The 62,284-nt window shown below is 54.6% G+C and overlaps 2 long non-coding RNA genes across 4 annotated transcripts; one reads left to right on the plus strand and one right to left on the minus strand.

Annotated features, from left to right (window-relative positions):
* Positions 1–18,399: 18,399 nt before the first annotated feature.
* On the plus strand, positions 18,400–38,113 carry LOC141276151 (uncharacterized). Of its 3 annotated transcripts, XR_012325218.1 has the most exons (5): positions 18,400–18,953; positions 19,399–19,519; positions 36,707–36,812; positions 37,256–37,326; positions 37,880–38,113. It is a non-coding gene; the product is annotated as an uncharacterized lncRNA (long non-coding RNA). The 3 variants fall into 3 exon arrangements; XR_012325214.1 differs by having other exon boundaries at positions 36,707–37,326; XR_012325213.1 differs by having other exon boundaries at positions 36,707–38,113.
* Positions 38,114–39,278: 1,165 nt separating this feature from the next.
* Positions 39,279–45,489, minus strand: LOC117311674 (uncharacterized). The gene is made up of 5 exons (XR_012325212.1): positions 45,258–45,489; positions 43,971–44,081; positions 43,253–43,634; positions 41,009–41,154; positions 39,279–39,629 (listed from the first exon to the last, which is right to left on the minus strand). It is a non-coding gene; the product is annotated as an uncharacterized lncRNA (long non-coding RNA).
* Positions 45,490–62,284: the final 16,795 nt, after the last annotated feature.

Consider the following 62,284-nt stretch of genomic DNA (forward strand, 5'->3'; position numbering starts at 1 on the left):
GTTCAAGCGTGGTTGTGAATCCAGGTGGCTGAGTGCAGGACGAACACAGGGCAGGCACGTGGTTTTACGCTCGGGGTTGGGCAGCTGGACCCTGGCTCTGGCATTCCCTCTGGTCTGTGATGCTTCTGTGTCTAGCTCCTGGAAGCTGGCTGTTTCCTTAGGGGCAAAGGCATGGAGAGGCAGGAGGCACTGACTGGCCCATGCTGCCAGTGAATTTTAGAGTCCTGGCCTGGGTGGAGAAGGTCAGGAATTTTGGCCTGGGCAGGCCAGAAGGGGCCACAGACAGATTTGAGGGTCGATCCCCAGGCAGAGTTAGGGACTGAGTGCCTCAGAGGGGGGCGGGGAGCGGTGGACCTCAGAAGGGAGGGGAGAGGAGGGGGCGGTAAGAGGATTAGGCCGTTTAGACCCTTCCCTCCCACCAGGATCCCCCACCCCCAAGCTCCAGAAAAGATTTCTTCTGCCAAAGCAAAACCGTTTAGGCTCCATTTAAAGGGACAAGAAAGGTGGAGGCGGGGGCTTTAAATAACCTTTTAATTTCCCTTCAGGGATCTGGCCCTGCGAGGGAGGGGAGAGGAGAATAGGGAAGGGAAGGGAAAGGAAGGGGAGCCCAGGCTTTTTGGCCTAGATAATCGGGACAGAGGCCAGGTGCTCACTCCACACACTGGAGAAATGGTGGGACGCTGCGCCCCCAGCTGGCTGCCCTCCACACACGAACACACGCACACAGATCATCCTCGAGAAAATTATCACCCCCTATGCACACTAGTCACTCAGTCACACACACAGACCTGGATACAGGTGCATGTGCAGCGGGTCACATTTAGACACACACAGATGAACGGGGGGTGGTCACCAAAATCCCTCCCATGGTAGCACAGATGTGGAGTCCCTCCCTGCCCCTAGCCAACCCTACTTGGTAGTGGGGGGGGGGTGCTGAGTGCACTCCCCACAAGAGGAATCCTGGCTGCAGATGGGTCTCCCCTTCCAGCAGGAGGGAACATCATCTTTCTTTGCCCAGGGACCCAACTCCAACCTATCCCTCCCTAGTACCCTCCTCAGACAGGACAGGGGCTGCTGGGCAGACTTGGGGGGTGAGGACTCCAACCCCGCCTAGGTCTGACCTGGGAAGCAGACTGTTAGGGAGAGCACAGGTTCTGCTGGTGAGCTGAGGGCTACTGAGGGCTCCAGGCGGTGGGTCATGGGGCTCAGCTAGGCACCTGCTCTTTGAAGGGACGTGTCTGCCACACAGACTCTGGGCCCAGCTGGGGAAACCCTTGCTTGCCTCCTACCCAGGCCCTGGCCAGTGCCAGCTGTCCCAGTCCTAGAGGTCTGGAGGTAGTGGCTGGGGGGCCAGTATGCCTAGAGCCTCATGGTACACACTGGTCCTCCACACAAGGGGACACCATGGACTGCTCATTCACACTCCCACCCCGTGCACTTCCAGAGACATGGTGGCAAAGTGCTGGGCTCTGAGTTGATTGTGGATTCTTATGGGGAGGGTACACAAAATCCCTGGCATGTGCTGGGACAGAAAGTCAGAGAGGAAAACAGGGTAGGAGGGCTAAGGGGAAGGTGTCTTTGGGGAGGTCTGGGGCGGTGGAGAGCTTGGCATGCCACAATGTGGGTGGGTTTTACTGATTTACCAAAATGATTCCGCAGGTGCCACCGTCTAGACAGGAGCTAAGAAATGGAAATGATTCAGGGCCTCCCTCCCTAGCCTGTTCCTGGAGCCTCCCCACCCACCGCCCCAGGGCTGTGGCTGACACCTTCAAAGGGCTTAAAAGGAAGGCATCCCAGACTGGTTGGGGACCCGCCTCCAATAGACTTTCTGGGGGCTACTGGAGCTGGAAGTGGAGGCGGCTGTGCATTTTGGGAGGTGTTGTGTGTATTCATTATCCCTGAGTTATGCGTACGTTGTAGCTGCAGGTATATATTCCTATATTTGTATGTAACATATGTGTGTACAGGTTTAAATATGTAACATATGGATGCAGACTGTGCCTCTGTGGGCTGCGCGCATGGGTGTGTGTGTGGGGAGATGTTTCTAAATTGGACCAAGGTGGTGGGTAGGCAAGGGAGGGGTTAACTTAGGAACTTTGGAAAAGCGGGCGCTCACAGGGCTTCGGGCAGCCTGGAAACCGAGACTCCCACATGCCAGACGTCTGTGCAAAAAGATCTGGGAACTGAGTGAGAATCCGAGGTTCTCCGAAAGTCCCAGGGCAGACCCCAGCCCTGCCATTTCTGGACTCGGTTTAGAGCAGCAATGCCAACCCCCCCCCCCCAATCCCCCGCACGTAGACACACTCTGAAAGAGAGGCCCACTCAGCACCAGAGGGGAGGGGCGGATGCCAGGATGCGGCCACTCTCTAGGCGCCCCAGACGGGCAGGGGATACCCTCGAATTGCGGGAACACCCGGCTGCGATGTCGGAGGCTCGCCGGGGAGCCTGGAGACCGTGCCGCCCTGCGCTCCTTCCCGGAGGCCCACTCTCTGCGTCCGGATCTGCCGGGATTCGGAGGCCTCATCCGGGCTCGGGGGTTGGCGGGGTGAGGGCCCCGGTGCCACTCCCCATCCTGGCCCGCTCCCGCCCCCACGGCTGGCGCTCCCCCGGGCAGTGGCTGGCGGGTGGGCGGCTTAGAGCTAATTCGAGAGCTAATGGCGGCGGCGGCCCGGCCCCCCGCGGCCCCGCCCCCACACCCCACCCCACCCCACCCCACCCCACCCCCACCCCCACCCCCACCCCCAGCCCCGGGCAGGGCCGCGGGCCGCCCGCATCTGCGCGATCCGCGGCGATTCATCATCGTGATCCATGGCGCGCGCTGACGGCGGCCCCGGCCGCGCTGACAAGACTAACAAAGCAATTTGCCACGAGCCATCTCCTGGACAGGTTATTAGCGCGGCCGCCGCTTAAAGAGCCCTCCCCCCGCCCCCAGCCCAGCGCGGGGCAGCTACCTGCTCTGTCCCCTCCCTCCACCCGGCTGCTGGCCCTCACCGCTCAAAGATACCCCTGGGGATTCCTGGCCCTCTCCGACCACCCCAAAGCGTCCACCCCCACACACACCCTCTTAGTTGCCCCGCGCGAGTTCCTTCTCCCCTCGCTGGGGTAGCACTACCTGTGCTAGCACTACCTTCTCCCCAAATCCCCCACAAGCTCCTGGCCCCTTCCCACCATCTCTCAGCCTTGCCTCAGTGCTGACTTAGCCCCTCACCTTCTCACTCCCAGAGGTTCCCTCTACTCTCCACCCTCCTCACTTCCTCTCCCCACCCCATTGCCATCAGGGATTGGAAAAGGCTGTTTGTTCCCAGCTTTGTGGGGAGGGGTTACCCTGCCGTGTCTTTGAGTTTCCTCTGACCGCTCTCGCTCCAGGTGATCTTACTGTCGGGGGTGAGGTGGCCCAAGGCTGGCTGGATGGCTATGGAGGTGAGAGGACACTGTGACTTCTCCCAGAGTACCCTGACCAGGGACATGGTGAGTCCGGTGGACTTTCTCTGAGGGAGGCCATGAGGGCTGGGGGGAAATGTTGGGCACCATCCAAACAGAGGCTCGGAGAGATGCAGAAACTTGCTGAGGGCCACACAGCGGATCAGGGCACAAGAGGGACTGGAACCAGGTGTGTGACCTCTGAGGCCTGGGCTTCATCCCTGGCTGCACCACTCTGGGAAGTAAAAGAGGCCAAGAGACCAGGGTGCCCTCACTAAGCAACTGCCCTCCCACCTGCAGAGAGTGGTGGGGAGAGTTGTATGTAGGTGTGTACGGGACCAGATTTATCTGGATATAACATAGGTAATGAAGGAAAGGAGCGATCCCCAAAAGCAAAGTAACTATTTGGTCATTTCAGACAAGTCTATTTCTCGAAAGAATTCTCTGGGTCGAGTGGACGCAGCTGGTTCTTTAGATGCACGGCAGGACTGTGTGGGGAACTGGACATGCCCTGGATGAGCTCCTGGGTGTGTGTCTGGGTACATGGATAAAGCCAAGTGTGCAAGTGTGTACTTGCACAGGGTGGGGTCCCTCTGAACGTATGGAGGGTTTCTCTGTGTATGTGTACACTGGGGGCTAAGTGTGTGCCTTTGTGTGTACGTGGGGGCCTGGGAGGGGCAGCGTGTGGCACCTGTGTGAACGTGTGTGTGCACACCTAGGGTAACTAGGCTTCAAACCAGGAAGGAGTCCCCACCCCCTTGTTCACTCTTCTCTTAGATCCAGCCTCAACACTCCCAAACTGTCAGCTTCTGCAGCTAGGCAGTGAGGAGAGCCAGAGCCCTGCTCTGAGAGCCTGGGGGAGCTGCTGCTGCAGGATCCAGATCTAGGAGGGGAGCTCTTTCTGCAGGGCAGGTGGTCTGGAACCTCCACTGTGAGCCAGGTTGGTGCTGAGCGTGGAGGTTGGGGCCTGGGGAATGGACCTGGTGCCGGGAACCCGGCTTTTTCTTTTCCTCTGGCCAGCCAGGCCGCTGTGTCTTCACCCGCAGGGAGGCCCAGCTCCGTCACTGCCTGCACCACCACTGCGTACCTGACGTGAAATATGGGGGGCGCAGGCCGCGCTGGGGAGATTTGTCATCTGTGCTCAGCGGGTGACTCTATCTGCAGACTATTAGAGTATAAAATATATTTTACAAGAGTTTTAGCTACAGGTGACTTGCTCTTTATTACTAGATGTGGGCAAAATCAATACTTCTGTAACTAAAAGATCATTTATTTTGCTTTTTGAAACATTTTTCAACAGGGGCACTGGCTAAGCTTGCAAAGCTATGATTAAGAGTTATGGCGGTGCCTGTTTCTCTTAACCCTTGAAGGACCACAGCCCAGGCTCTCCTAGCGCTGGTACCTGCCTGTGGAAAGCCAGACACATAGACACGCATCCCAACTGCAGCAAAGACAGGCACACAGACTGAGGTGCACAGGCCCCCACTCCAATAAAGCCATCATGCAGATACACTGATTCTCATAGATGTATACAAAAACTCTCGCAGGTACACACAAAACTACAGCACCATAAACACTCCTTCCCACCCAGATACCCACAAATCAAATGCACACGTGCACAGATGAATGCTTCCCACCAGCACATGCTTCTGCACACAAATGTCTCCCACCTCATGCCCTTACACACTCACACCTACATACCATGACACTAAGATGTGCACAGTCACACTGTGCTAACTTCTGACCAGTGGCCAGGCAAGGGTGGGGATTCTGAAACGGGTTGGAAGATGCTGAGAGGGGTCTCATGAATGCAGCTCTGGCCACTACTGGACAAGGAATGGAGAGAGCCCAGGAATGTCAGAGATCTGTGGAACCTGGGCCTTACTCCTGTCAGAGCTCAGCTCTCCTCAAGCCCTCATCCCCATGACAGCCCTGCCCCTTTGCTGTCAGCTAAAGCAGGGGGTGGTTTTTCTGGAAGCTGCCATATACGAAAGCTGTGAAATCATACAACTCTGTCAAAGCGGCTCATTGGTGACCACCCCTGTCCTGCGTGGGTTCAAAATGATTAAGTGGCCACATACCATTCCCAGAATGGCATCCCCTAACCAGATTGGAGGTGTCCTCTAGCCGTTATCTGAGTCAGCAAATCAGCATCAGCCAGTTGTTATTTATCTCAGCGTTGGGGAGAGACATGGAGGTGACAGTGACTTAACCCACCCATAGGTGAAGCTCTAATGGTGAGATTCCAGACAGTGAGGTTGACCAAGTGTATCAGTTATCTATTGCTGAATAACAAATTACCCCTAAACTTAAGTGGCTTGAAACAAACATTGATTACATCACAGTTTCTGAGAGTCAGGAATCCAGGAGCAGCTTAGCTGGGTGGTTCTGGCCTGGGGTCTTTCATGGGTTGCAATTACACTGGTTAGGGCTACTTCATCTGAAGTCTCGTTAGGGCTGGAGGGTCCTCTTCCAAGAAGACTCATTCACAGGACTGGCGGTTGGTGCTGGCTCTCAGCCAGTGTGTCCCAGTTCTCCTCCATGTGGTCTCTTCAGCAGGAGAGCCTGGACTTCTTTGTATGGTGGCTGGGATCCGAGAGAGAGAGAAACGTTCCAATAGAAGCTGTAGTCTTCTATTTGAAGCTGTAAGCTAATCTTAAAAGTGACATCACTTCTGCTAAGTTTCAGTCATTATAAGCAAGTCACTAAATCCAACCCATACTCAAAGAGAGGAGAATTGGGCTTCCCTGGTGACACAGTGGTTGAGAGTCCGCCTGCCGATGCAGGGGACACGGGTTCGTGCCCTGGTCCGGGAAGATCCCACATGCCGCGGAACGGCTGGGCCCGTGAGCCATGGCCGCTGAGCCTGCACATCCGGAGCCTGTGCTCCGCAGCGGAAGAGGCCACAACAGTGAGAGGCCCGCGTACCGCAAAAAAAAAAGAGAGAGGAGAATTAAGCTCTACCACTCAAAGGAAGAAGTATTGAAAAATTTGTGGACATGTTGTTTAAACTACCATAACTAGGCAAGGGGACACTTCCATTCTACCCAGTGTCTGCAAAATGACAAGCACCTCTTGATGGCTCCAAACCCTAGAAAAGCCATGGAGCATCCTGAAGTGGGGAGGGCATGGCCAGGTGATCATGGGGACTCAGAGGTAACCCTCGCTCAGGACTACAATGGAGCAGTATCACATGCACAGTAATTAAATTGCATGGACCCTGGAGCCAGACCGTCTGGGTTCAAATCCAGCCTCAGCCACTGAGTAGCTGTGTGACCTTGAGCAAGCCACTTAACTCCATGCCTCAGTCTTCTTACTTGTAAAATGAGGGAAATACTAGTACTTACCCCTTGGGCTGCTGTGAGGATTAAATGAGTTAACGTTTAACATTAAATGAGTTAACATTTAGCGTAGTACCTGGTAAGTGGTAAATGGCACATAAGTATTGGCTAATACCATCAGTTCCTACCTCTCATTGCAGCCTGTGGGCTCTTTCTCACAAGGGATTTATTGAGCCCCTTCATTGTTCCTCAGACTAACCCCATAACCCCACCACCAGCACCCCAATTACCCTGGTGGGGGGCTAGGCAGGGGGCTGGGCTCCACGAGCTCTATTTGACCCCGCCAGCCCAGTACTGCCTTTTGTGGCCTCTCTGGGAATGTTGTGCAACACGTTGGCCACAAACACTTTATGAGTGAGAGGACAGGAAGAAATTTTCCTCTATCGACCCGCAGTCAAACCTGCTCCCTCCCCCTCCTCTTCATGTGTCTCCTTGGCAAGGAGGGGGACAAGGCGAAGACCGCCCTCTCAGCAGAGCCCCTAAGGAGCAGCCCAATCTCAGGGCCTCTTCCTCCAACTTCCCCAGGGCCAGACCCGAAACAGCTGCTGCCCCCCAACCCCTGGCATGGAGGGGTGGGAAGACCTAGATCTAGGGGACCTGGATGCATGGGACCTAAGGCCCTCCGCCCCGCCCCCTGGGGCAGGCACTCCCTCTGAGGTCACCTGGTCTAAGAGTCCCAAGACCTTTCACCCAAACATCAAGAAAAGAGAAAAATAAGATTTTTGTAGGAAATTGTTCCTAAAGCTATGTCTATTCAATATGAAGCTCTAACCTCTCTATTTGGGATTATGTCTTTTCAACTTTTTTGACATGAAAATATCCTTTCTTTTATGAAATCATTCTGACAGCGGTTGATAGTTTTCTCTCAGTGCCCTTATATGGACAAATTAATAGCTGGCAACTTTATGCTGGAAGCCACATTTTTAAATATTACTCTCTTCCATGCAGGAAGCACAAAACTGTCCCCACCTCATCAAGAAGGCCTGCTGACCGCTAGCCTGGGTGAAAGGGGGAGCTCCCCACATTCCTGCCCCACCTGGGCCTGCAATGTGGTATGACCCAAGACAAGCCCCTTCCTCTCTCCAGCCCTGGTTGGTCTCCCCACCCACTCAGTGAGCAGGTGGGACAGATGTTCCTTCTCAGTCTATGGTCTAGACCCGCTCTGGCCTCTGCGCTGGGTGCCTTTAGCCCGCCCCACCCTGAGATGACCACAGGTGGATGCTGATATGCTGGGCGGGGGGGGCGGGGGCGGGCAGGCGACGCCTGGGAGTCACCTCCAACTACCCTGAAATGCCCTTCACCAGGCACCACTGGAGACGCAGTCTCTGAGCTGGGGGCAGGGAGATGGGAGGGGTCTTCGGCCTTTGGCCAGGGAGACCTTCGTGATGCGCCAGGGAAGGAGAGAAGCATTTGTCTCAGGGGCTCAGTCTGCACTGAGTTCTCGGGACCCCCTCCCCTTCCTGCCCCCAAGGCTTGGCTGGAGCACAAGGGGCCCCTTTGTGGGACCTAATCTCAAAGCACTGCGGCTTTAGCGACCTTCAGGGATGAAAGCGCTAGGAGCTGGCGGCTGGGAGGTGGTGTGGGGGGCAGCCCCACTAATCCCTGCGCTTTCCCCAAACAAAGCTGCCAGGAGGGGCTGGCTCCCGGGAGATGATCCAGAGAGCCAATTCCTGGAGCCTAACCCGCTCTGACAGCCCGAAAAGGAGAGGCCCGCTGCCCGCCCCGGTGGCCCCAGCTCGGCCTTAGAGGCTGAGGGGGGCCTGGCCTGGGGCCTTTAGCACTTTCTCCCACCCAGCCATGGACACCTCTCCTTTCCCGTGAGGGCGTTTTTCTACTTCCTCTCTCTCCACGTTCAGCTCCAGGGGCCCTTCATTCCTCAGCCCCAAACGCCTCAACCTCTTTTGAGGTCCTGATCCTCTAGTCCCCCAACACCCCGGTTCTTAACCTTCAGCCCCTAAATTCCCCAATACCTCAAATCCTCAGCCCCCCAATATCCCAATCCTCAGTATCCCAGACCCAGATCCTTTAGCTCCAGTCTTCTGTCTCCTAATTTCACAACCCCAGTTCCAACCCCCAGCTCCCAACCTCTTGGCTTCCCAATCTCCGCTCTCTAGATTCTCAGCCCCCAATCTTTAATTCTCCAGTCTCCCAGCTCTCCAGCCTCCACAGCACACCAACCCCTGTTCTCTCAGCCCCTCCCCTCCTGGTCTGACCTGATGTTCCTACTGTTCCCCGGGATATACCTGGCTATCTCTGCCCCATTCCATCCCGTCTGGCCAGGCTTCCTGCGCCCCTTGTGCCCAGACCTGTACTCACCTTCTCATGGAGAAGACTGATGAGGGAAGTGATTCTGACTCAACCCTGATTAAACCCACGCCTCCCACCAGACACTCCCTCCAGCTGTGATCACCCTGGAATCCTGAGGCTTCATCCCAGTCTCACAGGTGAGCACATCATCATGACCAGAAGAAGGGGCCGGGGTCCCTCCTGGGCTCAGTGGTCTGAGAAAAGCAGCCCAGCGGAGGGGAGGGGTGCCAGCAGGGCTGGGCTTTCTGCTGCCCCATCTCTCCTGCGGCCTGAGGAGACCCAGGATACAGAAATCTCCACCAAACCCAGAGACAGCCAGGTGATAGGTAGGATCACCCAGGCCAACAGAGGCCACTGAAGAGCCAAGATGGCTTTGGGGCCCACAGGGGAGGGGTTGGGCAGGGCAAGAGGGTTGGATTCCCAGGAGAGGGGTGGGGGCCAGGCTAACCCAGAGCATTTTCCCACCGTAGCCTCTGCCGTCTCCACTCACTAATCTGATTACGATATTTACCAACCTCCCATGGCCTACTTGGGGCAGAGGGGGGTGTTACACTGAGGATCTCAGTTCCAGTTCCCAGCAAAATGGGAGGCCCAGAAAGGTGTTTATGGGCCTGAAGTGACTGCACCAGGCCCTCCCTCCTGCCTGCCCCAGGTCACAGGGCTATGGGAGACCCCTCCCCATCAAGTTTAGCCTTCTTCAGCAAGTGTCCCCTGTCACACTCTGTCTCCAAGTCACTTCTGGGCCCCTCATGCTGTCCCATCCCAGAGCCATGACTATTATGATTATGCAAGCCTGGGGCAGTGCCTTCCTTCCTCCCGAAAGATCAAGACTTTAGTGGTGAGCTTTTAGGCACTGAGGACAGGAGGTTGGCGGCATGCCCCAAGGGGCAGCTTCACCTAGTTGGAGTCAATGTCACACACACTTGCTTTGCCCTCGCACCCAGGCTCAGCCCCTTCCCAAAGTGTGTGTAGAGGGGGAAGGGGGTGCACTGTAGCACCTGTCTCAGGTTTTGCTGTGAAAAGAACAGAACAAACCTTGTTTTCTCTCTCTCTCTCTCTCTCTCTCTCTTTCTCTCAGTCACACACACACACACACACACACACACACACACACACCTGTGCACACACATGCACACACTATTTATTAGTGTGTCACAGACATGGTCACACTGTCACACAGGGAAGGCCCACCCCGCCCAGCCCCCTTCCTCTCCTCCATACCACTGGGCACCAGACAGGTCTGTCGGGGCTTGGCTTGGGCGTGCTCCTTCCCCAGCTGGTGTAGGTGTTAGTCCAGTGGAGGGAGGACACTGCCTGTAGATGAGAAGGGAGCAATCTTAGGGAAGCCAAGGGGAGGCTCTTACTCCTTATCTCCCGCAGATGGGACGATTTGAGAGGCGGAATGCCAGTCTCCAGGGTTGAGGACAGTGGAGGTGGTCCTCCCCAGAGGAACGACAGCACCTCTTCCACCTTCCTGTACCCCAGAGGTCTAAGGCCAAGTTCATTCATCCCTCGTAGGACTTCAAATAGAGAAGTAATTCTGGGAAACAGGTAAGAGTGTCTTTAAAAGGCAAACAAGACAAGGCCAAATTCAGACTTGGACAAAGCTCACCCTCTCCTGAGGGCTCTCAAGGGTTCCAACCCACAGTGTACTCAACACTCACCCCGGTGGGCTATTCCGGCTCTGGGCAATTACAGCTGTGGGGTCTGAGAATAGAGAAAGGATTGGGCGCCCCCTGCTGCCGGACCTCCAGAACTGCACCCTCTCCCCAGGGTGCCCGGGCCAAGTGACCCCTCTCCCCCAAAATCACACAAGGCCTCCTCCTCTCACCTGTACCACTAGTTGGACCAAAGAATCTATCCTGCCTTGGGGTCCCAATTCCCTACTGGTAGCTGAGTGGAAAAGGGGATGGCCTGGCTGAAGTAGGAGCAGTTGTTGTCGGGGAAATGGAATGTCACAGGTTGAATCTTGGCTTTTTTAGCCCCTAAGGGGCTAAGCGGGTGGAGACACTAACACAGGAAACTACCTAAGAGAGGGGAAGACTGTGGCCCAGAGACTAGGGAGGAGGGGACAGGGGAGAGGAATCTGATGAGGGAGGAGAGAGGGGACAGAGCAGAGGGGCACAGGTGAGAGGACATAGTGAACAGGACAGGTGAGGTAGACACAGGTGATGGAGAAAGAAGGATGTGCACAGGTGAGGGCACAGGTGATCTTGGCAAGAGCAAATGGCGCAGGGAAGGTGTGGAGTGAATGGAGGCCACCAAGGGGCTCACGAGCAGGAGTCGGTGCCCCCTGCCGCCTGCCATCCACTGGTGCACATCCGGCCCTGCGTGTCCAGCCAGCCCTGTGACTGATGGCCAGGCCCCCTCTGGGGCACTGAGGACAGACACTCAGCAGAGGCAAACAGCTTGGACGTCTGTAGCTTCTGGACTACGGGGCATGGTGGAGGCAGTGGGCAGAACAGATTGAGTTCAGTGCTGTGGTCAGAGGTCCAGACCTGGGGGTGGGGTCAGGGGGCTATGGTCATGAGCCAGGCCCAGCCCCTCTTTCCTGTTGCAAAGCTCGGAAGGGAGCCCTGTCCAGCTGGGCTGGAGTCCAGAGAGCCCAGGCTTCCAGCCTGCCGGGTCCCATTCAGGGCAGGACAGAGCCCTGTGTTCTGATCCCGCCTCCCAGCCCCGCCCCCCCAATACACACACTATGCCCCCAGCACTGATAGCCAGGCCCAAAGAAGGGAAGGGGCAAGCTCACACTCTACTCTCAGCCTCGTCTTCCTCCACTCCTTTGCAGTTGTATATGCATGGGTGGAGGGGGTGTTAAGGAGACCATACTTACAGATTGTCCCACCCCAAATCCATGATTCCTGCCTCCCAAAGCGCTTACCCGCCCTGTCCTGGGAGAAAAGCCAGCTTCGTTACCTCCCTTTCTCAGCAAGGGCCTTTTGGAGGGGAGAGGGAGGCAGACTAGGGTGGACAGTGTGTAGCTCTCCCGTGGTCGCCCAGCAGATGAGCTGGGCTAGGACCTGGCTGTCCTGCATTATCCAGGGCCCTGTGGTGGGTTCATCCATCTGCCCCCCAGCCTCTTAGAACCTTTCCACACACATTACACAAAGGCCAGAAGATCTGTGGCCATGAGGAGGGGTAGGGGCCCGGGGAAGCAGACTTGAGACCCACCTTCTGTCTCCACATCCTATGAGGTTTTCTTGGTTGTGGGGCGAGTACCCCTAGGGGTCTCAGGGCCCTGGTACCAAGAAAGAAAGGCCACTCAGGACTCCAAATGAGGAAGCATGAAGCAATGAGACAGGTGGCCAGGGAGGTGCTGAGCTTCCCATGTCTCAGAGAGTTCAAGAAGAGGCTGGAAAAGGAGGCTGGATGGGATGCTCTTGAGAATCCTTCCAGACCTGGAGCCCTGGATGCTCCCAGGTAGGAATGGAAAAAGTCACCCTCCCTCAGTAGGGACCCCTTGCTCCCTACTCCTCTTCCTCCCCAGCACATGGTCAGAAGGAGAGTCTGAGGGGCCTCATTTCTCCAACTTCCCTCCCTCAACCCCCAGGTTCCCCAAGGGAGCCTGGTGTCCAGGCTTAAAGATGCCCCAGCCCAACCCCCTGCAGCAGCCCCCTCCCCGAGCTCCCCTGCCTCCACAAGCCTCCTATATGCCTGGCTGGGGGGGCATGCGGGGATGGCGACACCAAGGGGCTGGGGTGGGGGCTCATCATCAGTTGCGGCGCTGCTAATAGACCATCCTCGGCCACATCCTATTACAGCGCAGCCCCTCCTCAGCCCCCCAGCCTGGCCAGCCTGCGCCTCTCTGCGGCCCCGGGGACCAGGCATCAGATTGGAGTCAAGATTCCGCGAGTGTCATTTGCCGCCGTTGATGGTGCTGATAATAGGGACAGGCTGGCGGGCGGGAGCGGTGGCGCAGAGGCGGATTCTCTATTAAGGCTTCCCCCCTCGGCGCCGCAGCAAGCGGGAGGCAGGCCAGAGCCAGCGCTGGGCAGGCGAGGCCGAGAGAGTTCCGTGATGGGCTGGGCAGCTTGCCTCTGCTGCTGTCTGCTCCATCAGTGCAGGCCAGGCATTAGCAGGCAGCTCAAGGCCTGGGCAGTGATGGGGTCAGAGGATGCCAAATCCCAGGAAGGGGATGGAGGACAAATGGGAAGCCCCAGCCCACGGCTTTGCCACACTGTGCCCGGAGAGTCTGCCTGTTTCCATCCTACTTCACTGCCGGGGACGCAAAGCCCCTGCTGCTGAACAGAAAGGAAGGTCCTTGCTATCCTACCTGTTTTCAGAGCGGAACCGTATAAAAGGTCAGTAACACACACACACACACAGCACCAGGGAAACCTGGCAGAGCCTCCCCTCAGCAGCCGAAAGCACTACTGGGAACTTGGCTAGTGGATGCTCCTATAGGTGACTACACTGCCCCTGCACCTCCTCCAGGACCACCACCACTGCCCAGGCCCCCTCCATTACCACCATCCACAGTACACAACACTCGCTATCGCTGTGCCCCACTCCATCATTGTTGCCACTCAGCAAGTGGTTAAGTGCACAGGCCCTAGAGCTCCTCCAATTACTAGCTAGCTGTGTTACCTTCATCATCTTTAAAATGGGGATAATATGAGCTAGCTCATAGGGTTAAAATGATTAAACAAATTCCTACATACAAAGAGCTTAGCATAGCGCAAGGCACATGGTTAGTACTCCGTTATTAGTGTTGTTGTCATTATGATCCCTGTTCTCACCTCCACCCTCATCGTCACCACCTCCACTGCCTTCCTTAATAGTATTAGCAGCTATCACTTACATAGTATTCACCAGGTTCCAGGCATTGTTCTAAGTATTTTACATATATTAACTAATTTCATCCTTATGACAGCTCTATGAGATAGGCATTATTATTATCAGATGAGGAAACTGAGGCACAGAAAAGTTAAAATAACTTGCCTAAGGTCACACAGCTAGCAAATGTCAAAAGCAGAAGTCGAACCCAGGCTGAGTTCTTATGAACTCAGACTATAGTCTTATGAACTCAGACTATGCCAAGCTATCTCCCCATTAGGGCCTACTTCTTTGCCTACAGTATTGTCACATTTTGACTGTTGCCAATACTTCCCCATCACCTCCACCATTATCAGCACCCCAGCTCTCTCCCCGACTCCATTAGCACATTAGTACCATCACCACTATCTCCATGGCTGTCTCTATCTCCACGATGATCAGCGCCATGCCAATCTCAACCACCACCAGATTCTCAGCACTGCTACTCACAGCCTACCCAGAACAGAGTCTTGCTTCTGCCTTCCCTAGGCTCTGTGCCCTGAGAGGTGTGAATGTTCCCAGGGATTCAGACCTGTTCATGTGGCCAGATCTGGAAAGGACAGACAAAGAAATTTAAATTGCTACGAAGCTATTCAGGTGCCAGCTAGAATTTAAGGTTCGCTGGATCCTGCAAGATGTGCTTTGCAAAGCTGACTTCTCAGTTCCCCCAGGATGCCCAGTGTGGTTTAAACACCCTTTTAGCATTCTGAGAGCTCCTGATGTGGAAAGACACCTTCTACCTCACAAGAGTTGGGCTGAGGACAGATTCATCAGCACAGACACAATCCCCGCATTTGGCTACTTAGAAGTCTGTCTTCTCAACCTACTGACAGCCTGTAAGTGGCGGGGACACAGCCTCATTCCTCTCCTTGTCCCATTTCTTCTCCAGTCCTCCACCCCACAACACACACCCAACACCAGTGAATAAATGGACAGATAAACTCTACTTGGGGCTGGAAGGGGAAGAAGGGTCTTGCTGTCCATGGTACTGAGACAGCCTTGCTCTTTAGGGACACACTTGTCCCCTAGAGACACACAAGGTCCCCTCTTGTCCTTTACAGATAAGAACTAGTCTTGGATTTTTCCAGGGCCCATCACAAGTTGCCACTCCCATCACTGTCCCCCTTTACCCACCTTGGGGGTGACTCAAGAAATTGCCACGTTGACGTGAGTGGGTTCCAGGCCTGAAATTTAGTAGACTAATGTTTTCCCTGAGCTTGAAGTTTTAGCCCTCTCCTCAGTCATCAGCACCAAGCCACCCCAAGCAGGCAAACCATCTTCATAAAACAGCACACTTGCAGTGCAAACCCAGCAGGCAGGGTCTTGAGCACCCCCCTTCCCTCTTGTTGGCCACCTCTGCAACCGCTATATGGAAATCCTCCGATTCCGGCTGCCGAGTCTTGCCCCCCAGGCTAGATAATTGGATGCCTTTCTTTCGAAGATCCCTGCTGGTTTCCAGCTGTGTCAAGGGTACAAAGTAAACAGGAGATGTTTGGGGGCCTTGCACACAGTAGGTGCAATCAGTTTTCGAGGCGCTGTGGGCAGGGACCCCTTCCTCTTTGGCTGGTCCCCGCCCTCACCCCCAGGGCCAGCGTGGAACATGCCCAAACTGGAGGAGAGTGAGTTGGACTTTGCCTCTTCACTTGGTCAGAGAAGAGAAAAGACAGCAAGAAGGCCCCAGGCAGACATGGGGTCTCACTCCAATCTTCACCCTGCTCGCCCCTGCCCCCAGCCTCAGATGGGCCATGGGCTTCTCTCTCCAGGAAGGTAATGGCTTCTGGCCTGAAACAACTGAGCCGCTGAGCCACTTCAGATTGGCCTCCCTCTCCCCACCTACTCCTCACACACTTGTACTTGGGGGCTGGAGGGAGGGGGGGTTCTGTCTGCCTCCCCTCAGGGTAGACTGCCCAGACTAGTTCCCCCAACCCGTGTGTGCTCTCCTAGGTAATAAACCTGAATGGGGGAGGGGAAATGGTCATGGATCCCAAGGGGTCTCCCTTCTCCCCAGCCTCCCTCCTTTGGGGGAAGGGGTGTCAGATTTCATCGGCTGTTGGACTTTTTTCTGCGGTCTGCCTCTTCTAAACTAATTATAATATGGTAGTAACAATAACAGAAGTTCCCACAGCCTGAGCACCTACTCTCTGCTAGCCACTCGGCCACATGCTTCACATTTCCTTTATATAGGTCCTATGAGGAAGGGATTATCTTATCCCCATTTTAGAGATGGGGCCTGAGGCATACAGAGATGAAGTACCTTACCCAAGGATACACATCCACCAAGTGGGGCAGCAGGATTCGGATCGGGGCAGGCTGTGGGGGAGGAGGGCCCAACCCAGCTAAGGACCACTGAGATGCCACTGAGCCCCCCGGAGGAACCCTGGGTGTGTGTAGGGGTGTGCTTTTCCCACCCTCATTCCCTTTAATCCTGCAGGCCTCCGCCTGTGTACCTCTGTGGTGGGCTTCTGCCTGGTCGGCCCCCCCCCACAGCCTGGCTGCTGATTAATTGTGACTCAGCCCTCCCTGCAGCCAGCTAGTCATATCTGCCCCATTGGCAGCCAGAGGAATCCTTCCTGAGCATGAAATCAGGCCTGACTGCCCCATGGGGGGCCAGGCACTTTAGGTGTGAGGGGCTGGCCAACTGGACCTACAGGTCCTGTCCAGTAGGTCAGGGATACCCAAGAGAATTTCTTCTTGAAGGTCTGATTCCTTCAGCTTCACCTCCAAGGGATTCAGGACCAGAAAGGTTGCAGGAGGGAAGGTCAATTAGGGAACCAAGCCCAGACAGCATCAGGGCCTGGCTGTAGTTACACAGGGAGGGGACTCTCCTCCTACCATGCCCAGCAGCCTGAGACACCAGAGCACATCTTCACCACACCGTAGAACCTCCCTCCCCGACTGACCAGGGTCCAGGGGTAAGCCCAGACCACTCTAGGGTGGATCCCAGATTCTGAAAATAACGCCCCCCCCTCTCTTACACACACACACATATACCCTCTTTCCAGTGACAACAATGGTGTGTGTGATGGACACAGGCACACATGCACACAGCACAGGGGCTGGAGGCCGCAGCCAGTGCCATGCTTGCTAAAGACTCATTAACCCTGACCCCTCTTCCCCATTGATCGAGCCAGCCACAGGATCACTCTGTCACTGCCTAGGCCATGGGGTGAGGTGTCCTCCATGCCACAGTAATTGCCCTCTGCCACCTTGACAGCAGCTGTGGGGACTGAGAAGGTGACTCTATTTAGTGTTCACTGTCTGCCCACGCAAAGGATGGGCCTCTCTCAGAGGCGTGCTGTGTGTGTGTGTGTGTTAAGAATATGTGTCCATGGTCATTTTGAGTGTCCAAAATGAGTGCCTGTCTGTGGTAGCTGTGTGCCCTCAGTCATTATATGTGGCTGTGATGTTTGTGTGAGGGGTGCGAGGCTGAGGATATACATACTGGCAAACACAAAAGCATACATGGACATACACTGAGCATGAAAGCATGTGTGTTCCCTGGACATACCCCAATCATACACACTGAACATTTTACACATGAAAAGTGGCTGAGACATTCCTGACAGCCTGCCTTCCGTTGTCTTGGAGCTGGGTTCTGTGCCCTTTTCCCAGATGGGTAGGGGGAAGCTACTGCCTTCTTTCCCCAACCTCCTCCCTGACTGCACCTCAGGGAAGCAGCAGGCCCAGAGGACCTGGTGAGGAAAGTCTTGGACCCCCAGCCTACAGAGAGGACCCCCAGCCAGAGTCACCAAGGGGACTCAGTGTCATGCCTCAGTCCCTTCCACCCCGTTGCAGAAGCCCAAGAGTAGGCCCAGACTCCAGAGACATGGGCCACCCTGGCAGGCTTACACTCAAAAACACTCATGCTCACAGACACTGGCACATGCTCGTCCTCAGGGTCCTTCCAGGGGGCTATGCACCTGACCACATGCCTGCATGGGCCATCCTGTGGCTGGCATCTCCACCTGTGTTGGGGTGTCTGCTGGGGCGGCAGGGAGGCACCACATCTGGATGCAGGATGGTGTGTCTGTGAATGGTAGAGCATCTGCCTGTTTCTGCGAGTGTGTACGTGAACGCTCGTGTGACCGTGAGCCACTGCTGTGTGAGTGTGTGAGTGATCATAGGCCTGGCTTATGGCTTACCTGGGACGCTGAGCCTGGGGGCATGTGTGCACGCCTCTGTGTGTTCTCACGTGCTTTTGCAGCTTGGAAGGGTGATGGCGAGCCAGGGTGTGTGGGTTTGTGGGCTTATGTACGTAGCGTTATCGTGTGTAACTCTGTGCGCGCGCGCGCTCGTGCGTGCGTGTGTGTGTGTGTGTGTGTGTGTGTGTGTGTGTGTGTGAGCGTGTGCCTGGAAAGGTGCTGCCATGCCGGCGTCTGAGGTGCGCCCCACCTCGGGCTCTTCTGCGGCCCTGCGGCCTCCACCCACCCAGCTGGGAGCGATGGGCAGCCCGCCCGGGGGAGGCCCCGCCCCCTCCGCCCGAGTAAACTTTTCCCAAATCCCCGAGCCGCTTAGGGCGAAGCCGCCCCCGCGGCCTAATCCGCGCCCCCCGCGGATCTGCATAATCGGGTTAGCGGCCGCGCTCCCTCCCGCTCCCGCCGCCGCCGCCGCGTGCGATTCTCTCGCTGTCACTTAGGGAGGCTCAGCGCGATTTGCGGCCTAATCCCCCGGGATCGCTCGGCCGCCGCTCCCCGAGGGGCCGCCAGATTGTTCCCTTCATAATTGATTGACTCTATTTGCCGGATTGGGACTTCAAAGCGCCGGCAGCGCAGGGGCGCCTGGGAAGGAGCGGGGCCCGCGGCGGGTCTGCCGGCCTGGCCTGGCGAGGCCCCTACCCCGGCGGGCGCCTTCCACCCCGCAGCCGGCGGGGCCCGGAGCCGGGAGGTGGGGCAGGAAATTCGCCCGTGATGATGACGGTGGCAAGGACTACGCTGATGAAGTCGATCACGTCGTGACCGCCATCGCGGCGAGCTCTGGGCCGGCGCGGTGCTCAGTGCTTCCTGAGTCCGGGCTCTAGATCCCCCTCACGACCTGAGAGTCTGCAGAGTGTGAATATCCCCCATTTGACAGGTGAGGAAACAGGTTGAGAGAGACCTCTTCCTTCCGGGCACACCTTCTAAGGGCAGCGCTGTGCTAGGTTCTGGGGATCCAGCTGTGAGCCAGGCTGACCCGGCTCTGCCTGCATATGGAACGCTCTTCTAGTGAAGAAGACAAGGGGGCACACAAGAAACAAGTCAAGAAATACGTGAACAGAAAATAAGGCAGAGGGATGTGACAGTCACTCGGGGGTGGGGAAGCAAATTAGCCTGAGTGGTCAAGGAAGGCTTCCTGAGGAGGTGATGCATTGTCTGGAACCTGAATACTAGGGAGGAGCCTGCTCCACGAAGAGCTGGGGGACAGGCCTTGGGGCAGAGCACCAACCCGTAGCAAGTAGTAACGCTGAGCGCGCAACTCAGGCTGCCTGACTCCAAAGCCCAGAGGCTGAGGCCGCACCTTTCCTTTTCCACCTGCCCAGCCTAAACTGAGCCCCAACCTGAACATGGGCTGAGCCCTTAACAGCAATGTCCAGACCCACTCACACAGGCGCCCGCCCAGCTCCACGCTGCCCACTCCACTGCGGGCTCCTGGATTGGCAGGTAGGTGCTGGCCCCTGTGTGCTTCCATATCCCACTGATCAGAGACTGCCTCAGTGGGGAGCCCTGCACCCAGAGCCTCTCTGGAGCTAGGGCCTGCTGCTTCCCCCAACTCCTGAGGAAGCAGGGGCAGGGGCAGGGCACAGGGGAAGCTGGAGGGGGCCCCCTCCCACACCCTGCACAGCCACAGCCAAGCTCCCAGGAATCCCTGGCCCAGACTCGGGAATCCCCAGAAATGCTTAATTAATTCTTGATTACCCACTGTCTCTGCAGCTGCCATTAACCACCTCCCCAGCCTGGGCCCAGTTAGGCCACGTAATTAAATTAGTGCAGGGAGAACACTTCCAGGCAGGAGTAAGGTGCTCCTGCTGGGCCCCTTGGAGGTTCTGGGGGACTGATATGGAAAGGCTCAGAGACACCAGGGGAGCATCCAGGGTCACACAGTGGGGCTAGAACTGGGGCTCAAGTGTAACTCCCTCAAATTAGTTCTGGCTCCCTCATCCTACCTCTCTTGAGACCTCTACTCTAAGCACATTTTATTTTATTTATTTATTTTTATTATTATTTTTTTTTTTGCGGTACGCGGGCCTCTCACTGTTGTGGCCTCTCCCGTTGCGGAGCACAGGCTCCAGACGCGCAGGCTCAGCGGCCATGGCTCACGGGCCCAGCCGCTCCACGGCACGTGGGATCTTCCCAGACCGGGGCACGAACCCGTGTTCCCTGCATCGGCAGGCGGACTCTCAACCACTGTGCCACCAGGGAAGCCCCTAAGCACATATTTTACCTTAAATGTTTTTATGATGACAAGAGATTTGCTTGCTGTCCTTAATTAAATTTATGCCAATTCACTGAGCTTTTGGAGGAGTGGATCTGGGGCAGGAGAGGGGAGACCGGGATGTCCACGGGTAAGAAGCAGGAGATGGAGGTGAGGGGTGCTCGGCATGGAGGCATTTCCCACCTTGGGGATCAGAGGGCTGGGGCAGAGGGAGATGGTGGCAGCAGGGGAGGGAAAAGAGGGGGCACAGTGAAGGACTGAGACTGTCCACGGGAGCTCCCTGGGGGAAGGGGGAGTCACTCTCCTTTTCACAAAAGAAACCAGAGAAAACAGCCTAAAAGAACACCCTGAGGGTGGAAGTATATGAGCCATAAGCCGAGGCAGAAGGGGCTGGAGAATCTGGGCCTATAGAGTGAGGAGGGCCTAGCTGGAGTCTCCACTGCCACATCCCCTGAGCCAGGCCTCCCTCCCTGCATCTTCCCTCCCTCAATCCTGGAGGATGCTGGCTGACAGCCCTCCCTCCCCCAAACCCAGCTCCTTGTCACTTCAGAAAATCAGAAATAAGCCTTAGTGATTAGAGGGAGACGTGAGTGAGATGGGGCTTAGAGGCCCAGGCTCAGGGAGGTGTTAAGAGGCGAGCAGGACTCAGAGTATTAGGGGGGCAGAGCTAATAGCTTCTCTGGATGCCCCTCCCTCCAGGACTATAGTACCCAGGGGAGGAGGGAGAAGGAGAGAGGGAAGGCAAAGCGATGAGAAGATGTGGGGAAGAGAGCGGAAAGAAGGAGCGGAAGGGGAGAAGGAGGCGAGGAACAAGAGGAGTTGATGGGGATGGGGTGGGAGAGACAGAGAGAGAGGAGAGGCAGGCTGGATGAGATTGAGGAAGAGGAGGGAGTGGGACACGGAAGTAAAGGAGAGGTGAAGGGAGATAGTAGATGGGAAGAAGAGAAGTACAAATTAAATCACAAGATGTCATTTTCCCTATTTGGTTGAAAAATAATTTTAAAAAGATAATACCCAGTGTTGATGAGAGCAGAGGAAATGGAGAATTGAGAGTACAAATTGGCACAATCTTGGAGGTTCTGGAGATGGAGAGCATTTTGGCAATAATTATCAGCATTTTAAATATGCATCCCCTGGGGCCAAACAATTCCACTTCTAGGCATCTGTCCCACAGCAACACTGGTCTCTGTGCACAGCCATATAGGGACAGAGGTGGTCGCTGCAATGATGCTTGTCATCCCAAACCTCGGAAACAACTCAACGTCCATCAAGAAAGGACTGACCAAATATATCATGGCGCAGCCACACGGTGGATTGCTATGCACCCAGGAGAAGGAAGAGCTCTGTGCGCTGACATGGAGAGATGCAGCCGATATGACATATTGTTCAGTGAATACAGTAGGTCATTAAACAACATGGGGGCTTCCCTGGTGGTCCAGTGGTTAAGACTCCGCGCTCCCAGTGCAGGGGGCCCCGGGTTCAATCCCGGGTCAGGGAACTAGGTCCCGCACACCACAACTAAGAGCCTGCACGCAGCAACGGAGATCCCGAGTGCCACTACTAAGACCCGGCGCGGCCGAATTAATTAAAAACCAATATGAATAGTAGGGCCCCAATCTGAAATGTTTAAAAAAAAAGAACATTTAAAACTACGTGTGGTGTGTATGTGTAGATGTATAGAATCAAATGTCTGAAAGTAAAGAGAACCCCCGCTTACTGACTGGGATTTATGCGGCGGGGGTAGGGTGGGGATTTAGCTTTTCACTTTGCATTCTTTTGCATTACGCTTTTACAATAAGGTTTTTTCAAACCTTGTGTTAGTTATGTACCAATAATATTTAAGAATACTGCTTTTTTTTTAAGAGGGATGTGGAAGGAAGGGAGGGCAAGAGAGAAGAGTGCGAGGGAAGGAAGGAAGGAAGGAAGGAAGGAGGGAGCGGCGGCAGGGAGCAGACTGGCCCGGACAGGAGTAGCGGTGCCTGCGGGGGGGGGGGGGGGGGGGGGGGGGAGGAATGGAGGGGAGCTACCATGAGGCAGGCCCAAGCACATTCCTTACCTCTGTCCCCATCACGGAAAATCTGGCGGAGGCCTGAGTAATTGAAGGCTAATTGGGTTTTAGGCCTGTTAATGCTCCTGTGAATGTTTGCACTGAGGAGAGCCAGTCTATCCGGATAAATGACTCCCCGTGGGACTCTAGGGTGGGAAGAGACGCAGAGGAGGAAGGGCCTTACAGATGATGAGCCGGAGCGAAGAGCTTGGTAGCCCACGCTGAGGGGGGGCGGGGCGTGCATGGGAAAGTGGAAGAGTCCTTGCACTTCTGTGGGGTGGGGGAAGTGGAAGGGAGAGGCTGGTTCTGGGAGGTTCTGGGCCAAGCCCTCGTGGGAGCAGGATCTGGGCAGGCAGCAGAGAGGGCACCAGGAGAGAGGCCAGGACTGGTGACCCCAGCCCAAACCCTCCAGACTGCAGGGTGGGGGTCTGGTCTCCAAAGGGAGTGAGGAGATAAGTCTGGCCACCAGGGATAGGCAATGGGGGTGCCACCAGGGCCTCGGCCCACATCCACGAGCAGGTTATTTGGCTCACAAAGGGATGGGGTCCCTTTTAGAACTATTTCCTGGGCTGGGCTGAAGTGGGCCCTTCATACCCACCGGAGCATCCTGCACCTCCAGGCCCACATCACAGCGCTCCCACCCAGATTCCCCACCACTGAGTCCAGCTCAGGAGCCGTCCAGCAAAGAGGCAGCTGGCCCGCTGGGCTGAAGGGTCTCTGAGGCTCCCCATTCTCTAACCAGTGGGCATTGTTGGCTTCTGACTGTGGAAGCTTAGGGAGGCTCCATGACTCTGGCGTAAACGTATCGCCAGCAGGGAAGAGGCCAGAGGAAGGGTGGCACCTCTAGTTCTCCCTAAAGAGACCAGCTGATGCCAGCGGAGGCACCGTGAAGGGGAGTCAGGCCCAGGCAGCTAAGGAAGAGAGAGGGAGACCCTTAGCCTAGAAAGGTTTTGTTTGGCAGAATAGCTGCCTGGGGGAGCTCCGTGTGCCACAGGAACTGGAAATCCCAACTCGACTCCAGAGGAATCCACGGTGAGGCCCTTCCGTGGGTAATCCCCACCCTCGATAATCCCTCTTCTCCAGGGGTCAGGAATACAGGATGTGCTTTCAAAGGATCAGCTGCACATTTGTTTGCTTCTCCTCCTCCTCCTCCTCAGGCCTGACTCGGGGACTTGGGCCCCTGTAACAAGGCAGGGAAACATTTAATGAGTTTGTATTCCCGGAGAGCACGGTGACTGACAGCCGCCCCGGGGGTCACCACTCTTCTTGTCCTGGAAGAGGATGCAGCAGCTGCTGGGCTCTGTGTGTGCGTGTGCGTGCACGCCTGTGCCCCGTGTATGCACACCTGGGGCTGGGCTGGAGAGGGACTGGCCAGGAACACCCTTCCCACAAACAGAGGCCAATGGGAGGGTCTGGGAAAGGGGAAGGGTGTTGGGACTGCTGTCCCTCCTGGGGGTACCTCTAGCCACACGGCCCAACCCTCCACCTGGTCTCCTCAGGTCACCCTCCACACTCAGCCCGGGCCAGCTTGGTGGGAGGGAAGCCTGAGGCTGCCCGCAGTGGGGTTTGAAGGAATCGGGTGGGGGTGGGGGGGCATGGTCGATGTGGAAGCCTGCGTCTGCATGGGTAATGAGGCCAGGGACTGGCTTGTCAATAGCATTTAAATACTTTTCTCCCATTTTCAAGCCAGACTGAATTATTTATTTGTTTCTGGTCAATCGCTGGTAATGTCATTAGCATTTGTCCATCAAAGGTAGGGAACAGAGGGGAGTGGTCCCCCTCAACTGACCCCCACCTCCCAAACTGACTCTCAAAGGTCAATCCGTCCAGTCCCCTAGCCCTGCTCTCAAGTTACCGGAGGACCAGAATTTCTCAGAGACCTTGCTTACGTCCAGGACGATCTCTGTCCCCATGTGCCACAGCTTCCAGCCTAATGGAACAAGGACCCATAGTGGATGTCCCTCCTATTCTTCTCACACACACCCCGTCATTAACTTAGAAACCCAGTCCTCCCACGTTCAGGCATCACAGTGACTGTCTGACCCTTGGGAGAGCAAGCCAAGCCTGGCAGTGGAGGACCTGGAAAGACGGTGGTGGGGTGGAGGGTCCTCGGGCAGACAGTCTGGGTAGGGTCTGCCTTTTCTCTTGGTCCAGAGCCTGGTCTGCTTCCTCACACTCAGCTCCTAAGGAGCGTCCTTTCTTGCCCCACAGACTAGGCTTCCCAAGCAGAATTCTGCTGCTCCTCTCAGACCAGGTTCATAGGAAGTGACCTGCTTCCTCCCTCAGATTAAGCTCTCAGACCAGGTGCTTTCTCCTCAATCAGCTCCCTGGACAGAATCTGGCTCCTCTTTCAGGCCAGGATCCCAGACTGGGTCTCCAGGGCAGGACCTCTCTCCCCACTCAGTCCACAGGATGCCTACAGCATTGAAACCAAAGGGGCCAAGGATTAATCCCCAGGGAAAGGACTGCCGGTCCTCACCCGGCTGGGCTGCAGGCATCTAGGTCAGGAGCTCCGGAATCTAGGCCCTTCACTGATCAACCTAATCTTCTCTCCCTGACCTTGAGACTTTAAAAGGAAAGTGAAGGGTGAGACTTCTCACAGAGATGGGGGCTTACGGGGAGTGCTCTGGGGAGCAATGCCCCCAAAGCGATGAGGGACAGGACTGGGCAGAGGGAGAAGCTGAACTGTGATGCAGCTGCAGCGGCGGCCCCAGCCAACCCCACAGAGAACTCTGGTGCTGGGATGGCCTTTCAGAGTCGCCGCAGATGGAGGGAGAGGGGCCAGAGCTTTGTACTCCTGCATTGACCAGTCATCCTGTGGACTGTGCCCAGGGAGAGGGCATAAACTTGGGGGAGGCGGCTGAGAGCAATACCCCGGGGAGGAACTTGACCATGAGCCCTCAGCAGCCCACACTCCAGCGGCTGCAGGAATGATGCCTCGGCCCTCAAGGAGGATCTGGGCAGCCCTGCAGCACACACTATTGGCTCTCTGGGCAGCATGGATCGATGGGGCACCAGGAGTCTCAGTGGGATGGCTCAGTTCATGGACATGTGGGTAGCTATGAAAATCAGGCACCATGGCTAGCCAGGGCAGTTCGGGTGGGCACAGCAGGATGAGAAGGTTTGGGGTCACATGAAGGGCCAGGGCAGTGTTGGGGACAAGGCATTGATGGTTGGGGGACCCCAGTGGACCCAAAGTTTGGAGGACGGGCGGGGGTCTTCTGTATGCTGCTCTGGCCTGGGCCCAGGCTGGGCCTGGTGGACCGGGCAGGTCTGAGCACCCCGGGTGGATGGGAAGAAGCCCCCCTACCCTCAGAACTGCCGGCTCCTCAGTCACTAAGCAGGATTAGCCTCCTCTTCCTCAGGAGGAGGGGTTCTGCTCCTGCATCAGCCACCAGCTCTGGCCCTAATCCGCCTCGCTTTCTAATCCACCCACGACTTTCTCAGGCATTAACGTTGGGCTCTCAGCTCCCTAAGCACCACCCTGAAGATGGGAGCCAGGCTCTGGAGGGAATTAGGCCAGCCTCAGAGGACAGCTCTGCAGACAACTGGGGGGAGGCTGAGAACCCACCCCGCCTCTCCTCCTCTGCAGCCCACCCCGCGTAGACAGGGCCCAGGGTCTCACAGGGGTCTCTTCCAGCTAGAGCCAGGTGAGGAGGGGTGCAGAGAGGGGCTGAAGAGGATCCCCTAGGAGAGGTGCGGAGCCTGGAGGTGGTGTGGACAAGGATATGAGGGTAATCACGACCCGGCAGCGACAGAGGGACAGGAGAGTTCAGGACCCTCTGTGTCATGTGAGAGACTGGAAGGCCAAACGGAGGCCAGATTGCGTAGGGCCTTGAATTCCACCAGCTGAGGAATTCGGGCTTTACCTTGGGGAGACTAAGGAGTCACGTGGGGAAGTGGTAGTATTCAGAGCAACTGCTCTGGTGCTTGTGAAGGACTCGGGGAGAGGGGTAGAGACTGCGGGTGAGAAGGCTCTTGCAATGCCAGTGACAGGCAATGAGACCCAAAGAGGCCCACTGCCCAAGGTCACCCAGCACCGGCTCCCACTGCGGCGGGACAGCACAGCGCCCCGTGTGGTGGCAGGGGCAGGTGCAGCCCCAGCCAGGTTCAGGGGCTCCGCGTGCACCTTTAAAGGAATAGCTGGGGGTGCCCTGGGGAGGCGAGATGGAGTGACAGCCCATCTGCTGTTGGCAGCTGCCCAACCAGGGCTCTTAACTGTCCGTTATTCCAGTTATTCGAATCAGGTAGCAGCAGCCTGACTGCAACACAGGACAGAAGGAGTGGCTGAGTGAGCAGGACCTTCACCTGCCCCAGGACACCTCCCTCTAGGGGGTGGGAGACCCGTCAAACCCACTCCAGGCTTGTGAGAGCAACCATACACAGGCTTCTTTCCTCTGAGAGGGGCCCAGGCAGGGAGCTGGGAAGGCAGGAGAGGGTGTGAGTCCAGGGGCGCCCAGGTCCTGGAAGCCAGGAGGGGCCCATGTCTGCTCATGAGCTACTTCCTGGGAAAGCCCAGTTTCCCTCTCTCCCCTTCACACCCCCCTTCCCCACCCCATCCCAGGCTAAGTTGTCTGCAGATATTTCAATGGTTATTAGTATTCATTAAACCAGGTACTTACTAAAATTCTCCCTACCGTATCCCTTGGGCTGGGAGGCCCATTTTTTACAGATGAGAAAAATGAGGCTCAAAGGGAAGTCCCTTTTCCTAGACCCACACAGCCAGTGACAGCGCAGAAACCAGGGAAGCAGAGAGGAGAGGACGGCCATCTACAATCCAGCAAAGCAAAGCGGTGCAGTGGTTACAAGTGTAACTGTTGCCGTCTGACGGGTCGGGGTTCACATCCAAGCTCTGCCTGCTGATTTCGAGCCGGGTCCCAAGCTTCTCATTCGTAAATGAGTTAATAATGCCAACTCACAGGCCCCCTTCAGCAAATAGACACACAGTGTCCCAGTGGGAGCCTTGGTGCGGGCTGGGGAGACACAATTGCTGTTGTCGCCACCCAAGGCCACTGAGTGGGCAGGCAGAGGGCAGAGGCTGGTTCTCAGCTCTGTCTGCTTCCACAGCTCTCAGATGCACCTGCCCGAAGGTGGTGGCAGGCAGCTGGGGTCCCCAGGCTCCTTGAGGGGGGTGGGCAGTAGGGCCGGTGAGTGTCGAGCGGGTGGTGGGGTGTTGAAAGCCTGGGAGTTCATCACGGCAGGCCCTCGCGTTGGGCCCTGCTAATGAGCTTCCACCGGATTATCCGCTCCCACCTCCCGCTCAGTTTACTCTGTCAAATCGAGTTTGCATTTTAAATGGGAATTTGACAAGACGGGCAATTTGTCTGCTGACGAGGTTAATGGGTGCTAGCCCTGCGGACTGAGGAGGGAGAACCCCTGCCCCGGCACAGCCTGGCCTCTGCCCGGATCAATGACCCCGGCTGCTGCTCTCCCTCCACTGCAGCCACTCTGGGCCTCCCACTGGCCAGAGGCTGTCCCTGTGTCTGGCTCACCACCTCCAGGCAGTCTTCCCAAAAGTACCCTGCCCTGGGCCACCGGCTACTGCTCAGGCTGGGTGACATTCCTTCCGCCTGGACTCAGGGCTCCTGAGGGCTGGGCCATGTCACCTTTCTAAGACTAATGGCCTCCCCTCTCAGGCCCAGGTTCCCAGGGCAGGACCAACTTTTCCCTCACTGTTGGGCTTCCAAGGGCTGCACGGTGTCCCCTCCGTCCCGCCTCCCTTCCACTTCCCTCTCCCATATGGGACTTGAAATGGAGCCAGGAGGGCTGGCATTGCCACATCTTAAGTTTCGGTGCTGAGATATGGCTGGAATGGTTTGAAAGCCATCACCTCCGAGCTTGGGGCCCCATCTAGACTAAGCCCCAATGTTGGGGCTCACAGGGGAGCTGGGGAACCCGTCTGAGACTTCCTGATGGAGCCTGGCTTCTTCGAGCCACCCCCTCCAAGGCTGAGCAAGAACCCAGGTTTCTGGGACCCCAGCATGAGCCCAGGAGTGGCACCAGGCCAGGGTGGACTCGGGCTATGGAAGAAGACGCTTCAGCCTCCCCTCCTCCCTGGGACCCGGCGCCCTTGCCCGCCCCGGCTAATGTGCCACAATTACCTCCTAAGTGCCCAAACAAATGTGGCTGCTGGGGAAAGTGACACGGGCTCCAGGTGATGGATTCGTGCCATCGGGGAGCCGGGCAGAGCGCGCCCCGAGCGGGGGGGCAACACTAATATTGTATCAGCGTCGGCGCCGGCGCCACGAGCCGGTGATGAATATGTGTCACTTTACACGGCGCACACTCGGGGGCCTGGCTGCGCAGGCATGGAAAATAGAGTGTCTGGGATTAATGATATTGAAAATGATAGCAGATTGGAAATGGCTTCGCCCGCCCGACCCGCGGAGATGGAAACGTACCTCACAGCTATCTGCCCGGCCGGGCCCCCCTCCCCCCTCTCCACCAGCCGCAGAGGCCCACGCACGGTAAGGACCCTGCGTCCCTTTCCCACCAGCAGCTCCTTGGGATGGCACACATGCGGGTAAACCTGTGTGCAGAGACACAGGCATCAAGGAAATCTCAGCCCCTGACTGACCTTTGACCTTGGTCCCAGATGAGCCTGACCCCAGTGAACCTTGACCTTGGCCACAGACCAAGCCCTGACCCTGGTTCTAGCTGAGCCCTGTCTCTGGCCCCTGATTGAGTCTGCTGGAGCCTGAGCCTCTCACAAGACCATGAGGGCTGGGGCAGTGGAGCAGGGGGAGGTGCAGGGATGAGACAGGAGAGTGTGGGTCACTCAGCATAGTGCATCCCCTGCTGGAGGGCAGCTCAGAGCCCAGTTAGTCGCTCCATGGTGTGGACTTCTGAGTCAGCAAGCAAGGGAACAGGTGTCTTGTCCATTGATGTCATTTTTAACGTTTAATTATGTTGTTTCATGACTGTGTCTGCACACATAAGTGCTTGTAGTATTTGTACATGTGTGTGTATATGTGTACACCTGTCCACGAATATACCCGTGAGGTTGTCTGGCATGTGTAGGAATGTGGGTACTGGGCCTGTCCCTGTGTGTGCCTTGGTGTGTACAGGCATCTATGGGGATTCTGTGTATGCATGTGAGTGTGCCTTAACTTAGGCACTCTGTGCAGGGCTCTGAGTAAGCCTGTGGTAAGAGTGTGCGTGTGTGTGTGCGTGTGTGTGTGCGTGTGCCTGTGTATATATGCTTACCCACAGGTGGAGGGACTCCTGTATGTGGGCTTCAGTCAAGGAAAACTCTTTTATGAGGCCTGATCCTAATCCCAGGCTAAATTCCCAACATCAGGGCAAGATGCCTTTCCCTGTTGGAATGAAATCTATCCCGCTGGGGTTCTAAATTTGCCAGATGGACAGCAACCCTGAGATCATCAGTCCAGCCTCAACATCCATTCCAACGTCAGTCCCAACACACCAGGGTAAGGAGGATTCACCTACATCAACATCATTCATTCATTCATTCATTCATTCAATAAGTACTTCTTGAGGATTTGTGATACGGCAGTTGCTATCTTTGAGGAACAGGACAAACATGGTTCTGACTTCGTGGAAGGTACAATCCATCAGAAGAGATAGATACTAAACAAGCAAAGAGATAAGTCAATGAATAATGACAGAGTGTAAAAAGGGCCACAAAATAAATATTCAGAAGGCCACAACAGAGTTAACAGTGTGATCAACCCATCATTAGATGGAGTGGTCAGGATTGGCCCCTCCGTGCAGGTGACATTCGAGGTGCGGAATGAGGAGCCAGCCGGGTGGAAAGAGAACAGTGAGTGCAAAGACCCTGGGCACATTCTAGCCCCTGTCAGGAGAGAGAAGCCAGGGGAGGCACAGGAGGGGAGGATGGGGTCAGAAGAGACTAGGCCTAGGAAGCCAGGGTGAGGAGTTTAAGTTTTCTTTTCAGTGGGATGTGGAGTCATTGGAGGGGTGAACCAAGAGAGTGGTATGATCATATCTGCATTTTAAAAGAAACTGGAGGTGTTGAGAGTAAAAGCAGGAACCTTCCAGGAGGTTCTGGTATCAGCACCAGGTCCAGGAACCATGTCCTCCCGGCACCGCCAGCATCTCTCACATGCACCATCATTAATACCACCAGCTGGTGCTTCACTGAGGCCCTCCCGGCAGCATCTGAGGAACTAGGGTCCCCATACTCTCCCCGGTCCTGCCATTACACCACTGCCTGGACCCCCTCTGCTACACTCTTCATCCTATGGGGTCTCCTGGAAATGGTCTCTCCCCCAAACCACCTGAGTCTTCCTGGCCCTTCTCTCTTCCAAAGACCAGGATTGGGAAATCTAAAAGCTGCTCTGAAGATAGCAGGAGGGGAGGAGGGGGTCTTACACTGGCAGTGAGAAGCCCAGATCTAGGAGAGCCTCCAATTCTGAAGGTCGAGGCACGACTCCCACGCAGACCACTCGGAGCTGTGGGAGCTCTGAACACCACCACCCCCATCCGCAAGTGTCCCCACAGGGTTCTAGCAGATTTGTACCACCCAGGGAACAGCCCCCAGTCTGTCTGCCCCCTAGGCTGTGAGCTGCTGGAGGGAGGAATACCAGGTGTCTGATTCCCCACTAGCACAGCGCTGGCATGTGGAGGCCCACAGGAAACCTGAGTGGAGGGGAAGGACTTGCAGCAAGTCCCAGGGGGTGGGGCGGGGAGTAGAGCTAGGTGACCTGACTCCACCTCCAGAGCCAGCACCACACCTCCTGCCCTGGTGCCGAGATGGGCACCCCCTCCCCGCCACAGGCTTCCTGTTGGTGGCGACTTTTTTGGGAGGGGGCATTAAAAGGGGGCTGAGGTCTCTCGTGGCTGCTTCTCTCCCCCTCTCTGCTTCATTCTCTTGTCTTCTGCTCACTCGCTTTCTCTCTCAAGTTCTCAATCTCTCCTGGTGTCTCTCCGCTCCTTTCTCTCCCTCCTTCCCTGCCTCTCTCTCCCTGAGTCATTTGCAGAGCGGAGATGGCCTAGCCCATCTGGGAGCGAGAGCGCGGCCGGTGACGGAGGCGCAGGTAATAGCCAAGTGGAGGAGAGAGACGTGGAAATTTATGACATTGAAAATGACTGAGAGAGAGAGTGTGTGTGTGAGTGTGGGAGAAGGAGAGCGTAGGGGGGTGGGAAGGGAGAGAGAGGGAGCGCTTGCGCTCTCTCAAACACACACACACACACACACACACACACACACACACACGCACACTCCTGCCCTACCCCTCCCTCCAACCTTGCAGAGAGGAGAGGACATGGGGGAGAGAGCTGCCAGCCCAGAGACAGACAGGCAGACAGACAGACAGTGGGTAGGGGTAGGACAGGGAAGGCAAAGGGAAGGAGGGGGAAGAAGAGGGAGGGAGACCAGGAGACAGCGAGGCTGAGGACCTCTTGGGGAGAGACAACCCGAGTATCTGGCTGTGGTGCCTGCTTCTCTCTGGCCTGGTCCCCACTTCAGAAGCTCGCATCTGAGGGTGTCCCCATGGCATATGGCAGCAAGGAGTCTGGAGTCCAAGCTGGAGATTATCTAGGGTTGAGGCTCAGAAAGGGCCAGAACGTGCTCCAGCAGGTCTCCCTCCTCCTAGCACAGCTGTTTCCCCCACTCGGGTGCTGGGGTGAGGGGAGCCAGGAAGTGGATGGACTAGCTCTTGTGAACACCCACGACATCTCCTCCCCGTGGACCATGGGAGGCAGGAGAACGGCCAGAATGACCTGCCCACAGGGACTTCCCCGGTCCAGTGGTTAAGACTCCATGCTCCGGGCTTCCCTGGTGGCACAGTGGTTGAGAGTCCGCCTGCCGATGCCGGGGACACGGGTTCGTGCCCCAGTCCGGGAAGATCCCACATGCCGCGGAGCGGCTGAGCCCGTGAGCCATGGCCGCTGAGCCTGTGCGTCCGGAGCCTATGCTCCGCAACAGGAGAGGCCACAACAGTGAGAGGCCCGCGTACCGCACGGGTTCGATACCTCCTGATCGGGGAAGTAAGAGCCTACATGCCACTCGGCCAAAAGAAAAAGAAAAAAGAAAGACCTGCCCATATCCTCTTGAAGTCAGAGGAGAATCTGTTTCCTTGGGGGTGTTAAGCCCCTAATCCCCTCTGCCCTAGCCACACCTAGACCACTCAGGATGGCACTGCTGGAGACAGGAGTAATTAGACAGCCTTCATAGAACTGCACCCCCATCCCATGGCCACCCAGACCCAGCAGGCTACACTCCAGTCGCATCCTCAGCTCCATTCTGCTACCTCCTGGCTCTGATGCTGCTGAGTCCCCTCCCAGTCACCAGACCTTAACCCTGGGCTCAGCTCTTTGCTCAGATTCCTTCCTTCTCTGGGCTGAAGTTTCCTCATCCGTAAAATGCCTGTGCGCATCCTCCTTGGGCCAGAGAAGCAGTGCCAAGGCTCAGGGTGAACTCTGGTCCACCTAAGTCTAGAGATTCTTCTCCATTGGAGATTTGGGTCATCTTAGCTCTAGAGACGCTCTCAGCAGTTCTGGCTGACTTTGTGGGGGAAGGTGGAGGAGACAGGACTCCCAGGCAGCCTCCCACCACAAAAACCCAGCCATCTCCCAAGGCAGCCGACATATCAGGTACCCCAAGGGCAGAACCCTCTGCGCCCAGGTATAGACAGAAGGCTGAGGTCACACAGCTGAGAAGGTCTAAGGCAAGCCCTAGTCTACTAGCCCAGGCCATGCACCACGCCCCTTGCCCTGCCGGATGTGGGCAGGACAGGTGCCTTAGGGCTCTGGGAGACCTTGCCCCCATTCCCAGCAGCTTGCGGCCTAACTCTGAACAGGGGTCCAGGTTTCCCCAAAGTGAGAATCACTCCTCACTCCATGGCCCTGCCCCCTTCTCCCTGCCAGCCTTACATGAGGCCCCTTTCCCTCCCCTCTCTTCTCCTTCCTCCTCTGCTCTGTAGCCCTCTCTGCTGGAAAACTTTCTTGGATTAATCCCTCCTAGAGCAGGGCATCTGAAGAGATGGTAGAGTGCAGTAGTTGAAACCATAAGCTTTAGGGCCAGAAAGTCCCCTAATCACCACTCTGCCCTCTGGCTGGGTGACCTTGGGCTCTTCGTTTAATGTCTCTGAGCCTTACTTCCTCATCTGGCAAATGGAGATATAAATGTCTGGCCCCAGGATTCTGATGACGATCACATGAAATCATGAATGTAAAGTGACTGGCACAGAGGAGGTGCTTGGCAAATGCCAGCTGGCATCTGGCCCCCAGCACCGCATCTAACTGTGTCTTAGCTTTCTGCTGCACTTAGAGGGATGAGGGTGAGAGCTGAGGGTGGGGAGAGGAGGAAGAGCAGCCAGAGCTACAGTGGGAGAGACTCAGGGTAGCCCCAAGAGGGACCTCCCCATTCTAAGACCCTGGAGGAGGCCACATTTCAACAGACCCGCCTGGTCCAGTCTGTTCTGAGGCCCGTGCCCTCAGCCTAGAGGCAGCTCCAAGGCAGCAGCGGTCGCTCTGTCTGGGGAGGAGTGGGGGAGGTGAAGAGTTCACTAGGCCCAAGGGCTGCAGGCCGAGGGCCTCCCACCCAGCCCCCCATGCCCTGGCCCAGCCCATTGTGGCCGCATAAAAGGTGACGGATGGTTAATGGGGGAGATAACAGGATTCATAAGGGAAATGTATCGGTCACTCTGGTGGTATAAATATGTTTATAGCGGACCAAGGGGAAATGAAGAAGCCCTAATAAATCACTGGGAAGCCACCAGCCAGTAATAGGCGAGCAGCCGCAGGAACCCCGGCGTTGGCGCTTGTGGACACCCCCTCTGGCTGCCAGCTAATGGCATGGCGGGGCTGCAGGCTCATCAGGCCGGAAGCCGGCCCATGCACACTGTGGTGGGAACAAGACTCCACAAGCCGCCTCTGCTGGACCTGAGCTATCCTGCCCAACTTGCTGTGGCCCCCTCCGTAGACCTGGGCTCAGTCAGACTGGAAGGGCTGAAGGAACAGGACAGGGGTGCACAGGCCAAGTCTGGGAGGCCCCGTGGCATGGGGGTTAAGGAGGCTCTGGAGTCAGACCTGACTTCAAAACGACGCTACCACTTCCCAAACCCTGCCCTGCTTTGAATTTCCTTGTCTGCAAAGTGACTTCACAACCTCAGAAAGCTGTTGAGAAGAAGAGAAAGATAACCCACTAGTCACAGCACTTGGCACCTGTAAGCCTCAATAGATGGGAGCTATTCTTACTCTAGGCAGGGTCTTTTCCTCTGAGGGAAAGTGCTGTGCAGATGTGAGAACACTCATTTTACACTCAGTGTAAAAGTGATTGCACTGTCCCCATTTTATAGGTAAGGAACCTGAGGCTCAGAAGTTAAGAGGCTCTCAGAGGCCACACAGCTAGAAGAAAAAGGCTCTACTTGATTTCTAAGCTTAGACTTTTCCCTCTGCCGTTTAGACCCTGCCCCTTCCTCCTTCCTCCTTCCTGGGGGTTCCCTGTCCCCACCCACTGCAGAAGAAGAGGCCCTGAAGCACTAAAGGCACAGCCCTGGGGGCTCTGGCAGGAATTTGCTGGTGCTGGTGAGCCAGGCCTCAGGTCTCCTGCCGCCAACCCCTCCCCTCCCTGCCACTGCTCCTGCCCTCCTCTCACTCACCCTCTGCACAGCAAGGGCTGGACTCAGTTACTGTGAACTCGCCCTAGCACCAAGGTTGCTTGAAGCCTTCCATGTGATCAGAACAGAGTGCTTTACACCTGGCCTTTCCCATCCAAACTCTGGTCCTTGGTCACATCCCCAGGCCAGACCAAGGTCCCCTCTAGCCCAGCTCACTCCTTGATCCATTCATTTAGCAAATACTTACGCCTCTCCCTTCACAGGGCACAATACTAACCAAGGCCCTGCCCTTACGGTACTTACTGATCACATGGAAAAGTCACACCTGGATCATGGAACATGGGGTGTGTGCTGAGGCTAAGGCAGGCAGGGCAGCTGGGGAGGCCTGGAGTCAAAGAATGAGTAGGAGCCCAGTAGGAAAAGCATTTCCAGAGAGGGAACCACTTGGGTGAGAAGCTGGGAGGCAGACAAGACTTCCTGAGTCCGCTGGGGTTGGTTTCACGTCTTCTCTTTCAATGCTGAGAGGCCGCACAGACACCCGCGCATCAGGCTCTGTCCTCACTTTGTCCCTGCTCTTCACCCACTCCTCCTGGTGACCTGACAACACGGTGTCCTGCCAGGACAGGCCCCTCTGCAAACTGTGCTCCTCACCCTATCACACTCTGAGCCCCAGATCTACCCCCAGGGCCCCAGGAGTCCAGCCTCCCCCAGCACAGGAGAATTGGACCCTGGGGGAGAGGGAACGGGCCTCTGCGGTCCTGGGGCTTCACCTCTCCCGCCCCCGCTCAGGGGAGAAGGAACCAAGCTGCCTTTGCCTGTCAGATTCTTCGCGCGTTTCTCTAGATCTCAGGCTTTCGGTCTCGCCCTCCCGTCCCAGTTTCTCTCTCCCTGTGTCTACGGGTCTCTGGATCTCTTTCTCCCAGCCTCTCTCCCCGTCGTCACTCTCTCCCTCCCGGTCTCGGGCCCCGACTCTCCAGTCTCTCCCTCCCGAGGCCGGGCGGGGGAAATCGCTCCGTAAATAGGCGGATGGCCCCAGGCGCTCCGGGCGCAGACACTCGTTTTTAGAGCCGGTAATTGACTCCTTTCAGTTGATAATTCATGGCTTGCATATGCGCTTTAATGCGGGCGCCCGGGGAGGGCGGCGGGCGGGGCGGCCAGTGCGCGGAGCTGCGAGCGACGGAGCGGCCAGGGAGCCAGCCTGTCTCAGGGAGGGTTGCGTCCGGCCGTCTGTCCGTCAGTGTGCGGGCGGGGAGGGCCGCCTCCGCCGGGTCTGTCTGTCCGGCCCAAGGGAGACCTGGCGCGGGGATATACCCGATCGCGGTGGGTGGGGCGCAGAGTCCCGGACAGCCGCTGGGCAGCGAAGCGAGGCTGACCGTCAGAGCCTTGGAACTGAATGGGGAGGGGACGGACACCCCTTCCCCTTGCAGCCAAAGGGGAAACTGAGGCCCAGAAAGGAGATAGGTCTTATCTGCATCCCACAGTGCAGAAACTGGACCAGAACTCAAAGGGTCCTAGTCAGGGGCCTCAGTCCCAGCCTTTGTAGAACCAACCACCCCCTCCCCCCGGGAAATTTCCTGTTACTGAGCTAAACTCCTCCCCATGAGTGAACCAACCTCAGGCTCTCAGATTGGCTTCCCCAGGAGGAGCTGGCTCTTCCCCGGGAATTCTGGACACAGACTCCTAGACCTGAACCAGCCTCTATCCCCATTGTGACTCCCAGGCTGAGGAGGGGCAGCCCATGTCCTCTTCCACCTGGCCTTCACCTTCTGTGGATGTCTCATCCTGAGGCCGTGTCATATGTAATCGTTATTTCCAACCTACAGAAGAAACTGAGGCTCAGAGAAGCTGGGAGACTTGCCCAAGTCCTCGGAGGAGGCAGAGCCGGAACCTGGACATGTGGACACTCAGATGAAGCCCTCCACGATGGAAGTATTGATGGAGTGGGAAGGGGAGAGGGATGCGTTGCCCTGTCCCTGGAGGTCCCATATGCACCCACGCAGGCCTCAGAGAAGCCCCTATGAAGAAAGGCTCTGAGGAAGCCAATGACCTGCCCACAGTCACACAGACCAGGGAGTGATTTCAGCTGAAGATGGTGCTGGCAGGAAGTGAGAGATTAGAGGTCAGCACAGGAGATGGAGCTGGGACTGGGGAGAAAGGCAATTGTTGACCCCAAACGTCAGCTCAAGAGAAATGAGAGAAGCCCAGCCTGTAGGGAAGTCTTGCCCAGGATGAGGTTTCCCACTTTGCCCCTTGGGCTGGTATCTGCCACTCCCTTTCCCCAGGCTGATTTCAGCCAAAAATAGGATCCTGCCCCCATCTCCTAAAATCTGCAAATGCACCTGGCTTATTCCTGGTCCTCCAATCTCCACCAGCTAGTTTCCTGATCTGCGATCTGCGCAATGGAGTTAAGTCTGGGAAAGACCTGATGACGGGAGTCGGCCAGGTAATGTCTGGACTGTGTGAAGCTCAATGCTGCCCCCTGGTGCCTAGACTGGTGCAGCCAGCGGGACGCAGGGAAAGGAGGCAGGAGGCACTTGAGATAGAAAACTTCTCTGCCCCCCACATCTCTGAGCCTCTTAGACCTCCCTTTTATGGGGGAGGAGGGACAGAGTAGGAGCGACAGAGCAGGAGCCAGCCCTACGAACCCTGACTGAGGGGGAACCATGAGGATCCTTCTCCAGCAGAGATCTCAGACTCTGCAGTAGAGCCTGGAGAGAGAAGGAGGCCATGGTGAGGTCAGCAATAGCCCTGTCCAGCCTACACCTGAACAATCCAAATGATTCCTTCTATTGTAAGTAGAGTCAGGGCTGCCTTTCTGGTGTGATTCCTGGGGTCTCCATCTTAGTTAAACTCAGGCCTTTTTCTGCCTAAAATCCCATCATTTGTGTTCAGAGGAGGTACTCAGCAAATGTAGGACAGATGGATGGATGGATGGATAGATGAATTCCATTCATCTGCATTAAGATATTATCTCCTGGGCTTCCCTGGTTGCACAGTGGTTAAGAATCCGCCTGACAATGCAGGGGGACACAGGTTCGAGCCCTGGTCCGGGAAGATCCCACATGCCGCGGAGCAACTGAGCCTGTGCGCCACAACTACTGAGCCCGCGTGCCACAACTAGAAGCCACCGCAGTGAGAAGCCCGCACACCACGCAGCAACGGAGACCCAATGCAACCAAAAAAAAAATAAATAAAAAAGATATTATCTCCAGGAAATCTGGGCTATCAAACACAGGGAGGAATGAGTTCATTAGTTTGCCGGATTGATTGGAACTAGGGCTACAAAGAGGAACGGGATAGAGGAAGGGGAAGTTTTGATGGGGGAGAACCTCAAGAGAGTTCAGGTGGAGGGAAGATCATGGGGAAGTTGGAGGGCTCAAATAAGGCTTCCTGGAGGAAGTGGCATTTGAAACAGGGCTTGAAGGGCAGAGAAAACCGTGGTGATGTTTATGTAAAGAGAACAGTATGAACAGAGGCAGAAGCACCCTTTGTGCTGGCAAGAAGACTCCCATTTGAGGGAATGGAGGGAGGCTGTGCTATGGTGGAGCCATGCCACAGGAGGCTGTGGAGGCCCTCAGGAGGTGCTGGGTGTCAGGCCAAAAAAATCAGCAGCTGGGGGACTTCCCTGGTGGTGCAGTGGCTAAGAATCTGCCTGCCGATGCAAGGGACACAGGTTCGAGCCCTCGTCTGGGAAGATCCCACATGCCATGGAGCACCTAAGCCTGTGTGCCACAACTGCTGAGCCCACGTGCCACAACTACTGGAGCCCATGTGCCTAGAGCCTGTGCTCCACAGCAAGAGAAGCCACCACAATGAGAAGCCCCCGCAACACAACTAAGAGTAGCCCCTGCTCCCCGCAACTAGAGAAAGCCCATGCACAGCAACAAAGACCCAATGCAGCCAAAAAAAATAAATAAAATAAATAATTTTTTTTTTTTTAATTAGCAGCTGGACTGTGAGCAGGGTTTAAGTCCCAACACAGGGTCTGTTCTGACTCTGCTTCACTCCCTTGGCCTTGCTCTATGTAACTTTCTCTAGAAAGCAGTGGGAGCCATGGCAAGTTCTTGATCAAAGAAGTGCCTAGGAATCACAGCTCACTAATAGTCAAGTACTGGCAGGTACCATGGACCTCATCAAGTCTAACCCCCTCAATCTGTAGATGAGAAAACTGAGGTCCAGAGAGGGGAAGTAACTTGCCTAGCATTGCACAGCAAGCCAGTAGCAGAGCCAAGACTTGGACCCAGGTCTCCAACCCCTCAGTTTGGGGCTCCTTCCCCTCTGCTGCAATGTGGGACAGCATCTTGGGGACTGAGCTGGAGGAGAGCAGCTGGAGGCAGAAGACAACCCAGAGGCTACAGCCCCACCTCCCCACCTAGACCAGAGATCACAAGGCTGGCCAGTCAAAATGTTTATTAAGCACTTCATCCTGCTCCCTATCTTGGGATAATCTGGGGCGTCTGTATTGAGCAGACACGCAGAGGGATAACAAACAAAAACTCTGGTGGGCTTCCAGGAGGAGGAGAAATGAGGCAGATCTGGTATTCATGAGAAGGAAGGGACATCGAGAGCAGACTTAAGTGAGGATGTAGAAAGGCCTCCAGGAGAAGGAGTGTCTTGTCACTTGGATTCCCTGTGCTTCTTGACCAAGGCCTCTACCTCCTTCATGAACCGGAGACACAGTTCCTCTTCTCATGGCAAAGCGGTGCCCTGCACAGCCGCCGAAAGCCCCACAGATCCTCTCACCACCTGCATAGAGAGAGGGTCTGTGTACTCAGAGCCTGCTTCCTGCTCACAGACCCCTTGTCCAGCCTTCCTCACCACCTTCAGGTGTGCATTAATCCAAATATCTCACCCCCAGTCTATATTAAGGTAGAGATGTCCTGGATCTTAGATTTCCAGGCTTCCTCAGCTCTCAGCAGAACCTGGGAAAACAGTTCTGCTTTGGCTACAATTCTCCAAGGTTAAGATATAAAACTTGCTCCCTGTGTAGAGAGCTGACTATAAGGATGAAATATAAAACCGAGTATCCACCCCAGTGTTCTCAGCAAAGGAAAGAAGAATGTGCAAATCCCTGACCCAGAGTCTCATTACACTTCTGCAATGAAAGGGGTGCCTTGACCCCAAACACAGGCCCAGGAACATAGGGGCTGAGCCTGAGTCCCTGCCATGAAGTCCAAGCATAGTCGTAGGCATTCAAACATGTTTTCATTGCTTTATGACAATATCATATAAGCCCTTATTTGCCTTTGTCTCTGGAGCCAGGTCACATGGCTTCAAGTCCTGGCTCCTTCACTTCAGCTGGGTGTGTGGCTTTGGTCAAGTCCCTTAACTTGTCTGTGCTTCCATTTCCTCATTTGCAAAACCTCACAGGACAGTTATGGGATTTAATGATTTAATATATATACAGCACTTTTAAACAGCTCTTGGAACAGAGTAAGAGCTCAAAACACATTAGATAGTATCATTATTGTTATCTTCTCAGAATTCAGGTCAGCAGTTCCACTGGGTAACTCTAGCACTAAAATCAATTTCCAGAAAAAATAAGTTACTTAATGTCTGACTCAGACACATGCATACTTTTCAGAGCCAGTCTCTCTCTTTCCCTCTCTCTCTTCCTCTCTCTCACCCAAGTCAGGGTTGCTATTTTAGACCATGAATTAAATAGGTCTATGGAAATATTTCCTTTGTGAAGCCCTCTCTGAATTAGTAACAGTAGCCTTTATTGAACACTTCCTACATACAAGGCATTATGTTAATTGCTTCACTCTTTTTCCATTTAAACTTTAGCACAATCCTGCAAGGTAGATGTTTTAAATCCCGTTTCCCTGGGGAAGAAACTGAGGCCCAGAGAGGGTCAGTGTCCAGTTCAGTTACAGAGTAAGCTCCTAACCAGGGACCTTCGCCCTGCTCCGCCTACCCTGCCTCTGGGATCGACTTTCCCTACAGAAGTGTTAAGGAAAACACTGCTTTTGCAAAGTATTCTCCCCTGACAAGGATAGAGGTTGACTTGGAGGTCAAATAGTGTGTCAGGGATGGGGTGAAACTGCATCGGAAGTCATAAAGGGCGAACACCAGGAATGAACGGCCCCACCCCAACAGGGAGAGAGGCAGAGAGGGAAACTGACCTCCTGGAAATTTTTTTCGGAACGATCTCTGTAGTAGCCCCTGTAGAAGGCCAGTTTCTCCTCATCCTGTAGCATCACGGTGGTGACGGGCAACACACCGGCAGGGAAATTCAGGATGTTGTACAGGGCCCAGTAGGAAGATCTACCTGTAGGAAGATCCAGGTAAGCCCAGAAAATTATCTGCTCAGAAAAGACTCAGTGGGAAAGAATGTGGGTGAGCACTCCCTCAGGGTGCTTCTTGGAACTGCAGCCCTCTGCTTGTAACAGCCAGTTCAGTGCAGGGGGTCGGCCTGACCGCTATCTCCTGCTCCCCACAGTGGAGGGAAGGAGAAAATCAGAATCCGCTCTGCACACGTGGCCAAAACGCACATGAAAAGATGCCCAACATCACTAATTATTAGAGAAATGTAAATCAAATGAGGTAGTACCTCACACCAGTCCGAAGAGCCATCATCAGAAAATCTACAAACAGTAAATGCTGGAGAGGGTGTGGAGAAAAGGGAACCCTCTTGCACTGTTGGTGGGACTGTAAATTGATACAGCCACTATGGAGAACAGTATGGAGGTTCCTTAAAAAACTAAAAATAGAACTACCATACGACCCAGCATTCCCACAACTGGGCATATACCCTGAGAAAACCATAATTCAAAAAGATACACGCACCCCATTGTTCATTGCAGCACTATTTACAATAGCCAGGACATGGAAGCAACCTAAGTGTCCATCAACAGGGGAATGGATAAAGAAGATGTGGTACATATATACAATGGAATATTACTCAGCCATAAAAAGAATGAAATAATGCCCTTTGTAGCAACATGGATGGACCTAGAGACTTTCATACTGAGTGAGGTAAGTCAGATACAGAAAGACATCATATGATATCATTTATATGTGGAATCTTAAAAAAAAAAGGATACAAATGAACTTATCTACAAAACAGAAGTACAGTCACAAATGTAGAAAACAAACTTATGGTCACCAGGGATGGGGGGGTCAGGGATAAACTGGGAGATTGGGATTGACATATACACACTACTATATATAAAATAGATAACTAATAAGAACCTGCTGTATAGCACAGAGAACTCTATTCAATACTCTGTAATAGCCTATATGGGAAAAGAATCTAAGAGTGGATATATATATAACTGATTATTATTATAAATATATAACTGATTCACTTTGCTGTACACCTGAAACTAACACAACATTGAAATCAACTGTACTCCAATAAAAATTTTTAAAAAAAGAATCCGCTCTGCAAAGCCTTACTCAAGTGCCAGGCACTGTGCTCCCCTCTCTGTGTTGCTGAGTCCTTGACTCCTCTCCACCCCGTGAGATGTGGATTACTATCCCGCATGTACAAATGGGAAACCGAGGTGGCAGACAGGTACACAGGTACACAGCTAGTGGGCAGCAGAGGATTCAGCCATGCCCTCAAGTACATGGGGCTCCAAGAGGGCTGGAGTGCGCAGTGCAATCCTGAGTTGAAAAGGCAGCTCCTCCCAGCAGTCACCTGTGTGCAGGGAGTGAGCATCAAAGCAGCAGTGAGGTGGACAGAGGGCACTAGAGCAGAGCCAGATGTGGGGTGTGCCTTTGGGCAGCCACGTGGGGGAACCCAGAGGAGAGGACTCCAGGCTTGAGGTGGGTTTGCATTCTGCATAGTATCACCTCTGAGACCTGCACCTGCGCTGGGGATGGGTTGCTGCCCTGTGCTGAGGCTTGCATTTGCAGGTGGCCTGGGCTGAGGCCGCCTTTGTAAGTGAGGCAGCAGAAAGCATGTTAAGAGTGAATGGGGGGGACTTCCCTGGCAGTCCAGTGGTTAAGACTCTGCACTTCCACTGCAAGGGGCGTGGGTTCAATCCCTGGTCAGGAAACTAAGATCCCAAATGCCATGGGGCCAAAAAATAAATAAAAATAAAAACGTAACATTTGAGGATTTCCCTGGTGGTCCAGTGGGTGAGACTCTGCATTCCCAATGCAGGGGGCCCGGGTTCAATCCCTGGTCGGGGAACTAGATCCCACATGCATGCCGCAACTAAGAAGTCTGCATGCTGCAACTAAAAGATCCCGCATGCCACAACTAAAGATCCCGCATGCTGCAAGGAAGATCCCACCCACATGCTGCAACTAAGACCCAGCACAGCCTAAATATATAAATATTTTAAATGTAATATTTTTTTAAAAAAAGAGTGAATGGATATGCTAAGAGAAAGAAGTCAGACCCCCAAGCCTCATACCTCATGATTCCATTTATATGAAGTCCTAGAAGAGGCAAAATCGTAGTGACAGAAGGCAGACCAGTGGTTGCTGGAGGTAGGGGTGGGGTGAATTGCAACAGGACGTGAGGGGAATTTGGAGGATGATGGAAATAGTCTATATTTTGATTATGGTGGTGGTTATACATGTATATATACATTTGTTAAAATTCATCAAGTTACTCAAAATTGGTGAATTTTATTGCATGTAAATTATACTCCAATAAAGTTCATTTAAAAAGTGAATGGAGAAAAAAAAAAGTGAATGGAGGGAATTTCCTGGTGGTCCAGTGGTTAGGACTCCACGCTTCCACTGCAGAAGCCACGGGTTCGATTCCTGGTCCGGGAACTAAGACTCCACAAGCTGCAGGACGCGGCCAAAAGAAAACAGAAAAAAATAGTGAATGGAAATTGGGAGTGAGTGCTAACAGGTACAGGGTTTCTTTTCAGGACGATGAAAATGTTCTGGAACTAGATAGTGGTGGTGGTTGCATGACATTCTGAATATACTAAAACCCACTGAGTTGTACGCTTTAAATGGTGAATTTATGTAATCTGAATTTTTTCTCAACTTAAGAAAACATTTTAAAATAGTGAATAGCATCAGAGGTCAAGGCCACAGAGGCTGTGGCAGGACTCAAAGGTCCTGGACTCCTAGTCTCACCCACCCCACCCCCACCAAGACTCAGTGCCCTCTCACTTGATGCCATGGCAGGATAGCCGATATAGAAGACAGGGTCTCCAGAGCTGGTGCCAGCGGCACGTCCAGGTCCAGGGACATCCACTTGGCTATGAACTCTTGCTGATATGCCTGCAGGGATAGTGGTGGGCAGGAGGGTAAGACTGGCAGAGGTCAGTGTTTTCAGGACAAGGTCAAGTGTTGCCAGGCCGAGTCAGCTTAAACACCAGGAAGAATCCCCAGGCTGTGAGATGCAGACTGAGATGGGGGCAGGACGGGGGGATGTCAGGGTCTTCCCAGGGGCCAAGGCGAAGGGATGGGAAGGGGAGTCTGAAGCTACAGTGATTGGGGGACAATGCATCAACCTGGCCCCAGGGAGGCAGACTACATTAACCTCCTAGGTCACCATCCTGGTGCAGCTGGGCATGCCCTGCCGGCCAAGACAGAGATCTACCTCCTGTTGGGCTACTCCTGTCATCACTCAGGTGTCTGCTGCCCCTGTTCCAGCAGTCCCTTAAGGTCTCCCCAGGCATACATCGCCTCCACTGCTGTGTGCTGCTCTCACAGTTTCTTGGGTGTCCTTGGGGAATGGGGAAGACTGAGAAGTCCAAAGGTCAGCACGGGAGGACTCCTTTTCATACAAACGGGGACATGACAGCCAGGAGGCAGGGTCTGGCCTCAATGCCGGCTGCATATCAGCTGGCAGCCGCTACAGGGAATCACCCTGTATCTTGTCCCCTGGCCAAGACACCTTGCCTGTCCAATGTTCCCAAGAGTACACATCCCCTGATCAGAGCCCTACCACCACCACCAGCCAAAGGGACCCACAGTCCCCCTCAAAAATCACAGGTCCCCTCCCCTAAACTGCGAGGCCCCAGGTCAGCCCTCAGGCTGCTCCAGCCCCGATTCCAAACAGCACCTCAACTCCAAGCACACCAGGCCAAGCCCAACAGCAAGGCCAAGCCCAAACCAGCCTCCTCTCCCAGCCACATCCCCACCACAGTTCCAACCTTAACCCCAACCCCAACCCAAACCTAACCTCAACTCAGGCCCAACCGTTATCCCAGCTTAACCCAATTCTAGCACGCACTCAGAGCTCAACTCCAAATCTAACCCCAGCCCCGGTCCCAGCCACACCCAAAAGTCTAAATCTAACCCCATGTCAGGCATGACTCTAAAACGCTAATTGGATCCCAAAGTCTAAACAGCCCTGTCCCCAGCAGACAAGCTCCCCGCAGCCACGTGACCCTCATCCAGTTCCCATGGAAAACCCTCGTGAGCTGGACCTGAGGAGACTCAACTACTCACCCCACTCCATGAATCTCTTCCAAATTCTGGCCAGTCCAGGGCTCCCAGAGGAGGGGAGAGATGGGGAGACCGACTTCAGAAACCACAGGGCAACACCAGCCTGCCCGGGACAGGGGTCCAGGAAGAGCAACTCTGCTCTGCTTGTCCCTAAGCCCCTGACCACCACACCAAGCCCTGGGACCTCTCTAAGTCCCACCCGCTCTAAATCCCCTTCCCTCTCACTGACACTCCTCATCACTGAGCCTCTCTGAAGCCCCTCCCCTCTCTGAGAGCACTCCTCTCTTTTGGCCCCATCCCCCCTCTTTCAGTTCCTCTCCTGTTGAGCCCTTCTCTGAACCACCACATTATCTGGGCCTCCTCTTCCTCTCTGACCCGACCTCACCCCCCTGGGAGCCCCTCCCCTTTCTGAGCCCCTGTCCTCTCTGGGCCCTTTTCCCCCCCCCGAGTCCCTCCCGCTCTGGGCCCACACTCACTGTGTACTTCAGGATCCAGGCCAAGAAGCAGTTGAGTGGGTCTGGCAGGCGGAGCTGGCTGACCATGTCCTTCATGTTGGGGTCCACAATGTCCCCCTTACTGAGGAACCACAGACACAGAGCTGGTCAGTTACAGCCTTCAGCCACCGGCTTGCTCCCACCGCCCAGCTTCCCCTCAGTAGATAAGCCAGGGAGGGAGGTCAGACCCAAACAAACACTCTGCTCTCACCAGCACCACCCCTGGAATGCGTGCATTCTGAAGACGGGGCCTGAGTGGGTGACTCGCTGCATAAGGTCACACAATTAGCCAGAGGCATCCCACCAGCCCAGGCCCGCAGCTCCCCTCCTAGGGCTCAAGTTGCCACCAGCCCCCTCCCCATTTCCACCATGCCCCATATCTGAGTCCCAGCAGACATACACCTTCTCCAGAAGAGGGGCCCCTCCCTCAGCAAAAGGACCCCCACCCTACAGGTGTAAGAAGGCATACACGGCACGGCGGATAGCGAAGGGGATGACCTGGGGAGACAGAGGCCGAGTCAGGGCCTGGAGCTCGTCCTGCTCTGCCCTGTGTTCTCTCTGTATCCCTCAGGATTTAGAGAGAGGGTACCACCTCATCCCTCACCTCCATCCACCTCAGCCCCACAGCAGGGCGTGAGAAGCCTCGTGCCATGCCCACTCCCTCAGCCCACACAGAGATGAGACAGAATTCGAGCTGCCTATTTAGCTGTGACCCAGCCCCTTGCCAAGTGCTTTACTGTGAGCTCATTTAACCTGCACAGCCACCCGGTGTGGTAGAAACCTGAGGCTCACGGGGGTGAAGAGACTGGCCGGGCAATTCTCAAAGGGGAGGCAGGGCAGGGAGGAGCTGCCGGGGCGTGGGAGGTGGGGGAGGAGGGATTTCGAGGACAGAGCACTCCTTACAGCCAAATGGAGGCAACAGAAACCCCGGCTATGGGAATCATAGGCGTGAGCCCCAGAGTCCCCACCACCGAAGGGGGATGCCTTCCTCACAGGGTGGGGCCCACCCTGCTCCCACCTCCACCCCATCAGTCTTCTGGTCCAACCTCTTCATTATACCCGTGTGGAGACTGAGGCCTAGAGAAGTGATGTGACTTGGCCAGGGTTACCTAGAGGCCTAAGGGCCCAGCTTCACTCGATACCAGGCTCTCTAAACCACACTTGCTGAGTACGCTCTGTGTGTGTTGGGTATATGACGCTGGAGTCCCTCCCTCTCTGGGGGTGATACCTTCTACGGCTCAGGGCGGCAGAGAAGCCAAAGCAGCGGGCATCCAGCTGACTGACCGAGCGTGTGGGCTTCCTGCCCACTGCACCCTGGGCTGAGAAAGGAGGGCTTCACAGGGGATGGTCAGACAGCAGACCCGCCAATGAGGAATGAGTGGCGGGGGGAGGGACCCCTCCAGGCCTGCCCCCCACCTGGCTCACCTCCTCCCTGAAGGGCAGGGGGGCACGGTGGGGTGCAGCGGGTGCACGTCTTCAATCAGCAGCGCTCTCAGGCACAGCGCCAGGCTCTTCACGTCCCGGGCCGTGGGGCCAGCCGCTGTGGTCACTGCACAGAGGGGGCGGAGGGAGGCAGATACACCGCATCCTTTCTGCTCTGGGGACCCCCACTGCCTGGCCTCGGAGGGTGGGACCCAGGGCCATGATCAGGGCAAACGGAAGAGGCCCTGGGGCCAACCTGGGTCAGGGGTTGAGGACGGGTGGAGTCGGCAGACTGGCTAAAGCGACGCTAGTGCCTGAAAGGAGACCCTCACCTGGGGCAGAACATGAAGAGACTGCTAGGAGAGGTTAAAGCACCTCTCAGTGGGGCAAGAGTCACTGGACTAGGGAGCCACGCAGAACCTTCTCCCAGATTCCTTGATCACCAGTGGGGCCAGTCTGTCTGAGATACAGGGCAAGCGAAATGTCCTTGGAGAAAGGCAGGCAGGTTTGTCTTTGAATGGATGTGGCCAGAGGCGGACAAGACCTCACCTGATTTCCTCCCCTCGACAGCAGAGGCAACTCCGGAGTAGCTGCAAAACCCCACCCACCCAGAGCCCAGCTCAGCACCTGAAGGGAAGGACGTGGGTGCCAAAGAGGCTTGAGCACCCAGCCAGTGCACTCCCCCGGGACCCAGCACACAAGAATGGGAGCTATTTCAAACCCTCCCATGACTTTCTACTGCCCACAGCATAAATCTGAGCTCTTTGACTGCCCTTCAAGGCTCTAAACTATCAACTCCTTCCATAACTTCCCCTTCTAGCCTTTCCACACACCCATATCGCTCCAGGCAAAATAGGCTGCTTACAGAATTACAGCCTTCTAGATGCCACTGCATGTCCATCCTTCAAAACCAAGCTCAAGGGACTTCCCTGGTGGCTCAGTGGTTAAGAATCCGCCTGCCAATGCAGGGGACACGGGTTCGATCCCTGGTCCAGGAGGATCCCACGTGCTGCGGAGCAACTAAGCCCGTGCGCCACAGCTGCTGAGCCTGTGCTCTGGAGTCCATGAGCCACAGCTACTGAGCCCATGTGCCACAACTACTGAAGCCCATGAGTCACAACTACTGAAGCCCATGCGCCTAGGGCCTGTGCTCTGCAACGGGAGAGGCCACTGCAATGAGGAGCCTGCGCCCAGCAACAAAGAATGGCCCACGCTCGCCGCAGCTGGGGAAAGCTCGTGTGCAGCAACGAAGATCCAATGCAGCCAAAAATAAATTAATTAATTAATTTTAAAAATCCAAGCTCAAACACTGCCTCCTCCAGGAAGCCTTCCCTGCCTTTGACCTGCCTCTGAAAGTTTAAAATCTAGGCTTTTAATAAATCTCTGTTGAAGAAAATGTCAGCTTCACCCTGTAAGTTCCCACAAGATTTGACCCTCTCTTAGAGCCTCGATCACTTGCTGACTAAGCCATTCGGATGTCTAAGAGCACAATAGGGCCAGGGACTAGGTCTGAGAGTGTTCTGTGTCCCCATTACAGGGCCCACACAATGTAGGCACTCAGAGTGGGGTTGAAAGATAGGTGGAGGGGTGGATAGATGTACAGATGAATGCAAGATAGATGGAAAGATTCATGGAAATACGTATGGAGAGGTGGGTGGATGGATGAATGGAGGCAAATATGGATTGATTGATGACCAGTTGAGTGGATGGATGGAGAGATAAATGGGTGAATGGATGAATGAATGAACGAATGGAAGGAAGGATGTGTGTAAGTTCTTCAAGGGCTGGGATATTTGTCCATTTTGTTCACTGATGCATCCCAAGTACCTAGTACAGTGTCTGTCCAATAAATTAAATGGCAGATGAATGGTGAAATTGCTTGATGGATAGAGACTGGGATGATGACTGCATGGGTGGATGAATGGATGGGGAATTGTTATAGATGGATAAATGGATGGGTTGATGTATGAGTAAGGGGAAGGGTAGGTAGATGGATGCATATACAGATGAATGAATTAATGAAGTAATGAATGAGTGGACAGTCTATTCCACTGCCACCCATACCAAACATGGTGTGTTTAGCTGTGGCTGAGGCAGGAGTTATTTGAAGCCCTCCTACCTTGACCCACTTCCCCTAGCACTGAGCTAATGAGAGTTGATGTGCGGACCAGACCCGTAGTTCCTCCAGGCTGGGCTGGAGGAACCCACCACCGAGTGCCTGAGGCAGTATCCTGTGGTTGGGAGGCCACAGACACCACTAAAGCTGGCTGGAAGGCAGACACTGCCACCAGGGTTGGTACCCATGCCCAGGATGGAACTCCCTCCTGCCGGGAGAGCTCCCTCACCCCTGAGGAGCCCCCAGGTGTCTTAAGTTCAAAGGATTGAATCTGTGCAATCAAAGCTGAGGGAAGCAGAAGAAAAGGGGCTGGGAGGGGAAGGTTTAACTGGAGAAGACTGGGCCGCCCACAGAGAGGCCGGCCTCCCTCAGAGTCACCCCCAGGGCTGGTGAGCTCCACCCGGGGTGCTGGAAAACTCCTGGTGTCCCTTCAGCTGAGGTGAGGGGCTGCTGCTGCAAGAGTCACCAACCACGACTCCTCAAATAAGGATCAAGGAGCCCACAGCTCTGCTATCAGAACTGGGAACAGGTTCCAAAAACAGGTAGAAATAGATACACCAACAGCTGAGTGGGGTGCAGGGCGGGGAGGAGAATAGAGAATAAGAACAATTAGAGAGAAGCTGGAATAGAAACAGAGATGTAACTTTCCAGAACCTTGGGACCTGAGGGCCCTTAGGGAGCATGGAGTCCACCCACACGTTGTCAGATGAGGAAGTTGAGGCTCAGAGGGCAGAGAAGACTTGCCCAAGAACCTCGGTCCCAAGGTCTGCGTGACCGGCCCTCACCTCACCCTCAGCCCTGAGTCTGGACTCTCAGCTGCCTCTTCGTCCTGGGCCCAGCCCCGGCCCCGGCCTGCCTGTTGCAGAGAACTGAGCAGTGTCTGGGGGATGTTGGTCTTAACGAAGGGAATAGCTACCCGGCCTTGAGCCCTTTCACAACGACCCCATCCTTGGCCACTGGCTTCTCCAGGAACTGGGCCAGGCCACATGTCAAGTCATGGCCCTGCAGGGAAGTGACATGAGCTCCAGCCCCTGGGGGTCAGAGTGGAATCAGCCAGCGGACAGACTCTCATCCCCACTCCACTCACACTCACATGCATTCTCTTGCCCTCTGAGACTCAAGTGCTGCACGCTTAGAAGGATTCACAGATGGCAGAAGAGCACAGCACGGTGGTTAAGAGATGGGGTTTGGGAGCCCGACCGCTGGTTCGGTTTCCCAGTTGGCCAGTTTCTAACTGTACAGCCTCGATTCAGTAACTTGCCCAATGTCACACACTCAGATGCTCATGTGTATACATGCACGTGTACCCCCAGGGCTCACCACGCAGTCATAGGTAGCCTTGAGGCTGGTGGGGACCCCGCAGAGAAGGCCTCGCTCTCTCTTCTTCATCTTCTTCAATGCCTGCCGTTGTTTCTCACATTCCCCCAGGACATCTGTCAGGCAGTTCACCTCCTGGTGTACTTTCAGTGCCTGAGCAGCTCTGAGGGAGACCAGAGGGGGGCTCAGGGGGTGGCCAGGCACAGGGCACTGAGTCACCCCATCCCCTCTGCCCACCCTGACTCAGAGCAGAAGTGACAGATGACTGTGGCACGAGTCACCTCCCAAGCTGGCTGCAGCGCCACAGGGTCACACCTGTCCCGCAACTCCTCTAAGCAGAACAATGACGGGTGACATCCCCCACTCCACCCAGAGCCCCGGGGTTGGGCCCTGACCCCAACCTTCCCCCCCACCCCGCCCCCAAGGTAGCTGCAGAGGACGCTCTCCAGACTCAGCTTGTCAGCCCGCAGCTTCTGGGCCAACTTCTCTTGGGGCAGCTCCAAGAATGGGCTTGGGGTCCAGCTCTGGCTCCTGTGGAGTTGGGGGGCAGGCAGATGTCATACTGCTCCACTCAGGGCCCCTCACACACTCAACATCACGTCCACATACTCCAGTGGACACAGTGTGCTCATCACATGTTCCTGTGCTCAACCTTAGCATTAAAGACATCTCCTGGTCTGTCTCCCGGTTGTCATGAAAGCCCTGCAGGGACACAGGTGTCCTCTTCTGTGTCTGCCTCCCCAGAGTCCAGCCCAGGGCCCGGCACAGAGAAGGCCTGCCTCCCTCCTCGTACCGCTATCCAGCAGGGACACCAGGGGAGTGGGAGTGACTCTACAGGCACATCTTGGGACACAGGGGTTATGGAAAGTGAGGCTCAGTTCTGTGAGGTTTGCCTTCAGGGCTCAGCCCGGCATCCCACCTTTCCTTCTTCTCCAGTCCTCCCACCCCTGCTGGTCTGACCTTGGGGAAGGGCAAGGTCCAGCGTGGGTGGCAGGAGAGCTGGGAGCCAGCCTTAACCACAGCACTGGTCAGCTCCCCTCCCATGGCCTAGGTCTCCTCAGAGAGGCAAGGACCGGAAGTCAATGAGGAGTCAGCCATGCAGGTGAGCACAGACAAGCCCCCCAGCTGCTCTAAGCTCAGCCCTTCAGGGTGTGAGGGAGGGCCTGAATCAGCCCTCAGGCCTGGATCAGCCCTCAGGACTCCGGTCAGGGGCAAGGGTGACGTGACAAGGACCTAGCACACGGCAGGCACTCAAAAAGGCAAAGCTGTCTCCCTTTGCCCTCCACGGTCCCAGCTGAGACCCTGCCGCTGGCAAGCTGCAGTGTGGGTTGGGTGGAGCTTTCTTGGTCCTGGAGGGGAGCAGGGGAGACAAAGGGGTTTTCTTGGGAGGTTGGGGGCTCCAAGGCTTCTTGGATTCTTCCTATCCTCACCTTACTCTCCTCTGCAGCGTCTGACTCTGAGACACCTTCCTTCTGGAAACTCTCCTTGCCCTCAACTCCCCTGACTTTCCCCTGTTCTCCAGCAGTTCCCGCTCAGTCTCCTCTGGCCCTCCTCTCTCCTTACCTGTCCACCTTCCTTGGGCAACCCCAGTGGCCACATGGGCCCCACAGTGCCCAGATCTCCCCATTTCTCCAGTCCAGGCGCACTTCCCACCAGGCCTCAGACCCATTTACCCACTCACGGACCCACAGTCATCCAGGACTCATCATTTTTCTGTCAAACCTGTTCTTCGTGAGATTCCCAACTGATGCTACTTGTGTCACCAATGCAGTGAACCTCAAGATCACCCTGGATCCTCAGACCCAAGTTCTTTTTTTTTTTTCTTTTCACACACACACACTGTATTTTATTTCTACAAGACACCAAGCATTGTAAATGGATGACCACAACAAAAGCAGCAATGATTGCAATTACCAAACACGAAACGCACTCACACTGTGTCATAATAGTGACAGACCCAAGTTCTGCCCATGGATTGATATAATGCTAACACAATCACATGTGAGATAGATGTGTTACAACCCTTCATACGTGCCAGGCCCCATTCCAAGCATTTTACATATAATAATTCATATTACTCCTCACAAAAACCCTAGGAGGTAGGTCATGTTATTTTCTCATTTTACAGCAGAAGACCCTGAAGCACAGAGAGCTGTTTACCCAAGGACCTGGATTCATGCCGGCCTGTGCAGCCCCAGTGCCCATTCTCTTATCCACACACAATGCCAATAGGGGGTCCTGCCTCCTTCAAATCTCCCACCTCGGACTCCTTCCTGCCTAGAACCTTCTCTGTCTCTCAGTTTTCTTACAGCCTCCTCACTGGCCTCCCTGCCTCTAGACTCTACCCCTCCAACTCAGCCTCTTCACTACAGCCTGGGTGATCCTTTCCAGAACTTATAAAACCCAAATCTGACTGCAGGTCCCAGTTGCCCTCAGAATAAAGTTGCAACACCATTCTCTTCAGGATGGTTTAAAGATTTTCACCATAAACATATAATGTGTTCACACAGATACACCAGTATTCGCAGTTACCCAGTACTTACCCAGCACCAGGAACACGTCAAGCACTCTGCCTGTCCCATTGCATTAAATCTTCACCAAAACCCTTAAATGGGTGCTTTTATTATCATTTCAGTTTCACCAATGAAGGCAACTGGGACACAGAGGTTAACTTTCTTGCCCCAGGTCATAAAGGTGGGGACACTTAAGCCCAAGTCATCTGTAGCTTCACCGCTACTCTCTAATGGCTCTTGGGAGGGGAGCTTTTCTGATGAAGTACTTCCTGGGTGCCAGGCACTGCCCTAGGCCCTTTCTCTGCCTGGGTTCCGGTGGGCCCATCTCACCAGGCTCTTCTTGCCTATTCCCCTCCCGTATACTGCTGCCCAATCTTTCTATTCACTGTGCCATTTTGCCATCTCCGTGCCTCAGCTCAGAGCTCCCCAGCCTGTTTGCCACAAGTGAGACAGGCTGGGACCTAGGCCCCTTTGCTGCTGTGCTGCAGTGCTTGCACCTGGACACACCTCTCCTCCAGCAACAAAATACAAAGAAACTGTATGGGACTAAAAATGACTGCATACATGCACAGTTGGGGCAAATTTTGGACCCAAAAGATACAAAGAGACCAAAAACCCAACTGCCACTTTTGCAGAACCTGGAGCAAAAGCAGGGTGTCGGGAGCAAAAGCAGGGCCCTGCGCATGCCCCCTGCACACAACACCACCTAAGGGGTGGGCAAAACACCTAAGCCACCCCTCTGGCCTGACCCTTGGACACACCCCTACCCTCATCCCATGTAAGAAACAAGCTTGCCCCCCTTCAGGGAGTGAGAAAGCAAGGGAACCTGTTGTTTGTTCTCGTTCCCCCACTGCAGCAGGGGCCCCAGTAAAGCCTTGCCTGCATTTCTTGTCTGGCCTCTAGTCGATTTCTATGGATTGGGGAAGGCCAAGAACCCTAGTCGGTAACACAAGGACTTTCAGGAGGGCCCGGATAAGCATCACCTTGGACAGGGCGAGCATTTGGCTAGAATGCACCTCAACAGCTGCACCCTCCGTGCCTAAAAGATACTGAAATCCTTCTGAGTCACTTAGCAAAGAGCCACTGCCCTGAGCACTGCACTACCCCAGCTGCCCTAGCGCCTCCCCTGGGATTGCATCCTCTCTTCACAGCCCAGCAAGAAAAGGGCTCCTCTAGGCACAGCCTCTGACTCCCTCAGGGGCCACGGAGGGCCAGCCTGTGCTCATCCCTTGACTTTCTCTCCCCAGTCCTGAGGAGCCCCACCAGCCCCACCAGGGACCACCCAGCACTCGCCAGTCCACGGGCACACCATCAAGACTGAACGCCAACCCCGATTCCCACATAGCTACCTGGGGAGGTGGTACCCCTGGTGACACCCTGAGGGCAAGTGCCCGGCGTCCATCTGGACCCCTGAGGCTAGCGTTCCCCTGCAGCTGTCCTTGCGTGGCCACTGGTGAAAATGGCAGCCTCTCGGGAAGCTGGGGAGAGGTGGGGAGAGCAGGCCAGGAGACACAAAGGGGGCCCCTGCAGGCCTCTGCTGGGACTGCTCCTCTGCCAGTGCTGGGGTGGGGGGCTTTCAAGGGCCCGAGGAAGCTTTTCACCAACCCTGATGAATGGAACAAATCTATTAGAATAAATTCACTGAAACTCACTAAAAGCCCACTCAGCAAGGACATTAGTTTTATTGCTAAAATGAGAACTATCACTTAGATAGTGCTTGCTGTATACCCACTGTAAACATTTATTAACTTACTTGTATACTATAATTATAATCATCACCCCATTGTAGAGATGAGGAGGTTAAGGCATAGAGAAATTATTTTAAATGTAAGCATCAGAGTCAGGATTTGAACACAGGCAGCCCAGCACTCTCTTAACTACCACACTCTTAACTACCGTGTTACACAGGTTCTCCCAAGGCCTGTAAGATCAGGTTCGATGTAATTTATATGACATGCTAATAACAGTTTTATGACTTAGTTGACAACAGAGATGCTTGAATATATAAAATCTCGGAGGGCATTAGAAGACCTAGGAATTGTGAGTGTCAGTGCTACTGTTTCAGCAGAAGCTGAGCTAGACTCAGCCCAAGAATGGATGCATTGGTGTTGAGAGAAAGTCTCTACTTAATGAGACTGCAAGTCACCTAATGACTCAGTTTATTGAGAGAGCTTTGAAAGATAGGGACATCTTCAAAAGATGACAACCACATCAGACAATCCCCACAAATTTTCTAAACATCAACAAATTATTTGGAAATTATTAGAATAATCTGATGAAAGAATTGAGCCTCAACTTATATTGCTTTTAAGCCATTTTAGTATATACTAGGTGGGCCAAAATGTTCGTTCGATTTTTTCCGTAAGATGGCTCTGGTAGCACTTAGTTGTCTTTAACTTCATTTGAAACAATTTTGTTAGATTGTATGTGACAGCTGTCATATCACCCTGCATTTAAAAAAAGACTTACCAAAATTGGTGAATTTTTGTGTAGCCATTTTTTTTTTTTTTTTTTTTTTTTTGCGGTACGCGGGCCTCTCACTGTTGTGGCCTCTCCCGTTGCGGAGCACAGGCTCTGGACGCGCAGGTTCAGCGGCCATGGCTCACGGGCCCAGCCGCTCCGTGGCATGTGGGATCTTCCCGGACCGGGGCACGAACCCGTGTCCCCTGCATCGGCAGGCGGACTCTCAACCACTGCGCCACCAGGGAAGCCCTGTGTAGCCATTTTAATATTGAAGACAGAAGAAAAAAAGCAATATTTTCAGCAATATTATGTTTTATTATTTCAAGAAAGGTAAAAACGCAACTGAAACGCACAAAAAGGTTTGTGCAGTGTATGGAGAAGGTGCTGTGACTGATCGAACGTGTCAAAAGTGGTTGGCGAAGTCTGGTACTGGAGATTCCTCGCTGGACGATGCTCCATAGTCGGGTAAACCAGTTGAAGTTGATAGTGATCAAATCAAAACAATAATTGAGAACAATCAACGTTATACCACATGAGAGATAGCTGACATACTCAAAATATCCAAATCAAGCGTTGAAAGGCATTTGCACCAGCTTGGTTATGTTCATTGCTTTGATGTTTGGGTTGACATAAGTTAAGTGAAAAAACCTTTCTTGACCATATTTCCGCATGCAAGTCTCTACTGAAACGTCATGAAAATGTTCCATTTTTATAACGAATTGTGACAGGCAATGAAAGTGTATACTGTACAATAATGTGGAACAGAAGAGATCATGGGGCAAGCAAAATGAACCATCGACAACCACACCAAAGGCCAGTCTTCAAACAAAGAAGGTGATGTTGTGTATATGGTGGGATTGGAAGGGTGTCCTCTGTTGTGAGCTCCTTCCGGAAAACCAAACGATTCATTCCAACAAGTACTGCTCCCAATTAGACCAACTGAAAGCAGCACTCGACGAAAAGCATCCAGAATTAGTCAACAGAAAACGCATGATCTTCCATCAGGATAACGCAAGACCGCATGTTTCTTTTTTTGTTTTTTTTTTGTTTTTTGTTTTTTTCCTTTTTTGTGGTACGCGGGCCTCTCACTGTTGTGGCCTCTCCCGCTGTGGAGCACAGGCTCCAGACGCGCAGGCTCAGCGGCCATGGCTCACGGGCCCAGCCACTCCGCGGCATGTGGGATCCTCCCAGACCGGGGCACGAACCCATGTCCCCTGCATCGGCAGGCGGACTCTCAGCCACTGCGCCACCAGGGAAGCCCCGCATGTTTCTTTTTTAAAAAAATAAATTTATTATTTTATTTATTTATCTTTGGCTGTGTTGGGTCTTTGTTGCTGTGTGCAGACTTTCTCTAGTTGTGGTGAGTGGGGGCTCCTCTTTGTTGCGGTGTGTGGGCTTCTCACTGTGGTTTCTCTTGCTGCGGAGCATGGGCTCTAGGCACGTGGGCTTCAGGAGTTGTGGCACACAGGCTCAGTAGTTGTGGCGCTCGGGCTTAGTTGCTCCACGGCAACGTGGGATCTTCCCAGACCAGGGCTCGAACCCGTGTCCCCTGCATTGGCCGGCGGATTCTTAACCACTGCGCCACCAGGGAAGCCCAAGACCACATGTTTCTTTGATGACCAGGCAAAAACTGTTACCGCTTGGCTGGGAAGTTCTGATTCATCCGCCATATTCACCAGACATTGCACCTTTGGATTTCCATTTATTTTGGTCTTCACAAAATTCTCTTAGTGGAAGAAATTTCAATTCCCTGGAAGACTGTAAAAGGCACCTGGAACAGTTCTTTGCTCAAAAAGATAAAAAGTTTTGGGAAGATGGAATTATGAAGTTGCCTGAAAAATGGCAGAAGGTAGTGGAACAAAAGGGTGAATACGTCGTTCAATAAAGTTCCTGGTGAAAATGAAAAATGTGGCTTTTATTTTTACTTAAAAAACTGAAGGCACTTTTTGGCCCGCCCAGTAGTGTAGAAGAAATCACCCCATCCTGCCGAGCCCCACAGGTCCAGGTACGTCGGGGCTTCTCCACGCTCAGCTGGTCCTGCCTCCACGTGTGGTTTGAAAATCAAAGAAAATATATTTTGAAGTTTTTAGTAGACTGATTTATTATTCATATTTCCAAAGTGGTTGTTAAATATGTTTAATGTCATAAACCCCCTCAACCTGAGGTGACCAGAGCCTCCTAGGCAGCAACCTTCAGCCAGTGGACCCTACAAATATTATTTTCTAAGTATTCTATAGAAACACTGCCTTATCTCAGGCTTTTCTCTCTCTGGTACTGCCTTTCCTGTTCCTTCCTCATTTTGGAAAACTCCTACACGTCCTGCAAGGCTTAGTTCCAACACCACCTCTCTGTGAAGCCTTCCCCACCAGCCCTCTCCAGACAGAAGAAATCACCCCTCCTGCTGAGCCCCACAGCTCCCTGGGCATCTGGCCTTCTCCACCCTCAGCTGAGCTGCCTCCCCTCGTGGTCTGCACAGCTCTGTTTCCATCACACCCCACCCAGACCGGGAGCCTCTTTAAGGCAAGCCTGGGTCAGATGTTAGATTCATCTGTATAATGAATCTGTCCCCAGGGTCCAGCAGAGACAAGACCCAGGGGAATCCTTTGCGAAATATTCCTAAATGGCAATGAATTGGATTTGTTTGAATCCTGTGAGGGTTTGAGCTGTGTTTCAACCTCCCACCTGCCTGGGTCAGAAAGCTGGTCATCTGAGGCCTTGAGGGTAACCCTGGCAGAGGAGTGGCCTGATTGAGAAGGTGCCCAGGACAGACATGTGTAGCTATGTTGGGAAGAGAATAAGGTGCTGAGAGCCAAGAGGCCTTGAGGGAAGGCTGGAGACACCATGGGTAACCTCACCCCAAACCCTTTACACTCCTCCAGCCAATCAGACAAGCCCCTCCAGGTACCCAGCCAATAGCTACCTATCCCAGACAACCACACATACACCAACCAGATGCCCAGACACACCCAGACTCAGACTTCCTCACACATCAGACACACGACACCATGTGTACACACTCAGCCGAACATGCAGACCCAAGCCAGCTGTACCTACCTAGATGAATACACGCCAATCAGTAACACGTACACACCCAGCCAGGCACATACACCAAGGCCCGTAACCAAACCCAGGCAGCGTACAGCCAGACACACACCCATCCAGCACACAGTAAAACGCCAGCAGGAGGCACACACAAGCAGACCATTTACTGTTTGCAGTAAAGGAACATAAACTCACCAATGCACACAGATGCGACCTCCCCACGCACACAGGAATCTTCTCCATCACACGGATTCGCCGCAGCAACCCCATTAGCCCAGATTTCCTCCTCATCAACCAGGGAGGGGCAGCTGCTCTCTGGGGGCAGATTGATTTATCCAACTAATTAGCCCCAATTAATATTAATACACATTCTCAGGAACTGCAGCAGCTCGGGCAGAGAAGCTGCCTGGGCCATCAATCACCGTCCAGGGGACAGCAGAGGACACTCAGGAACTCCAGAGCACGGGGACAGCACCTCAGGCACTACCCCAACCCCCGCTCCCTGGGCTCCCAGAGGGAGTCCGCCACTATCACCCAAGACATCACCAGCCCACCCCTCCTGGGGCAGTTGGGGAGCCCAAGGCCCAGAAAGGGACTGTCACATCCTGCAGGCCACACGGCAAACCGCAGGCATGGGGCAGAGTTGTCTCCATGCCTCTCCTTCCCCCGCTCCCTCTGCCGCTCTGGAAAGGCTTTGCTGACTTACCCGCAGCTAAACCGCTTCACTGCGAGGCCCAGCCCAGCCACAGTGACTTGCCTCAGTGCCTTGCACTATCCCCAGCCAAGCTGTCCAAGCCCCCTTTTAAGAAACATAGCTTCCTGGGAGGACCCCATCTCCAGTGCCCCCATGTGCTTTGCACCTGTCATGTGCTCAGCAAACATTTGCAGAGCCCTGTGCTGGCGGGGGGAGGGGGGGTGAGAGGCAGAATATGTAGAGCAGGGTCCTGTCCCAGTGGGGTCTGGGGGTGCTCAGGGGCTGAAAGGGCTCTGGCCTCCTACCTCCAATCACCTCCATAAGTTTATTTTATTTCAACAAATAGCCCAGGTAAACACCCACAATTCTGCTGAGCCCTGTGCTGGGCACTGGGAGAAAGGGAAAATACACAGATGGAGGAGGAACTGACAGGGACACAAGGAGCCAGGATGGGGAGCTGAGTGGGGGGCTGCTCCCTGTCTTCTGAAGAAGATGGAGCAACAGGAGGGGCCCTGTCCTGAGGTGGGACCCACTACTGGGACTGAGTGCTGGGGACCTCAGGGGTCAATGTCCGCTCACCTGCTGCCGGAGACGCTGTGCCAGGGCTGCCATCTGCTGCAGCGCCCCCTCTCCGCGCTTCTGCGCCCTGGGATCATTGCTCAGGGCTGCAGCCTGCTGCACCACCAGCGAGTAAGAGAGCCAAGCCGCCACAGGCGTCGTGCGGAGGCGCCATCTGCTTCCTCAGGAGCGCTGCCTTCGTGTTTGTCAGCTACACAGCCAGAGCACACTCCCACGCCTGTTCCCCAACGGGGCAGGAGCCATGGTCCCAGGTGTTGACAGAACCCAACCTCCTCCCAGCCAGTTCTTACTGCCATCTGGACTTATCCCCTATCTGGACAAAGTCCCCTGTTCCTCAGGCCATGCAGAAGAAGGGGCTTTGGCAGAAACTAGCCTGAAGAGGAGCCCAAGACTGCAGGTGGGCAGGTGACCAGGCTCTGATCGCACCTCCTTCACGTCCTCCTCCCCCATCCCACTCATCAGACACCCCACCAGCACCCTAATCTGACCCGCACCAGTTCTGGATGGGGTTGCCTGTGGCTTGAAGGATAATCACCAACGCCCTTAACATGGCTCATAGGTCACAGGGAGAACGACTGAACAGCCCACGGCCGCCCAGAGTTAGCAGCTCACTCTGCGGGTGTCTGGGGCTCAGGCAGAGAAGAAAGGAAGGGACATCGTGGGGGGGGGGCAAGCAGAGCTCAGAAGGCATCCGTCCCAGGGGACATGATGCAAGGAAGTGAGGACTGAGGCAGGCAGGCATAGCACTCACCCCTGCCCCCGCCAGCCCAGCTAGACTTTCATTCCTGATTCCCAAAGCAAGGCCACACTGCTGCCCCGGGGATTCCAGCCTCCCCAGTCTACTGGTCGTCCCTTCCAGACTCATGTCCCGTTTCCTCATTGGACTAGGAGCTCCCTACCAGTAGGGAGAGCGTGCAGAGAAGGAATCTGTGGGGTGGGGTGGGGTGAGGGGATGGAGGTAAACTCCTGGAGGAGGGGCAGGAAAGATGGGGAAGATGTGCAGCAGTAGAGCCGGAGGGACTTGATTTGGGAGCCCTTCCACTCTTGTCTGTTTGGGCCCAGTCGTCTGTATCAGAGGAGGAGAGGGGAGCAGTCGGTCACATCTCAGGCTGCCAGTCACCAGTGAACAGGAGACTGGTGGGCGCACCCTCAAGACTGGGAAGTCAGAAGCAGATTTAGTGGGAAGGAGACGGGTCTGTGGTTCGTAATGTTGAGTCTGAGCACCCAGGGTCACCCAGGGCTGGATGTGGAGTCACAACCTACAGAGTAACCCCAAGGTCATCCACCCTCTAACACTCTTCACCATCCCCCAGGGGCCTCTGGAACTAGCCCTCCTCATCAGCAAACTCCCTGCGTCCTTCCTCCTCTTCCCCCACCGTTCCCTTCCCCACACCGCCCCCCTCACTGAACCCTGGCTTCCCCTGACGGCTCAGCTCCCCCAGGCCATCTGGCAGCTGCACCACCCCTGCAGCACCCGGGGCCTTGTTACATCACCCTTTCCTGATTCCACCCCTCCATTACATCACCCCACTTTATCTCCTCATCACACTTACCATTCGCTGAAATTATCTTATTTACTTATGTCTTGCCTTCCTCCCTAAAAAAAATAAGTTCCGTAAAAGCAAGTACCTTGTCAGCCTTTTTCAAAGTGCCTGGCACACGACAGCTGCTCAGTAATATTTCTTAAGTGGAGGAATGATAGATAGGTCGAACCCTCCCTTCCTGCCTTTATCTCGATGTATCTCCTCTATTACCTCTATGGCTCCTTTCCAGCAGCATGTAACACGCTTAAGTCTCTCCTATCTTAAAAAAATAATTTAACATTTTTTCCAAGATTCTCTCAGATCTACATCCTTCATAGCTACCACCCTGACATCTTTCCTCCGCTCCCAGCCAAGTTTCTCAAGTTATCTACACTTGCTGCCTTTACTTCCTCATCTTTCACTCACTCCTCCACCCAATCCAGTCTGGTTTATGCCAAATCATCTCAACAATCTCCCTGAAGTTAATTCAGCAGCATGTGCAGCCATTGCCACCACCCTTCTTGAAATACACTCACTCCTTGGCTTTTGTGACAATGCAGCTCTTGGCTTAAATGTCACTTCCTTCAGGAAGCATTCCCTCACACACACACACACACACACACACACACACACACACACCCAGGATGAACCAGGTACCACTTAGTTTACTCTGATAAAGCAGTGCTTCTGCTTTACTGCACTTCTAACAAGTGTTTTTATGTAGTTGTGCACTTGGTGTCTGTTTGCTAGAAGAATGAAAGCGCCATTCAGGCAGGGACTATTTCTGATTGGTTACCCTGAAGTAATTCCTGTGGGAGGAGTTCAATACGTTTATTGGATGGATGGAGATGAAGGGGGTATAGAGAT

Source organism: Tursiops truncatus, chromosome 1 (genome assembly GCF_011762595.2).
Source record: "Tursiops truncatus isolate mTurTru1 chromosome 1, mTurTru1.mat.Y, whole genome shotgun sequence".
Classification (NCBI taxonomy): Eukaryota; Metazoa; Chordata; class Mammalia; order Artiodactyla; family Delphinidae; genus Tursiops; species Tursiops truncatus.